This window comes from Setaria viridis, chromosome 6 (genome assembly GCF_005286985.2).
Source record: "Setaria viridis chromosome 6, Setaria_viridis_v4.0, whole genome shotgun sequence".
Classification (NCBI taxonomy): Eukaryota; Viridiplantae; Streptophyta; class Magnoliopsida; order Poales; family Poaceae; genus Setaria; species Setaria viridis.
Window position 1 is genome coordinate 17,008,072 of NC_048268.2, and position 72,089 is coordinate 17,080,160.

The 72,089-nt window shown below is 44.7% G+C and overlaps 1 protein-coding gene and 1 pseudogene across 1 annotated transcript; one reads left to right on the forward strand and one right to left on the reverse strand.

Moving 5' to 3' along the window:
• The first annotated feature begins 33,695 nt into the window (after positions 1-33,695).
• On the forward strand, positions 33,696-41,376 carry LOC117860695 (protein CHROMATIN REMODELING 35-like; annotated as a pseudogene).
• A 2,347-nt stretch (positions 41,377-43,723) lies between these two features.
• Positions 43,724-48,179, reverse strand: LOC117861281 (uncharacterized). The gene is made up of 2 exons (XM_034744809.2): positions 47,371-48,179; positions 43,724-44,203 (listed from the first exon to the last, which is right to left on the reverse strand). The coding sequence occupies exons 1-2, from the start codon at positions 48,061-48,063 to the stop codon at positions 44,093-44,095; spliced, it is 804 nt and encodes a 267-aa protein (XP_034600700.1). The 5' UTR covers positions 48,064-48,179; the 3' UTR covers positions 43,724-44,092.
• Positions 48,180-72,089: the final 23,910 nt, after the last annotated feature.

Here is a 72,089-nt window from a genome sequence, read left to right on the forward strand (position 1 = left end):
TAGCAGAAGCCATCTATGTACAAAAATTCTTACCTTAGCACTACAGAACTTGTTGAACTTGAAGACCATGATCATCTCGGCGAGCATGTTCTCAACTGGGTGGCACCGTACTTTGTCATGGAAGAGCTTCGATTTTACGAGAAAGGGGACACAGTCTTCCACGATGTCTGTTGCCGCTCTTTCTCGTAAAATCGAAGCTCCTCCTTGACGTCCGTTGCTGCTCCACGGAGAACATGCTTACCAAGATGAACACGGTATGCCTGCAGAACTTGTTGAACTTGAAGACCGTGATCATCTGGCGAGCATGTTCTCAACTGGGCGGCACCGCACTTCATCATGGAAGAGGTTTGATTATACGAAAAAGGGGACACGGTCTTCCACGATGTCCGTATCCACTCTTTCTCGTAGAATCGGACCTCCTCCTTGACATACGTTACTGCTTGGCGGACAACATTCTCGCCCAGATGAACACAGTATGCAAGTTCAACGAGTATGGATTTGAAAAACCATATTGAATTTGACAAGATAAACCGTCTAGATAAGGGTAGCATCATTCTTAAACCAGTGCAAGGATACATATTATATATGACACATCAATCATCCTCACATTCTAGCTCAAAATACCTCTCCATTTTCTACTTCACATTCTCGCAAATAAACTATCCATCTCCAAAGAATAAATCAAAGCGTAACATGAGCATGGAGTAGCAAACCTTCACAACACTTTGGATGAGTGAAATTCCCACGAAAATGAGGGAAAAAATTCGAGCAGCACCTCCCTTGCTTCGGCACGACCAGAGAGTAGGTGAAGCTCAGCTCTCTATCTTTGTGGTGGACTGGCTCGGGCTGGAGGAGGAAGAAAGGCCTCTGTCTTGGTATGTAATGGGGGATGAGTTTTTATCCTAGTTAAAAACTCCAACCGAGACAAAAAGTAACACCTTTTATCTCGGTTGAAAGTTTACTCCCGGTTGGAGCCTCCAACCAGGACAAAAGGTCCAACCAGGACAAAAAGTTTAGTCCTGGTTGGTAATTCCAACCGAGATAAAAGGGTCACCTTTTTATCCCGGTTGGAGCCTCCAACCGGAATAAAAGGGTCACGCCACCGACACCCCGGAACTAGCCGTTACAATCGGGACTAAAGGGGGGACTTTAGTCCCGGTTGCAAATACCAACCGGGAGTAAATCTCCCATCCATTCTTGCCTATCGTGACGCACCCCCTTTTCTCCCGGGTCTACTTTAAACCGGAATAAAAATGGGCGCATCGAAAGTCAGTTCTCTAATACGTCGTCCAACCCACGTACGCCCACGGCTGGAGATGCTCGTACGCACAGCTAGAAGATCAGCGTACTCATTGGTATACAAGCAAGAAAACCAATGCACTCCAGCATGCATGCAAGCAAGAAGGCTTACAAGGCCATGCACGTACGTGCATGTGGACTATGCCTAGAGATAATCAGAAGGCTAGCAAGTAAATCTTTGAAGGACGTGGCTCGTACATGACTCCGTCGATCAAATGGAGGAGCGGCGTCCAGACGACCAAGACGGCGGCGATGCGGAGCTACCGGAGCCGAGGGACAAGATGGCGCTATTGACGACGACGATGATGCCCCACGGCTGCTGAGCACGTAAGATCGGCGCCAGGAAGATGGCGAGGCCGCGTGGCTGCCGGAGCCGACAGGACGGTGCTTACGATGATGATGCACGCCCTCATCATGCTGACTGCCAATGGTGCTCATTGGCACAGTTACAAGACCGAAGCCCACTACAAGCAAGGAGACGTGAAGCCATGCACATACATGCATATGCCAACCAGAAGACAAGTAAGGAAATCAAGGGGCTTGGAGTGCACGGTTCCTCCGCAACTTTACTGGAACGTCCAGGACTTGGAAGACCACCTCGACCTCGACGGCGCGAGACAGCCACCAATGACGGCAGTGCTACGAGGCTGCCATGCGCCAAGGACGACAAGATGGTGCGCTGCCGAAGACGGTGACGACATAGCGGGGCTATTAGAGGAGATGTTAGAGACGGATTTGATGGCACGTAGCTGTCGGACGAAAGAACCTCAGCGAGCTGAGAAGTCATGCTTCTCCCTTGGAGATTTTGTTGGTTCGCAACGTCCACATGTACATTCTTACACGTGTCTGCCACAAGCAAACTATCCATCAAGATGAGAAGCAAGTTCATGCACTACTACGAGATTCAGCGTAAGCTACCTACCTAGCTTGTGGAAGATTTCCACGAACGGAGTTTCTCGTTGCTGCCATGGCGAGGCGTCGGACTGTGAACACCGGTAGAAAACTCGGCGTTAGTCCCGGTTGGTAGGTCTTAAATCTCTTTAAAAACCATCTAGGAGAAAATTTTCGACATGAGGGGGTCTTTAGTCCTAGGTCCTTCAACCAGGACTAAAGACCCCCTTAAGTCCCGGTTAGTCACCTTTAGTCCCGGTTTGTTTTTCCAACCAGGACTAAAGGGCATCCATGCATACGTCTGCATACGCGCCTGCATGGCGTATGCACATACCCCTTTAGTTACCCTTTAGTACTTAAGACTTTTTTTATAATGAAATCAAACTATTATTTATACAATTACTATATATACAATTCTTAGTATACTATGCAATTCTTAGCATACTATACAAATATACAATTACTATATATACAAAAATGTAACACCTGCTATTTAGTCATCAAAGTAATTATGAAAAATAGAAGCAAATCATGAAGAAAAGGGGAAGAAATTGGCTAAGAATCAAATTCGGGTCAAATTTGACCAAAATTTGAATTTTGAATTTGCAATTCAGAAAAATTTGGCAAAAATATGGAATAAAGGGATAAGAGTGTTTAGAACTTGGAGGTCAAGATTGGGGACAAGATCTGGTCCTAAATACCTCAAGAAAATCAAAGAAAGAAATTAAAACCGAAATGTACTATTCATCGTCCGACAATAGGATTTCAGGAAAACAGCACAAATGTCCATTTTGGGATTTGATTTCTGTCAAATTTTTCAAATAAGTGGATCAAGACAACTATACAATACTGAAGTATGGACTTTGGACCAGCAAATTGGGGTGTTGTTGATCAAGAACTACCAAGGGAATCAATTTAATTTAAGGTCTAAAGTTGGCACTCTGCCATTTTCGGCCAAGTCACTGACAGCAAAATTGCTTAAGTCTAAAACAGTGAGAAATGGCTGGGTTTGGAATAAATTTCAGAAAAATATAGTGTAAAGGGTATAGGTGTTTATGGGCAAAATGGAATCTTTGAAAGTTGTAGAACACAAATGGATGGAAGTTGGACTGAGACGAATGGAATTGGTGCACTGAAAGTGAATTAACAGATGGGTACATGGCCATGTCAAATGACTGACGAACTGAACTTCAAGTTTCAGAGAAATTCAGTTAGATGAGGGAAAGAATTCAAAATTCGACTATGTTAGTATGTTTATCTCGGGTCCGAGCAAAAATAAAACTTGGAGAGTTCAAGTTTATCTACAACATTGCTTAAAGGACCGGGGAGCCGTCGGATTCAAAATCAACCGTGATTTGGATCTGAACTTTCGGACGTCAGAAACAAAAGAAGGGGGGCGACAGAGCAAGCCGGACGTGTCACCGCTGGTGCTTCTGCCGCTGTCCAGCTCGACATCTAGGCCACCTCCGCGCCACGCAAGTCCCAAGCTAGGTCACGGTGTCGACCATGTGCACGGTAAAACTTCATATATCTACCGCTCCCGCCGCCGCTTTCACTGTCGGTCCTTTTTACCGCCGCTGTCCTCTCTGTCAAACCGCCGCCGCCGAGCAAAATACTCCCACCACACCGCACCTCCCGTCGATTCCCTCCGTCCACACCTCCACCCACACCCCACCAGCAATCCTAGCAACTTGTTGCCCAGCCCCTCCGTCGGCATACCCTACATCGCTGTCGTTTCCGTCCGCCACCGCCGCACCTCCTTCTCACAGTGAGCACCTCCTTCCCATCATTTTCGTTCCATGTGGACAGTCGTAGGTGAGTCCTTGGGGTACTAGGAAGCCGTAGAGGTAGTCGTCAGGGTAAGTCGCGCTGTCTTTGTGCTTAGCCACGACCGGCCGTAGGCGCCGCCGCCCACCGCCATGGAGGGAGTGGCTCCGGCCGCCTCCTGAGGAGCTACCGCCGCGCATGGGTGCGCTAGTGCATGGGGATGCTTCCCCGGCCTAGCCCCGTCACCGGTGGGGCGCTGGCCGGCGAGCCGCACCGCCCCTGTTGCACTCGGGTTTTGGCGGGAGGAGGAAGAAGGCTCTGGTGCTGCGGGCCCGCACGTCAGGGTGGAGAGGAGAGGGAGGAGGTAGGCCGGGCGGAAGCGTCGAGTGGGCCGGAGTTCCGGAGGCCCAAGCACCGGTGCGGGCGGCCGTTGGAGGAAGGAGGCCGGGGCCTCATGAGGTCCCGGCAAGCCGGTAGATCAAGGAGGCGGGCCAGCAGTTGCGCGGGAGGAGGAAAAGGGAGGTTGAGCCGTTGGGCCGGTGACGGTCCGAGAAAAGGAAAAGAAAAAGAAAATCGGCCCAGGGAGCCCAGCAGAGGAGGGGTAGGCCGGCGGGTAAGGTGAATAGGAGAAGGAGGTGGGTCTGAGCCGCGAGCCCAGCATAAGAGAGAGGGGGTAGAGTTAGGGCGCGTGAGAAAAGTAAGCCGGGGAGTTTTTCGGGAAAAAGTTAGATTTTCTTGGTAGAATAAATAGATTAAATCCGTATCTCACCATTTAAATCACAGAAATATCTAAGGGTGTCCAAAATTAGTGAAACCAATTTTGTTAGGATTGTTTTATTTTCCTTTATGCATTAAAATTTTTATACCCTAGGAAAATAATAAAAATTTGGGTATTTATTTAATGCCTTTCTTTTAAGGTAATTAAATAAATGCTTAATCTTAATAAATGCATAAAATATGGAATAACATTTCATAATCAAAAATTGTTGTTAACTCATAGGAAATTAGGTTTTAAGGCTAGAAAATAATTATAACGTTTTCTAAAAATAAAAGAAAGAGCCTTAGGTAAGGTTAGTAAAGGAAATAAAATTGTTGGGTTAATCTTTTCGGGTTTTTGTGTGTTGGCTTGCAACTTCATCATGATAAATTGTATAGTCCTTGTTGGCTTGCAACTTTATCATGAAGGGAAGTTGTATAGTCTTATATTCAAAAAGTTGCATTCCTAACCCTTGCATATGTTTTGTCATAGACACCGAAGCACCGGAAGGGGATTTCTCGGAATTTTCAGAAGGATCTCCGGAGTTCAAAGAAATCATTGAGTTGGTTCCCTACGAGGCCAATCCTTCAGACAGTGCTAACTTTTTTATAGAACAAGGCAAGCCCCGGTGCATTATACCTATTATTTTGGAGTCGATATTTCATGTGTCCAATTATCGGTTATTTGCTATATGAATACACTAGGTCTAGGAGTTGCTTGAAACCCATTCTTGTGCATTATCATACCTTGTTTTAAGGACATCTTTGCCACTTGTTCAAACATTTAGTAAATAACCCAAGTCTAGAAATGCTTAGTTGCTTAAATAATTGGTTTAACGAACCTTAAGGTAAATATTGAGTCATGCATGTTATTTATGGAAAGATAACTTGGAAGTTAAGAGGCGGACAGAAGCTAAGGATGTAGTTCTGTCTGCTAGATTAATTTGGTTAAGGCCCGATTCGTTGTCTTAACCTTTGATCAAATGAAAGACATCTGATCACTTACTGGGTATGGGACCAGTAAAGCCCAGTAGGTTAGTAAACCCTCTGATCGGGAATACTTCGTACCCGCGCTTGACGTGCTGGAGATTGTCAGGGGCATAGCCTGAAACTCACATGGTGATCAGGCCAGACGTGGGGTCCCATGTGGGGGTGCGTCCCTGGGTCCGGGTAGTCTTATTCCCAATCATTGGATTTGCTAATCAAAAAGTCGTTACGTACGACCTGGACAGTCGTATATAACTGGTGATCAGGGTACTCTCCTGCAGGATGTAATTTGATCCGGACCGCCGCAATTCTCGGTTATGAATGCACTTGATCACTGTTGAGCATCGTAGCATAAATTCATGATTACTATATCTTTCCACTAATGTTTTGGTGTATGACTTAATACCTTGTTGATTGCAATTAATCTTTTATCATCATTTAGAATGGTTAGGTAATAACTTAATCAAAATAAAAGATAAAGCTAAGGTCTCACTCCTAGTAAGCTCTTTTGCCAGAAATATGTCAGCCAAGTACACTGAAAAAGCTATCATATCGTTCCACGAAAAGCTATTATATTGGTTAGTCGGGTAAGCCTTGCTGAGTACCTCGTACTCAGGGTTATCCCTTGTGGCTATTTTCAGAGGCACCGCAGGAATCCACCGAGGAGGAAGCCCCAAAAAACTAGGGTATTGTTATGAGTCTCACAATACCCTTAGAAGAAATCTTAAATGTTCATCTCCCACCTGAACCGTTTATGTTTAAAATCCTAGAACCTCTGTCTAACCTGCACTGTTAAGTTTATTTCAAACTATGTCTTGTAATAACTCGTATCTCGTATATGTATGTAAAAATGTAATATTCGTTGATGCTTTCCCATCGCGGAAACAATCCTGATGTATGGCTATGAGACACGACGTGGATCTTTCGAGGAGTCCTAGGGACACTCGACGGATGACCGGACTTATACTGTTTTAAGTGTGTTTCGGATAATTGCTGCATCGGCAGCGATTAGGCACGTTTAAACCGGTTTAAGTTGGACGGTTCCGCCACAAAAAACTTATCCCGGTCATTCCTAGGATACTCGCATCAAGGTGTTGCTCGGTGCGCCTAATGCTCATCCGTTGTAATGAAATTCTCCTTGTAGATTTATCACCTCGTCCACCAAGAATCCTACGAGACCTTCACATATTGCCCCTATTTTGTCCTTCTCCAAGATGCTATGTTGAATACTCAACATCTGTAATTTGAAAATATGAGAATGTTACACGAACAATTAAATATAAGGAGCTAGAAAATAATTAATTATTAATAGTTTTATTTTACGTACTTTCATCTTATGCGGTGGCGTCACGCCTTAGGTCCCACAAAACTGCACACGTGCTCATAGACGTAGTATCCACATAGATTATTCCCGGGTTCCTGTCTTAAGCGCTTTAGTGGGGAAAAAACCATGTTATGAAATATTCGTGTTGTAGAATGTACAAAATGTGCAAACTTCATACGTACCGAGAAGTCTGTTTTGAATGCAAGTTTTTCTTTGAATGGACCTTTGTGTTTCTTGAGGAATTGTTTCCATGCGTTGCAAATTATGAATGATACAGCGTTGTGTGAAAATTTAGGAAACAAACTTTTGCATAGAGATAAAGGTCCAAAATTATTACAAGTTAGGATGTCTTGAATGTCTTGATAATCCGTCGGTGGTTTCCTCAATGAATCAAACACAGTGACGTGGCTTCTATCAATCTCAATTATTAGGAGGATCCAGTGGAAACTGTGTACATAAATGTATATTAGACCTAATGAACAAATCAGGTAAGAAAAAAGAAAATGAAAATAGATGGTACCCATACTTACTCAAAGTTATATGGCAGTAGTATGTAACTCTTGTAATGTTGTTTGTCTAGGAAATTGTATACCGCCTCCAACATTTTCTCTGGCTGCTCACGTTTCTTCTTTTGGTTAACTAGGGATGGATCCATGAAGCCAACATGGAAGTATGCTTCTCTATGGCACATTTGAATTAGCATCCTATATAAAATGGAAGACGAAGTTAGTAGGGCGACACACGTACAAAAAATAATGATATGAGCCAAAATTTACATATAGATAAACAGACACTTACAGAACACAGGTGCTGATGAGAGAGACGTCAAGGGCATCCTGATGGTACACTTTATATATATCCTTAAATTCCATCCACAGGATCGCCAAAAAAATCTATCAGTTTTACCCAAAGACCGAACATTTCCCTCTCATCGGCAGACTGCTTCATGTACCATTCATGGAATTCATACATCTTTGTGGATAGCTTCCTTACCAACTCAGGCCTTACTAGAGGCTTGCCTAGCTCAAAGGTCCATTTCGGTACAACTGGCTCTAGAGCTGGTATCAAGTTGCCCTAAATATTCAGCAAGGGACATACATGTTTCTTGCATGAATTTCATGATATGTATTTGTTGATCCAAGGGCATTGCTGCTATCTTTTTAGCATCTTTTTCTGGTAGATCCCCGAGGTGGGGGACAGTACCAATTGAAGACGACTTTCCTTTCCTTTTTTCCTCTCATCAACCTTGACTAACGCCCGGTCGTAGTTCGATAGTTGTGGCATCGTCTTCTTATCTCCTTTTGACATCTTAATAAAAATTATAATTTTTTTGGATCTACTAGCGGTGGCTCCATCTCCTTTGCTTTTCTTTCTTCATCCATTTTTCTAAACCACTCCCTGCATTCTTCTTTGACTACCTCCCATCTTTCTGCATCGGTCATATCAGTCGCCGACTTCTCAGTGGGTTTAGGCTTATTTGCTTTCTTGCTGACTTGGCTTGGAAGGCGGTGGTCACGACTTCTTCAGTAGTGCTGCAAGTTCCTTGCTCGATACGGGTCTTAGTCCCAACGATGGTGATTGGGGAGGGGTGTTGTTGTCGTCGTCGCTCACAGCACCAGGCTGTGCTGGAGATGGAGACCGTGATTGAGCAGGAAGCGACAGTCCTGGTGGTGACGACGGTCCTAGAGCGGGAAGTGCTGGAGATGATGGTTTTGAGCTTTGAGGAGATGGTCGCTGTGAGGCATCTACGGGGAGTAGTGATGCCTCCGTGCCGGGGATGATGGTGTAGCGTTTGCGTGATAGAATGATCCCATGAAGCGCATCTCCTAGTGTCCTTTCCCCATCGCCTCCCAAAAGGTCGAGCTCTAGGCCTTCATATTGGCTATCAACGAGTTGCTCTAGGCCAACACTAGCATAGCCAGGTGGAATCTTCATGCCATGGCTTGTCTGCCCTGGATGGATTGGTAAGGCACTCCTGTACGCCACCTGTACATATAGCAGAAATAAAGAATTTATTAAACTCCCGAGTCGTGGATGGATTGAGAAGATTGCATAAATTATGTATACGTATACCTTAATGGTGATGTTGCCAAATGTTCTATGCAACTCACATGAGGTGCGTTACGTGATGACATCCACAGGGTACCATTGGTCGTCCATGGGTAATCTTGGCATCTGCTCATTGGGGACCCCTGTGGAAGCACAACTACTCCCGAGGCGTTGAGAAGGGCTGACAACATTTGGATCCGACAGTGATCTAGATTGGGCCATCTCGGCAACTACCAGGGCCACTCGATGATTGATTTCCTCCTGCATTCTTACTTCTTGTGAATGCACTTTGGCTTCTAACATGCGTCGTCAGCTCTCCTCTTGTTGTTCCTTTCTTCGCTTGTGACTTCTGTACGAGTCGATGTCCCCTCGAAAAGCGTACTTCCATGGAATGACCCCGTACCCTCAGCAACGTCCTGGGTGCTCGGGATTCCTGACGGCCAGTGTGAGCTCATCATTCTCTCTATCCACCTTCAACCTCCCAGCTTTAGCTTCTTCAATATTCTTGATTAGCTTTTCAGCCTTCTGACATATTTTTTCATTGAAGACCAGTGTCCCATCCTCTTGGCTCAGGTTGCCTCCATGAGCGTAATACCAATTTTTCGATCGATTGGGCCAGTCTAGAGTTGCTGGTATGATACACCGATCAATCAGGTCTTGTTCCATCTTGCGCCATTAGTGAATTGTAGCATTGTAACCATCTCGCCCTAGATGATGATGTACTCCTTCTTGCTAGCATTGGCAATGTTGATGTGAACCTTACTCGCACCGCCTTCGCTCGTCTTGTATTCGACAAATGACACCCAGTGGTCCCTTAACTTTGGCCACTCATCGAAATCCGAAGTTCGCCCCTTTTTTATGAAGTTGGCATCCAGCATTTGGGAGCGCATATGGATGATTTCTTGATGAAGTGTTTCTTGACATCTGCCCACAGCATATCCTTTTGTGTATCCGGGAGCGCATATGGATCATTTCTTTTGCTTCCATTTCCTAATGCTGATGGGCACATTGTCCCTTACGATTGTCTCGATCTAACTCACGTACTTTCTTGCCACGTGTTCAAGAGCAACCGGCTTGCCCTCTTCTGTGACTTCCATGATGTGAATCCTTCCCTCCATTATCTTTGTACGACCTCGAGGCTTATTTCAGTTTGTCGATCCAGAGGGCTAACAGTTCAAGGTTCGTTAATTAGTACATAGTAATAATGAATATGAAATTATAGATGGGGTAAAATAATGGAAATGATATATACCTCGCCGGAACCTTCTGTCACGGCATGGTTTTGCTCGGGCTCGAGCTCGCGCTCTTCATTGCCATCACCGGCCAGTTGAGGAACATGTTCGCCTGGCTACCCTCTTTGTCGGTGTACGTTACGGGCAGGTTGGAGCCACTACCACCAGCAATAATCTACTCCATTAAATACCTTGCATGCTCCTCGTCTGCCACCTCAACTACTTTAAACACACATGAAATCATAGATACATGTACGTTAAGGTATATATACAACACCTCTAACAAATATTTTGAATGAAACTTACATGAAAACTTACAAAAAATTTAACATTAAAAAGAATCACGCAATTTTCTAAGAATTTCTATAGATTCCTATAGATTCCTACAAATTTCTACTCATTTCTACAAATTCCAACAAATTTCTACTAATTTCTAAGAATTTCTACCAAATTTCTACTTATTTCTAAGCATTTCTACCAAATTTCTACAAATATCTACTAATTTCTACTAATTTTCGAAGCATTTGTACTAAATCATAGTAATGTACTAAAAATCATACTAAATGTATACAAAATTATACTAAGCATTTACACTAAATTATACTAAGCATTTATACTAAATTATACTGATTTTCTAAGCATTACTACAAATTTCTACTCATTAACTAAACAAAAGTAAAGAAAAAGTACCCTTGCGTCAGCAAGGGCCCCGGTCGGGAGAGGGACGCGCAGTGCGCAGCATCCCGTACTGAGTTCGACGGGTGGCGGGGTGGGGCAGCGGGTGGATAGCAACCGTGACGGGTGATGGTGGGGCGGCGGAGTCTTGCAGCGGCAATGCGGGGTGGCTGTCCCGGTTGCAAGTACGGTTGCAACTTGCAACCGGGAGTAAAGGGTGCATTTTGCCCGAGACTACAGGGAGGCCTAGTCGCGGTTGCAATCTGCAACCGGGACTAAAGTTCCATTTTCGATTATTCATCTCCCGCTTGTTTTTTCAAATAGATTTTATATATGTTTTCATTGGATTTTAGGAAGGAAAAAATAAGAACTTCACATATTTCGAACATGCAAAAATATGTTAAATTAGCAAGTATATTTCAAATAAGTTTGAATAAATCATTAAATTTATACTAGTTGCTTTAGTTTCTAAAATAATAATTTTAATGCATCACTATCATCAAGAAACTATTCAATCAAATAATTTTAACGCGCAAAAAATTCAATTGATGTATGTGGTTAACATTGTTCATATTGATCGAATAAATCTTCATCTCAACTAATTTAAACACACAAATTTATATATGTTTTCAACTCATTTTGCTAAAGAAAAAATAAAAACATTACATATTTTGAACATGCAAAAACATATTAAATTAGCAAGTATATTTAAAATTAGATTGAATCAGTCATTAATTCTATACTAATTGTTTTAGTTTCTAAAATAATTATTTTAATGCTTCACTATCATCAAAAAACTTTAAATAATTTCAACGTGCAAAAAATTCAATTGATGTATGTTGTTAACATTGTTCATATTGATCGAATAAATCTTCACCTCAACTAATTTAAACACACATGAAATCACAGATACGTTAAATTAAAAATAGTATCAAGTAGTACATAAAATCATAGAACTTTACAATGTAACTTTACAATTTAAACATACATGAAATAATAGATATGGTTCTGATGGCCATATAGCATTACATAAAGGTGAAGCATATTTAGTGCATTACAATGTAATGTTAAAAAACTTCTTGACGAAAGTTCCTTGGTCATGATCACGGCGTAAGTACGGAGCCTCTTCTTTGGCTAGCGTGATGCTTGGGTCAACTTCAACAGCGAATGGAGGCATGTCATCAAACTGATCATAATCATCTAACTGGTCTATTTTGTCCTCGACTCCCATGATTTTTTTTTACCTAGAAGAACTATGTGGCGCTTTGGCTTCCATCACTACTAGATTTTTGGTCTAATGCAACGGCGGAGAAACGTTGCAATATGCCCAAAATCGATGCAATATCTAGCAATTGCAACGGCGACTGGTTGGTTGGCAGGCGTGGCAAGTACTGGCGTTGCAATAGCTCTTTGCAACGTTTTTTGTGGGCCGTTGCAACTTATGGTAATTGCCACACACATTTTTGTTGCATTATAGAGTATGGCAACGGAGGATTTCGTTGCATTAGCATGTATTGCAACGCAAGCAGTCATTGCTATAGTACGTAGTTGCAACGTACAAACTCTATGGTAATATGGTATTTCGCAACGATTTACATGGTGGCAATAGAATATATTGCCATGGAAATTTGACGTTGTGACATATCCTATGGCAACTAAATTTCTTTCGTGGAAATAAACTATATTGCAATGGAACCATTTTCGGTGGCAATAATTAGTTTTGCAACAGAAACTATTCCGTGGGGACTATTTCTATGGCAACACAACTGACAAGTTAGAAGAACAACTTGCAAATGAAAAGGCTGAAAGGGAAAGCATCTCTTTCATGATATCTCTTTCATGATATCTTCCCTAAGTGCTTGCCTTTTCATTTGCAAGTTGTTCTTCTAACTTGTCAACCTTTTGTTGGAGCGCATTATTTTTCTGGTTGGCCGCTTCTGTAGCACAGGCTTGCTCTTGGTTCTAACCATTTCTGTAGCACAGGGTTGCTCTTGGATTTGAGCTTTCAGCATGATGGAGTTTTAGACAAGTAACCATGACCATGGGTTCTGTGGGTTTTGCATCCTGTACTTTGCTTGTAGTATATTTGGAAAACATTGTTTTCCTCTGCAGTTGAGATGGGATTTGTATCATCATTGCGTTCTCTCTCAGAAAGCATTAGGCATGCATTATCCTAATTTAAACAGTAGCATTGGTGTCGGTATTGGATATTAAAAATAATAAGAATCATGTTATTAACAGTGAACTATGTAGATTACTTACATACACAGCCTTAGATGCTTCATCTGACCATTGCCCATTCTTCATATGAGTACTCAACCAAAGATTTAAATTATTTGGTTCTTCTCCTGTATCCGGGTCTCTCTAAGATGGCATGAATGAAGCACATTAGCTTGACATGTATGCAAAAAGACCGTACCATACAGCAAGTCTAAGCATTACCAGTTCATGGCTCATGTAAGCACGAAAAGGAAATGCTATGAGACCTTGAAATTTGGAGATCCAATATACAAGATAAGGTAGTGCCATTCAGCAATGTCAAGGTCATCTGGCTTGTGTTTCATTCTTGCTGCGTAACTGTTGTACGCCTTGTACGTGGCACTGAGTGATGATCTCCATCCTTTGTATCGCACCATTGCGATGGCTCAAATCTTTTCCTTTTCATCATCAACGTCTACAAGCTCCCACCTATTCTGTTTATGTGAGAACACATTCAGACGGAGAAGTATTTGACTATTTGAGGATTATTATAGCAATCAGGCAACAGAATTAAACATTGTACATACCAGTATGTCGGATGCTATAGAATTTTTCACATTTTCATGTATGTCTTTCCATTTGTTGACTCTAATAAGTGGATCACTTTTCCTTGTAAACATTACAATTTCATCCACAAATGACCGAGCGTTAGGGCCTACGGGACCTCCCAGCTTTGTGGAAAATTTGATTTTAAGTTTCTGTGAGCCGCTCCTTATCCTCTTTATGGCTGCTGATAAACCCTTGAGGGCACCACGTCCTCCTTGCTTGCGCCCTTCACTGGAGTCTCCTATGAATCCATTAAGTAAAAAATGGTCAGATAATTGCAGCAATGTAGATTACATTAAAATAAAATTTGCAATGCATAACACACCTTTTCTCGCTTTTTTGTCACGTCGAGCATGAGATGGCCTATCTGATGGTGCTGATTGCATGGCTGCAAGACCTTCATCATCAGGAAGGTTTTGAACTTCATCATTGTCATCTTGATCTAAATAAGATACTGCATACCATACAATGGATCCACATCAGTCTAAACATTTTTTGTTCACAAGTAATATTAACTTTGATTGCTGAATGAATGAATAGAAATTACTAATGTCTTGAAGATACTCTTTACGCCTTAAACATTCTTTATATGTCTCGATGGTTTTGTCCTTGTAATCATCTTTAAATTCTGAACGTAATGAATATGTAAGTCCAATGGATAATACAACACATAGCTTATATAAATTGTGACTAGAGGAATTGTACCTACCAGTGTGTGGTTCATCCTGCTGCAGGTTTTGAAGCCATATCTTGTAAGCATCTATTTGTTCTCCTGTCCTTCGTCCTTCTGTAGTTGCTTCCCTTCGTTGCTTCAAGGGAGTTATGGTTACCTGCAAGTTAGTCTGTTGATCCCTTGTTAGGAGGATCCTGATTTTCTTGTCTTTTGAATTGCTTTGTAACATGGTTGGGATTTCTTGGTCATAATCAAGAGGTACGAGGGCTACTGTGTTCCTGCCACATCGCTCCTTATAGTACAAGAAGGCACGTCCACAGTAGCCGAGCTTTGACTTCAAACAAACCAAGTTAAAAAATGTGATATTAGACCTATCACAAGTGAACTAGGCAGTTTCATGACCCGAAGGTGCCCCGGCGCAATCGATAATTACACGCCACATCTCACCAGTGAGTCTGCAATCAAACTCATATGCAATCATTCACTGACCAAGGTAATGTCCTTACTCTTACACAGGAATATTAATCTATAAATTCAATAGAGGACTATTTATAACCCTAGCACTAGAAACTAGGCATGTATCGAGATCTTCCAATTTGAGATAGGAATATAACCCTAGGCATGTATCCAGATCATCCAATATCACATAGGACTATAACCCTATGCAAATTTTTGATTGGATTTGTAATAGCCTGAGAAAACATACCTGGTTCGAGGAGGTTCACACAAAAACTCATCAGGACCATCGTCTTCAGTCGCCATCTCTTGGTCGCCGGCGGTGTGGGGCAGAGTCAGCCTCCTGCCGTCGAATCCAGTCACCATCTGTTGGTCACCGGCGGTGTGGGGCGGACTCGGCCTCCTGTCGTCATCTTCAGTCGCCATCTCGATAAGGAATCGAGAGTCATTGGCTCGTCACCTCCCTCTCCCCCACGAACGTCATGGAAACGTGATTAATGGCGCTAGAATTTTAGTAGATGGGGATTGGTAAAAATATATGGAAGAGTTATTTCGGCGGGGCTAGGAGGAAATTTGGGCAGGGCAAGCGGGAAAATTTGGCTGGGGAGAAGGAGGAGGTGTTTTGGTATATCTCAACATGTTATGTTTCATGCGTGTTTAATTGGAACATTTGAGCAATGTGTTCAATATTGAAATCACTATGCACATTGCTTCATCTGTACATGTATATATTCACGTGGTGATCTAAATGGTGATAGTGTGGCACACAATGAGCATATATAACTAAAGATAGTGTGGCACACAATAAGCTCCCCTTTGGCATGGCTCATCCAAAACGGCTTCACCGCTAAAGCCAATGCCTATGAAGCCAATAAACATTAGGCATATCCCTTAGTGAGAGAGAAAGCATTAGGATTGCATTGGAAAGTACATTGATTAGCGTGGAATAGAGATGAACAATCTAATGAAACTAAGTTGACACCATAAAGTTGAGATACTTGACTCTCCAATATCCTTGGAATGACTTCCAATTAGGTACTTTGAAACTCCAAGTTTCTTGGAATGACTTATAATTTGGTCAAACTTGAGATACTTGACTCTCCAAGATTCTTGGAATGACTTACAATTTGGTCAAACTTGAGGTACTTGACTCTCCAAGATGGAATGACTTATAAGGGCACGTACAACGGTTGTCTTTTTATCGTCTGGGCTTGTGCTCCCAAGGCATATTTGACCATCTTGATCTATGAGTGTATAGTAAAATTAAATAGTTTGCAGATAGCATAACAGACAACTCACAGTATAATTTGTCTGATTGCTACCCCTATGTGACTTATACAGATGACAGCCGCTTAAACTGTTGAACGTGCCCTAATTTGGTCAAACTCCAAGTTTCTTCGAATGATTTATACATAGAGTCAACCCATATGCATGCTCATGATATTTAGGATCACATGTGCGCAGCAAAATGAAGTTGTTCTAGCAAACTTGTCTTTTATTCGGTTTCCATAATTTCTCTCTCCCTCTTCCTCCTCCAATTACCTATACGCGTGTGCCCAACCTTGCCTAGCTTTACTTAGCAAGTGATGAGGACACCACGAGTACATCTACACCAGCAGCACCTCAGGTGCCTCCAGTTGCTCCTCCACCTCAGGCGCCTACAGTTGCTCATCCAGTTGGGCCAATCACTCGAGCCCGTGCGAGAGAATTAAACTTCATCATGCTGTTAAGGAACGAAGGCCCATCGGAATAAGAAGATGGCCCAACAGGGCAGCCCAGGTGGGGCGCCTAGGGTTGGGCGCCGTGACCCCTTCGGACTCCAGGGGCTGCGCCCCCTTTATTTAGTCCGAGTCCTTTTTGTTTACGACTTGAGTTTTGTTTTACATCTAGCTTTAGCTACTCTTGAACATGCGTAAATACGCGCTGTCCTTGTGATTCAGAACTCCACCTTCGAGTGATATTTAGATTGCTCGCCTCTCTTTCTTGTTCGTTCTTCGATTGCGGACAGGAATCGATCTTCGTGATCAAGCTGATCTCGCACCGGCGAGGTTGGTAACCATCGGGAGTTGGTTCAGCGATTGCATTGGCGCTTCGGGTTCGCTCGTCGTAGTCGGATCGTGAGGGTCTACTTCCACCAAGTCGAATTTATCTCCACTCACCGAAAGATCGGGCACTCCGACTCTATCAGCAAGGATCTAGCTTGTTGTGGGTCCGGCTCCACCTGTCACTGCCTACTGTAGCATGCCAGTAGCCCCAAGGAGTTGGTAGGCTCAGCGATGCACACGTGCACAAGCCAGCGTCAAAGATCTTCTCCTCGACACTGTGCCATTGCACCACATGTGTCAGCCAGTGTCAGCGGCTCTGCGCTACTGTGCCCGTGCCATGAGTACGGCGTGCGCGCAGGTTCCCCATGCATACCCCATTTAACACAGCAGTTGATTCCCTACCTCGCACCGTTTCGCGACGCATAGCTGCCCTTTAACCGGTACTTCGGCTGCTCTGTCCCTTCATTCCCCTAGTTAAGAGGCGTCTCGTCTCCCGACGTGCAGTTGCATTAATGCTCTATCTCTCATGCACGCACGCATATATAAGGGCCCTCCCGCAACAAGCCCTCTGCACCCTCCTGCAACAAGCCCTCTGCACCCTCCCGTAACAAGCCGTCGCCACCATGCCTCGCTGCTTGAAGACTACTTGGGCCATGCTCAGCCCTTCCTCCTCCGCTCCTCACTCCCCGACGACGCGGCCTCCCCCGCCGTCATCCGATGATTCGGACTGCTCCTCCTCCCCACCTTGCTCGCCACCGGCGCCGCCTCCCCCGCCGTCGTCTGACTCATCAGACCTCGAGGTCAACCTCGAGGACGCTCCGGATCGGGAGACCAATTCGGAAGTGGAGGATTTGGCGATGGCTCAGCAGGGGCCATGTCCGGAGGAGGTTTCCATCCTCCACTCCTTGGAGACGGCGCACCAAGAAGAGGAGGACTGCACCTGCGCGCCATCACAAGAAAGGAGACTGAGGACTGCATCCTCAGGCGCACTCTCGAGATCTCCACCGTAGAAGCGGAGCACGCCGCCCGGAGGGAGGAGCAATAGGTGGCGATGGAGGTGGAACACCGCCGGCGTGTGGTTGCAAGGAATGAACGGGAGGAGGCGGCGGCGCTTAAGGAGCGGAAGGTGCACCAGAACTAGTTTATATGTAAATGTTGTCAATGTAATGAACTGGTCTTTTGTTTTAGTTGTCGAACTTGTTCTTTTTATGTTTTAACGATAGTGGTAATGGTAACCAGTTAGTAGTTTTATCTTGTTCTTGGAGTTTTTGCCAATGTTACCAGTTAGCATAGTAACCTAAAAACATGGTGCAAAGGATCCAACACTCACTTGAGTAGGAGTAGGTAATAGCAGAAGTTAGCTAGCGGAATCAATGTAAATGTGGCGATCAACATCAAGTCACATCAGTCACCCAGCCCATTTTCACGTACACATCTAGTACTCGCTTACTGATGAAGCGGCACATCTACACAAGCGGCTTAAAACCAAATGCGCATCTACACACAAGAAGAGACCCCGGAGACAGTGGCATGTAATCATACGTAGTCACATGTAATCATATGTTTCACAAGTCTTAACTAAAATTGTTGGGAATTTGGTAGGTTCTACAATGTTTGTCAATCTAAAAAAATGCACAATATATGTAGTAAAAAAAATGAAAGGTAAAAAAAAAGTACCACTGCCGAAGGAGGTCCAATGAGGCTCAACCTCATAGGGAGCCCAATAGAAGGCTCAACCACAAAGGGAGCCCAACTGAGCCCACCAAGAGCAAGCAGTCAGGTAGTGAATCAGGTAGCGTATCAGATGGCAAGTCAGAGGATTTCGACGGTGCTTGTGCGCCTCCCTTTTTAAGAATGGCAAGGAGCTTCTTCGTGAATGAGGTGGTACTAAAAATTGTGGCCATGAACTCTAGCGCAACAGATTTCGTACGTGGGCCAGCCCATTACGAATTCTTCCCCGTTTCCCCATCTCGCTCGCTTCTTCCCACATAAGGCCCCAAATCGCTCCGCCCCGAGCTCCTGCGCCGGCCGCCATTCTTCCGCCGCACCGAGATCAAGCGCCACCTTCCGGTGAACTTGGGATCCGACGCCGCCTTCCGGTCAACAGGTAAGTCGCCATATCCCAAATCTTCAGTTTATTATATTGTCAGATTCACTGTTAATTGCAAAGAATTACAAATTATGACTGTTAAACAAAAAACACATCTTCCGCTCCATCCACAGTAGAATTCACAGGCGCAATGTATCCATCATCAATGTAGTCGTCTGTGTCATCTTCTTCATCTTCATTTGCTAAGTCAATAGTTGTTGGTTCGGGTACGGACTCAGCAAGAGTCATTTCAATAACAGATGCATCACCGGTAACACCTTCAACGCCAGTCCTAGTCCAGTTTGTCAAATCTTCATGTGTGCCCGATTCGATCATATCTCCCACGCCGACATCGAGTGAATCAACATCAATTTCTTCCTGGTTGTCTAATTTGAGCATGAAGAACACATTTCTGGGGTTCATTCTAATAATAGTGCTCCAATCTTGTTTCTTTGAACCTTTCACATAAAACACTTGCTGAGCCTGTGTCCCCAAAATGTAAGGTTCATTTAAATATCGCAATCGAGTTGTATCCATATCTATAATACCATATTGATCCTTGTTGAATCCTCTACCTTTGCTCCTACTGGCAGCTAGCACATCGTACCAGTCACATTGAAATAGGATGACTTCCTTTTGCGTCGGGAAATCTAGTGCGTAAATTTTTTTGACCACACCATATCAATCGATGTTGCTAGTAGTAGTATCACCATTCACAACAACACCAGAATTTTGTGTAGTCAGATTCTTCTCTACATGAGCAGTTCTGAACAGAAATCCATTGATGAAGCACCTATTGAGAACACGTGCCCGATGGTCTGGTCCCTGAGAAAGTGCATGCATGGCATCACTTGTTTTTCTTTCTGCATAAAGTATGTTGATCTGCAAGAAGTATAAAAGAACAATGTATAAGTACATGAGCACTAAATATGCTTAAACCTGTTGGTGGTTCATTCACTGCAGCCCTTTCATGACGCTCTAGACGATTAATCTTTGTGTCGACGTCATCCAAAAAGCGAGAGCAAAAAGTCATGCACTCCTCTAGTATATATCCCTCTGCTATTGAACCTTCAGGATAGGCTTTGTTCCGCACATAGCCTTTCAACGTACGTAGATACCTCTCTATTGGATACATCCATCTATAGCATACATGTCCTCCTAATTTAGCCTCTTCAGCAAGATGAACTGGCAAATGCATCATCATATCAAAAAAAAAGCTGGTGGGAAGATCATCTCCATACGACAAAGAGTCTCTCTAATCGAAATGTTCAATTTTTCTAACTCTTCGGTGCTCAACTCCTTAAAACATATTGCATTGAAGAACCTACTAAGCTCAATCAGTGGTTTAACAACCTCTTGTGGCAGTATGCGACGAACCACAAATGGGTAATAGTTTTTGAAATATAACATGGCAGTCATGAGTTTTAAGTCTAGAAAGCTTACATGTCGGCACATCCACACATCTCTTGATATTAGACGCGTAACCATTAGGCATCTTGACACCTTGTAGAAATTTGCATAGATATACCTTGTCATCTTGACCCAAACTGTACAACGCTGGAGGCAAAGTGTATTTGTCATTCATCACCAAAGGATGTTGATCCTTCCTCATCCCCAAATGTTGCATGTCCAGACGAGCCTTCTCGCTATCCATGGATTTTCCTGCCATGTCAAGCAAGGTCCCCAGTATGCTATCACATATATTTTTTTCAATGTGCATCACATCCAAATTATGCCTTACAAGCAATTTTTCCCAGTAAGGCAGTTCAAAAAAATACTCTTCTTCCTCCAATTGTGCCATCTAGTGTCCTCTTCACGTTGCTTCCTCTTTTTAGTCGTGTTCCCAAATGGCACTTGCTCAAAGCTTTCATACTGTTTCAGCACACCTTCCCCATCCAGTGGCACTGGAGGCTCCCTAGTTTCCACCTGGTTGTTAAAGCTAATCTTGTTGCGGCGCCACCTGTGATCCATTGGTAAAAAGCGGCGATGACCCATGTAGCACTACTTTGAACCAAATTTCAACCATAAATAGTCAGTATCCCTGTGGCAGTATGGACATGCAAACTTGCCTTTTGTGCTCCAACCAGATAGCATGCCGTATGCTGGGAAGTCATTAATTGTCCAAAGTAGAACAGCACGCAGAGTGAAATTCTTCTTTACCTTTGCATCCCATGTCTGAACACCGTTGAAACCATCAGATGCAAGACCCATCCTAACATTACGAGGATCCAAAGCAAATTCCTTATAAATTTCATCCATGTGTTTCCATGCCATGGAGTTAGCAGGGTGCCGCATTTTTCCATCTTGAACAAGTCCCTCCTTATGCCAACGCATATATTCAGATGTGGTCACTCTCATGTATAACCTTTGCAGACGAGGGGTCACTAGAAAATACCTTAGGATTTTCTGTGGAACACGCTTCTTAGGTGCAGCATCACCACTAGCTGCCTCCTTCTCACTTGAACCAACAGCTTTCCATCTAGTCTCTCCACATGTTGGACATTTATCCAAGTCAGCATATTATTTTCTAAATAAAACACAATCATTGATACATGCATGTATCTTTTCGTAGTCCAGCCCAAGATCACAAACTACCCTTTGCACTTTATCCAAACTATCTAGAACACAATGACCTTCAGGGAGCACAAGCGAGAATAGCTGAAGCACCGCCTCCAGAGCACTGTTACTGAGACCAAACATGCACTTAATCTGAAATAGCCTCACAATGAATGAGACCTTAGTAGCCTCCTTGCAACCTGGATATAGTTCCTTCTGCGCCTCAGTTAATAACTTAAAGAATTTCTTAGCGCTTTCATTTGGCTCTTCAATTCGGATTTCTCCATGTATTGCACCACTGATTAGTGAGGAAACCAAATCATTCATAGACGGGCCATCCCCTGATTCACCATCATTGCCAACTCCTTCAGTGATGCTCGCATATGAATCCTTTGCTTCTCCTTCCTGTTGGATGAAACATTCAGAAAATCCCCTAAAAAGCAAATGATTTCTAATTTCCTCAACTGTTCTATATGACATGGAATGGCATCTTGAACATGGACATGGTGCCGTATCTCCTTTACAAGTGCCTGTAAATCTAGTCTCCATAAATTTCTTCAATCCTTTTTGCCACTGATCTGATACTTGTGGCAGCCGCATCCAACTCCGATCATCATTATGCGACATTAATCTCCTGCATATACAGTTAGTTGCTCATATCAGTACGCTAATAAGTCACTGCTTTCTCCATCTATATATAATTACCTCCACGTCGTCCGACGTCCGGCCGTCGCCGCCCTGCTGCCGTCGCAACCAGACCCTGCTGCCGTCGCCACCCTGTAATTACCCTAGGGCTACAACAAGGGTAGCGACACCAAACAACAGGCACGAACGCAACGACTAGGGTCATAAGATAATGCAAAGCCCAGTGCCATGAAAAAACTAAAGCCCATCCCAACCGTTTTTTCCTCCGACGCCTCCCCTCCCGTCCTCGTCCAGTCCGCCCCCTCTCGTCGAGCCTAGACCTCCTCACCATCCTCCTTCTGTCATCCTTCGCCAAGATCCGCACACCTCCCCCTAGATCCGGTCCCCTCCCAAGTCGCCGCTGCTCCCCATCCGCACCGCCCGGGTCAATCAAGGAGTACCATCGCGATGCTAGGGGTCGTTTTGCCCGGAGGAACAAGGTCATAAAGTTGGAGACGCCGTCGAAGGCCCACACCATGGGAGGTCGGAGCCGCCATGGAGAGGCTTCTTCCTCACGGTGTCAACAATTGCACAGCGGCGTCAACAGGCGGCCTACCACGTGGTCGGTTTTGAGGGGGTTTACCCCGGGGAAATCTTTTCAGGTGAAGATAACTACTGACTCTGACTACGATTCCGATGTAGTTATCATCGGCCTAAACTCTGAAACTGAGTCCGACATAGAGACAGATGACGATATTGACCACATGTGCGACCAGTGCATCAATGAAATCGTAATGTTCTTACTTTCTTCTATGTTTTTATCTACGTATCCCTCATTTGTACTACAATTCAAAGATGGTTAAAATAGTCATTGAACCATTGAACATTTATCTATGTAGCTATGTGTTGCACATTGACCCCTGAACCATTGAACATTTAGGCAATATTTGGGAGACTGATTCAACATTGATCATTGAACATGACAGGAATGTGAACAGCGGAATGTCTATGTTTTTATCTATGTATCTATGTCAGAATGTCAGTCATGCATAAACCCCTTAAACATTAATCATTGAACATTAAAAGAATCTGAACATTGAATGTCAGAATGTATTGCAGATTGATTTTATTTAACTGTTTGATGTATTGCAGACTGATTTCGATGAGTTGAAATCTGCTTTCAAGAAGTACGCAAATCATGCAAACCAAAAGTACAACAAAGTGGTGCGGGGCGCCATGACCTTGCCAAGAAGCTTGACATAACTAAAGAGAAGGGAAAAACATTAGTTGCAGCAGTTAAGAGGCTTGGCAAGAAGAAGGTAGACAATAAGTAGGTTTTGGTTCACAAAGTGTTTAGTTTCGTCTGTAACATAACATCTAGTGCTATGATCCCCATCTGTCGTGTTCTTTTGGACTGCCTGTGTGCATGGTGGAAAAATGTTGCTTGATAAGCCTCATCTTTATCAATGTGTTTGTTATGATCCCCATCTGTCATATTACCTTTGATCAATCTGTTGGTCTAGCTGACAAATACATTTATAGTATTAAATTAATAATTGAATGAGGTTACTGGAATAACTGTCAAAGCCTTGCAACATTGCCTACCTATTGTAATGAATTTTCATAGAATTTATTTCTGTAACTAACATAGAATTTATTTCTTTTAGTTCGGCTCCTATCCATCACCCAACTATTGCGTAGCGTGGTGGTGAGGTGCTCGAGTCTAAACTCTGGAGACCCTGGTTCAATTCCCACATTGCGCATCTTCTAATTTTTCCATTAAGTAAAACTTGCAACCATTTTTCAACTCTTGGCGACAACACCTATCTATTGCAACAAATTTCTTGTTGTTGCCATGAGCTATGTGGCAACGTAACAAATTCGTTGCAATATTGTTTCCTACTTGCAACATTACGGATTTCATGGCAATAACCCTTACATATTCCAACGCAAAAAAAACTTTATAACAACGCAAAAAAACTGTGGCAATTTGTTCAGCAACTCGCAACCATTTTCAAATCGTTGCAACAACACCGACCTATTGCAACAGATTTTCCGTTGTTGCCTTGGACTATGTGGCAACGTGACAAATTCGTTGCAAAAATGTCAAAGCCCTGCAACATTGCGTATTTCGTGGCAATAACCCATCAATATTGCAACGAAAAACATACGTGGCAATATCACTTAGCTATTCCAACGAGTTTTCAAATGGTGGCAATAACGCCTACCAGTTGCAACGAAAACTCAAAATTGTTGCAATAACCCCTACCTGTTGCAACGAATTTGAGTTGATGGGATGATGGCCGTGGCAATAGCCCTAAAATCTAGTAGTGCATGGCTCTTCTGAATTTTTCTTGGGTTTGCTAGACATGTTCTTCACATAGAAAATCTGATTCACATCATTGGCAAGGGCGAATGGTTCATCATTGTATCCAGTCTTGGTCAGGTCCACTATTGTCATTCCATACTGATCTTTGGTTACGCCACCTCCAGTTAGCTTCACCCATTGGCAACAAAACAGGGGGATGTTCAGCGGTCCGTATTTGAGTTCCCAAATCTCCTCTATGAAACCATAATACGAGTCCTTGCTCCTTTTGTTGTCTATGACATCTATGCGGATACCACTATTCCGATTCGTACTTTTCTGGTCTTGGGCTCTCGTGTAAAATGTATAACCATTTATCTTGTAACTTTGAAATTTCACGATTGTGCTAGAAGGTCCCCTGGCCAACCAAGCGAGTTGTTCGTGAATTGCGGAGTTACCCATAAAGTGTTAACGCAACCAAGAGGGAAAAAGTATCCATGTGATGATGTATAATCCAGGCATCTGATCGATTTCATCGGGTATTGGGAAAATAGAATCTACTTGTGTTGCTCGATATACGGAGCCACAAAGGATGATTGTTGCAGAACAGTGAAGTATACTTTGTGGAACAAATTAGTACCATTGCTCAAACTTGATTTCCTTCCAAGGGTGTCCGTTTCGCGCAGCCTCCCCTCATGGCGTGAAGTTGGAACCCCAATAGAGTTAATTGAGTCAATAAAATCAACACAAAACTTAATGACCTCCTTTATTCCATATCTCTTGGTGATACTTCCTTCTGGACGGACATGATTAAGAACATAGTTTTTTAGGACTGACATGAACCTCTCGAAAGGCCACATATTGTGTAGGAATACTGGACCGAGAATAGTAATCTCTTTGACTAGGTGAACTAGGAGGTGCATCATAATAGTGAAGAAGGATGGTGGAATACCAACTCAAAGCTGACAACACATCCTACCACATCGTTCTGTAGCTTTACTAGCTTCGTTGGATCGATTTCCTTTTGCAAAATCGCATTGACAAACGCGCATAGCTTTATGAGCGCCAATCGGACATTCTCTGATAGAATACCCCTCAATGCAACCGGAAGCAATTGGGTCATCAACATGTGGCAGTCATGGGCCTTAATATTTGTGAACTTCTTTTCTTTCATATTTATTATTCCATTTATATTTGAGGAGTACCCAGATGGAACTTTGATACTATTCATGCATTTAAATATGCTATCCTTCTCTTCCTTGCTGAGAGTGTAACTAGCAGGACATAAGTACTGCTATCCATTATCTCTCTTTTCTGGATGGAGGTCATCTTGTTGCTTCATACGTTTCAGGTCCTGTTGTGCTTCCAATGTATCTTTTGATTTCCCATCAACACCCATGAAGCCTAGCACGTTCACGTAAAGATTCTACATCAGGTGCATCACGTCTATTGCGTTGCGGACCTCTAGGATTTCCCATTAAGGTAGCTCCCAAAATATTGACTTTTTCTTCCACATGGGTGCACGTCTGTTATCGTCATTCGAAACAGGTTCGTTACCAAGACCCTTTTCAAAGACTACCCTTACATCCTTTATCATCTCAAAGACATGATTTTCATTACGGTGTGCAGATTTTTACGATGGTTTGGCGCCCCTTTGAAATGCATCTCTTTCTTTCTCAACGGGTGGTTAGCAGGGAGAAATTGACGATGGCCCATATACACGACCTTCCTACAATGTTTCAAATACATGTTGTCTGTGTCGTCTAAATAGTGGGTGCAAGCCTGATATCCCTTATTTGTCTGCCCCGAAAGTTTACTCAACGCAGGCCAATCATTGATGGTTATGAACAACAATGCTCCTAGGTGAAAGTTCTCTTGTTTATCCTCATCCCACACACGTACACCTTCTTCCTTCCAGAGCAGTAAAAGTTCATCAACCAACGGTCTTAGGTACACGTCAATGTTATTGCCGGGTTGTTTTGGGCCTGGGACAAGCACCGGCATCATAATGAACTTCTACTTCATGCACAGCCAAGGAGGAAGGTTGAACATACTTAGGATCACAGGACAAGTACTATGACCACTACTCAACTCATTGAACGAATTGAATCCATCAGTACTTAAACAAAACCTTATGTTCCTTGCATCACTTTCAAAGTCCGAGAATGCTCTATCAATTGATCTCAACTAGGCCCCATCCGCGGGGTGTCTCAGCATCTCATCTTGCTTACGTTCTTCTTTGTGCCATCGCATCAACTTAGCATTCGCCTTGTTTCTGAACAAATGCTTCAAACATGGTATTACAGGGAAATACCACATCACCTTCGCTGGAACTCTCTTCTTGGGAGGTTGTCCCTTGACATCACTAGAATTATCTCGTCTGATCTTATACCACAATGCTCCGCACAGGACAAGCATCCACTCGTATTCATCACCACGATAGAGGATACAATCATTAGGGCATGCATGTATATTCTCAACCTCCAATCCCATAGGGCAAACAATCTGTTTAGCTTCATATGTTGTGGACAGAAATTCATTATCCTCGGGAAGAATGTTCTTGACAATTTTCAATATCCCCTGAAATGCCTTATCGAACACACCATTTTTGGCCTTCCACTGCAGAAATTTTAGTGTAGTACCCAATTTTTTTATGCTCCTGCTTGTAATCTGGGTATAACAATTTTTGGTGATCATCTATCGTGCGCTGCAACTTTTCTGCTTCCTTGTCAGTTTTGCAATCTCTATGTGCATCCCGTAGTACGTGACCAAGATCATCAATAGGACCGTCTTCTGCAAACTCATCTTCATCAGCCTCGCCCATTGTAGTATCTGCAAAAGCTTGGCCTGCAGCCCAGCCTGGAATGTAGTTATCATCCTCCTCTTCTTCGTCGTCTTCCATTACATCCTCTCTTTCATCGTGCTTGGTCCAAACCAAATAGTTAGGCATGAAACCGTATCTAAACAAGTGGCTGTGAATAGTCCCTCAGGAAGAGTAGTCCTTCTTGTTACTGCATTGGAAGCATGAACAACATATGAACCCATTCTCTAACTTGTTCGCTTTGGCCACTTCGAGAAAATAATGCAAGCCATCAACAAACTCCTTTGTCCGTCTGTCCGTGTTATACATCCACTGCCAGTCCATCTACATTGTATTACGTGAGAAATGCAAATATAAAGTTAATGTGATTATAATATTTAGGACTTGCAAAAAAACATTAGATAAATAACTTGATCAATATTCATAATTTACACCCCTCAACCTTCATAAAGATAAAAACAATTCAAATTAAAATTAAACCATTCAACATTCGTAACAATCACAAAAGATACATATAAAGATTACACGCATAACAAGACAATAAAGATACATATACACTAAAGATTACAAACGCTCCATAGTGGACTTCACGTAGTCAATTATCCTACTTCGTAACAAGAGGACCCCAAGAAGACTAGGGTTACGCCGGACGAGGCCCCATCGAGGTCTTCACCAAGGAAAAATCCTACCACGGGGAGGAAAGGCGATGACGAAGAGATGCAGAAGAACATTTGGTTTGTACTTCATGAGCTCCATCATTACTGTGTTGTTTCAACTATTTTGTTTGTACGGTGGTGTATCCTAATCCTTACTGTTCTAATCTCTTACACCTACAATTTTTTTACCTTAATTTTATTGCAATGACTAAATATTAAAAACACATTTACTCTATTTTTTCTCATACCTAATATTGGTCAAGTTCTTTTAACTAATATGAATCATATATAACAAGCTAGCTATCCATCAAATTCTAGCCCAAAAACATGTATAAACAAAAATCCTCTCCATTCTCCCTCATTCTAAAAAACTCATTTTCCCCCTGCCTAAAGCATAAAACAAAGTACAATAATAATAAATAAAGGGAGGATGAAGTAGCTAACCTTCACAACACTTTGGATGAGTGAAATCCCCACGGAAATGAGGAAAACAATTCAAGCAGCACCTCCCCTAGGGTTGAAGCGTCGCCATGGAGAGGAGGCTGAATGTCTCTAGTGGAGTGGAGTGGCTCGGGCTGGAGGAGGAAGAACTCTCTGACTAGCAATTTTATAGGGGAGGAGATTTTGTCCCGGTTGAAAATTCCAACCGGGATAAAATACAACCCCTTTTGTCTCGGTTGGTGGTTTAGTCTCGATTGGAAGCTCCAACCAGGACAAAAGCCTCACCCTTTTGTCCTGGTTGGAATTACCAACCTTTGCAAACCTTTTGTCCTGGCCTTCGGTGGTGCGCCACTTTTGGTCACCTTTTGTCCTGGCCTTCGGTGGTGCGCCACTTTTGGTCACGGGCCAAATATTAACCGGGACAAAAGGGGGTGGATGGAAGGTCAGTTCTCTACTAGTGGAATACAAGGAGCCGATGATCAGCTGATAGTCAGCCGATGATCCAATTATGGTGCAGTCGATGGTTATTATTGAGCAACAAGGACTTGGGATCACAAGGCGGTGCTACTATTGCCGACTCCGCTGCTACTGTTGCTGCTACCGCCGTAAGGTTACCGGAACAAAGGAACGGCGCTAGGCTTAACCAAGACTCAGAAGAGGAGAGTTCAGCATCTGCGCTTACGGGCAAAATCGGGAGTGGTGCATCAAGCAAGCAGATAAAAGCAAAGAGGCAGATGGTTCGTCAGATGAGGCTTGATGGATAGTGCATGGCGTCGGCTAATCTATCGGGAGAAATGGTATGATGAAAGAAACCTTACTTCTTATCGCAAAAATACTTCAGAATTTTATCTTGCAAAAGTAAAAATAGCTTAGCTCCTCAATGATATGGAATTCCTACAAAAGCCAAATGTTGATATCTTTGAAAACCTTATACATATACTACTTATTTTTGCATTGAGCTTTGTAAAACTGTTTGTGACCCTTGAAAGGTTCTAGTCATACTTTCATAATCAAAATCACGTGCACCCCACATATACTCATGCTGACTTCTACATTGAAAGTTATGTAGAAACATGCCTTCCATCCACACAAAAATACTCCATCTCTTTAAAATGACTATTTATGTTTATTATGCAAAAGGGTATGGGCTATGCAAAAAGAGGAAAGAAAAAAAAAGGTATCCATGCTCAAAAGCATAAAAAAAGAGAAAGGTAGCCCATATACCAGAAAGAAATAAAAGAGAGAGTCATGCAAAAAGGAGTTCAATAAGAAATTCCACACACATGCACATCTTGATCTGATTGTATGACTTGTTTCTTTCCTTGGATCTGGTTTTTGACTTTGCAAAATATGCAATACAAGTATGCCTCCTTTTCATCTCCTACCCTGAGCTCCACAGAAAAGCCTTATTAGAAATAGGAAGAAAAAGAGGCAACCCAATGCCTTGGTAAGGAACCATACACATTGAGTGATCTAAGAGAATCATTTGAGGAGCAAAGTTATGTTTTGATTTAAAAATCCTTCAAAACCCCTAGTTATTTGAGCAGGAGAAGTAAAGTTGGCTTGATTCTTGTAAGTTATCTAAGCCTTTGAGTAAATCAGAAACTCAGGGGGCACCAAATCTCAGGATCAAGTGAGAAAAAAGCAGAACAGTTATATTATGGGCTCAATCCTGAGGCTGATAGAGTGCTGTTACAAGATCTGAAGACTTGAGAAGAAGCTTGCAGAGAAGCATCGGCTATGAAAGAGCAGCAACAGAAAAGTCAGGGTATCGAGTCCATGGAGCGGTCAAACAGACTGTATCAGCCAAAACATTGAGACGTTGGACTTACAAAGTTCGAAGCATGAACGTTCATACTCCAAACTGGGGGAGCCTATGTTGACACCAAATTTTATCCCATAAAATCCTATAAAGTTTGGAATAAGGAAAGGAATATTCTTTTCTTAAAAGGAAACAAAACACACATATCGAGCCTGTGAGATTTCCTGGGAGTCTAAGTGCTACACATTCAGGTTCATACGGAGGAAGCAAGGTTGCATGTTAATAGTTCATGTATGAAAGAAAAGGGAAACAAGAACCTGGTGATGATGACGATACAAGACAAGAGCTTCATCGAGAGGGATTCTAGATAAAGGGAACTAGAGTCATGTATCTTAATATTTCCTTTTGTTTAGATATTTATTGTTAAGCAAGTTTTGTATGAGTCACTATCGTAGCTGAGTAGGAGTCATTAGTCTAGGGTATACATATGTACCCCTGGCCATTTTAACAGGCATCTCTTGATCAATCAATACAACCTTTCGGCACCACGCCACCAAAATCCTAGGAGTAGGAATAGAGAAGATTCGACGAGTTCCTTCTAGCACGAAAGGCTGCATCGGCTTCGATATCGGGCGAGCTTGTAAGTACCGTCACCCAGTCATTACGACCTCTATTAGAATTTTCTGAGTTAAATCTCATATTGTGATATTGTTGTGTGGCTAGTTATTGAGTTATCTTAGATTCCGAGTAGAACTTTCTAAGCTTTGTCCAATATTTTGCTTGTTTTCGACGTTGCTCAAGTTATCGAACGGCTTAGATCTGGTTAGGTTGTCTTCATCGGCTCCCTTACTTTGTTCAACGTTCACAGTTATCAGATCGTATTGGCTGGTAGACTTTGCATGCTTTCATTGCTTTATATATGCTAGTTCCAATAGATATTTACCCTTGCCCCTCGTATTGCTAACCGTCAGGCCTCTGACATTAGTGTGCTACTATTGAGAGCCGATGTTTCGGTCGGGTCTTATCCATATCTTATGGAAGCATGATGACGTCATTGAGCCGATAGGGGTGCATGCGAGGCCTTGCTGCCACAAGCCTGTCTGTTAAGATTAACGGGTCGATATTAATGCCCTCTCACCGTGTTACCTTGTCTAAGTTTAATACATGATCATGACATTGATTAGATTTTGTTAGCATAGGCAAGAGGCCTTTGGTGATTATGCTCTAGTCCTTTATGTTGACAGATTGAAGTTAATGCCCTCTCATTCGTATTGTCTTGTCTATTTTCAATACACTTATCAAGACATTACTTAAGATCTGTTAATGTATCTGGCTTGTGTACGGTCAGCATCGGCTCATCCTTGTTGTTACATTCTAATCTTTTAGGTTAGTAGATCGATGCCAATGCTCTCTCATTCATGTTATCTTATCTGAGTTCAATACACTTATCAAGACATTGGCTAGATCCGTTAGCTTATCTGATAAGTACGTAGTTAATAAAGGTTCCCTTTTATGGTTGTTGTGTTACGATGCTTTATCTTAGCATGTCGGCTGATATAGCCGATGGCACATGCTATTAATATTTTTACACCACATGCTTGTATTAAATATCAATTTGCCATTATGTTTATTTAAGAACGCCCACCCATGAGTTCGAAAGACTTTGCGGCCGATCGGCTTAGGAATTTAATGTTTACCTTGTCAATTTTTAAGTCAAATTGACTGGCACGCCTTGCACCACTCGCAAGCCAATTTGGAGCCTGCACTAGAGTTAACCAGATCTCCCAGGTCCTTCATATTGTTCAACATAGAAATCTGAGATCTAGATTTTGGGTCAACAAAATCAGTTAGATCCATTGCCCTAGGTTTAAAAGTGTACCCTCGTTTTCTTTTAAAAAATGTGGCCTCTTTTGCGTTGTGATTATCCTAGCTCAGAGGCTAGCTTTGCACGGATGAGGCCCAAGCCCGCCAACCTCGATTTGACCTACTGGCCCAATCCACACTGAAACCAACAACACTTACCTTCCAAACCTAAATGAGGTAATTATTTAGCTGGCTTGTGGGTTAAATCCTAGAAAAATGGTAATCCCTCGTCCTAAGTGACACGGCAAGTGTTGCTAAAATGGCAGCCTGTGTAACATGGATGGTTTGCTTACCACTACATTATTTTGGTGCAGGGAGTAATTTCCGGTTTATGATTTAGGTGTTTCCTTAAAGTTCTTTAATTTAATCATGGTCAGCTTCCTCGTTTCTTTTCCTTTTGCTTTGGGTTTATGAATTTGAGTTATCCTTGTGATTTTGATAAATTTAATTGACCGTTTGACTATTTGGATTTATTAAGTACTAAGGGTTATCTCGAATTTTCAAAAAAAAATCTTTGTTTCAACAGGATATACACTAAGAAATTGTGAAAGCCAACCTGTGACATGCCTCAATCGTGCCAGCCCAACCCAACTCACCCCATCGCGCAACCCGGAGGTCAGCAAACTCGCTGAACCCGTCAACCCAACCCACCATTAGTATTATGTACGATTACCCGGCCCACCATTACATCAGTATTAGGCCTTCTCCAACTCCAATAATTAGAGTCAACTACTAGCTCATACATTTGAGATAGTGCAAGAGATGGATCTTCCAATAATTAGAGTCAAACTCTAACTCTTATGTCTATGTAACCTACGGGTCAACCTTAGATGTGTGCATGAGACTATCTCTTGCTCTTCATTCTCTCTCTTCCACATGGAAAAAAATCTGATGTGGCATACTTATATAAACTAGCTGAGTTAGCTTTACGAGCTGATTAGTTGGTGTCCAAAATTTACCATACTAAAATCTGGGCAGTCCAAAATTTTTAGAATAGGTCTTTGATTGGGATGATTTGGTTTCGTCACCCCTCTAAAAAAATTACAATCGTCACAACTGTAACATGTACGCTTGGCCAGTTGCCACCCCTACACTGCCACTTCCAGTCCACATCTCGTGTCGCCACCTCGACATGCCGGCTAGCCCGTCGTTGCCACCTGTCCCCACCGTGCGCGCGTCAGCAGTTCGGACCTAGAGTCCAAGGCAGATGGGAGACGGGTGCGCATTTGATCGAAGCATAAGGGGAGTTTGGTTTTTTAAGAATTGCTCTCACATTAAATGTTTTGATACTAATTAATAGTATTAACATAGACTAATTACAAAACCAATTGCATAGATAGAGACTAATTTACGAGACGAATCTATGAAGTCTAATTAGTCCATAATTTGACAATGTGATGCTACAGTAACTATTTGTTAATGATAGATTAATTAGGCTTAATAGATTTCTCTCGTGAATTAGCCTCCATCTGTCTAATTAGTTTTATTAGTTTTATAGTTATCATATATTCGACGTGACCTCTACCTTTGAGCCTCTTTGTATTTGGGCCCATATAGCATTGACTCAAAGGCAGAGGATGTCGTTCCGCCACGGCGCCACCCCAGTCCCCACAGGAGCACAACCCTGCGGTCACGGACACGACGCATTTCACCGGCCGCACCACTCCCGTCTCGCGCTCTGCACCCACAGAAAAACCCCCAGCACGCGGCGGGTGCGTGCGTTGCCTCGGCCGCCATGGCCGCCGCCGCCGCCGGCAACCCGCTGACCCCGCCCTCCGGTGAGAGTCTCCTCAAACCCCCGCGCCCCCCCCCCCCCCCCCCCCCCGCTCTTTCCGTCCTGCTCGCTTCTGATGATGTGGCGGATGCGGATTCCCGTGCGGCTTCGACTCCTACATGTTGGGGAAATGTTTTTTTTTATTTTTTTCGGTTCATCTTTTTCGTCTGTGCGTGGGGAAACGCGAGATCTTAGTTGTCTTGGAGGGAAATGTTGATGCTGCATTTTGCGCTGTTCGGCGAGGCTTCATCCGTCGGGGTGGGGATTTAGGGTTTTATTGGGGTTCGGTTGTGGGGGAAGAAATTCCTTCCGGTTTGGGGGGCCGATTATGTATGTTTGTGCCCAGCCATTCGCAAATGCTTCGGTTTATTTTCTTCGCATGGTCTCCATGTGGTTTGAGTTTTGATGCTCTGTCAGTGATCGCCGCCGGTGTGGTTTTCTCTGCTGGGATCCGCGCTTCTGTTGTGGCGGACTTTTTTCCTATGGGATCACCGTCGCACGGCTTGCCTTTGTAGGCTGGAATTTCTCTGGGTTCGGTGAATGGAAAGTCTTATTTAGGCACTTTCAGCTCTCTGTATGCGTTTTACTGGATTACTATTATAAATTGTTCATGTGCTGATTTGGCAAAAGGTGAAACGCTGAAGGTCATGACATATCTGGGTTCAATGAATGGAAAGTATTATTTAGGCATTTATCAGCGCTCTGTATGTGTTTTCCTCGATTAGTATTATAAATTGTTCCTGCGCTGATTTGGTAAAAGGTGAAAGGCTTGATACGTTATCGAAGGAAAATGGCGTTTCGATTGAGGGCGTGCCCTTTCAGAGAGAATTGTTTGTCTAGTCACCTTTGTGCTTAGCAAGTTACTCGCTGATGTTTTTTCTGTTTTGCTTTGAGGATACCTGCCTCTGTTATGTTTGCTGAAACAGTTCTCTATTGTGTCTAAGGACTGATATCTGATTGACAGGAAACTGGTGAAGCAGAGATGACAACGGTTTTGATTTATGCTCCCGTTGTACTCTGCTCAATATTTAGATAGCTATAGATGGCGTTGATCTTTACCCCCAAACTGTAGAGAAAAAACGGTTGCCTTGTACTTCATGTGGGGCACTGAAATGAAGCTAACAACAGTGCACAACCAGTAAGGCAACCACGTCGTTCACAGATTGCCTGCTTGGTTAGCTTCTGTTTTCACCATTCCCAAGTTATTATGCAGACTAAGTAAATATAAATAACGTATACGTGAAATGTTACCTGTTCATTCTTTGGTTATGATTACTCTTCTTGCTACATAAGCAGGTTGACTAGGCTGGTTGTTCTCTAAGTGAAGCTTTTTTCTTTTGGATGCAACTAGAGGGAGAGCCCTCTTGATTTAAGCTTATCGCGTGACCCCATCCAGATTCATCGAACATGACGTTGGGTCGATGTTGTCTTCCTTCTTATCACCTTCTTCTTCCTTGCGTCTGCAGCAGAAGCCTGCACAGTCCTCCCGCCGCTGAATTCCACTGCCGCCCGCGGCCGGCGCTGCCACGCCGCTCCGACCACCTCCTGCCCCCGCCGCGCCACCCCGCCCTTCCTAACCGCTTACGTCGCTCGCTCCCGCCGCCAGCACCACCCACCAGGGGTCCCCACCATCCACCGGCAGCGCCATCGCCGCCGGCCTCGCCGCCCACAACCCACAACCACCGCCGGACTTGCCGCCGCCACCGGGCATCCCTTTAAGCCTGCCGGCCATGGAAACCCCCTCCCCCAAACCTAGAAACCTGAACCTGGCAATCCCCAGCCTCCAAACCCTAACCACTAACCTCACCATGGCCGGATCTCGCTTCGGGTTGCCGGATTTCACCGGTGACCAATCGATTTCAAGGCGATGCACTCGCCCCCACCTCCATCGCCTCGCCCTCGGCTCCGGCGGTGAGACGCGGCCTCCTCCACCGCCCTCCACCGCGGCCGCCGCTAATCTCGTCGTCGACCACTCGAATCGACGTCGAGCGCTGCCATGGATTTGAGGGAGAGAGATGCAAGAACAGAGGAAGGCATGCAGGGAAGACGAGTGGCAGCGAGAGAAGATAAGGCTGGAGGAGGCGTCGGGCATCTAACGCGGTTTATGGGCCCCACGCTTGGGGGATCTCCACGTAAGGCAAAAATGAGAGCGTTCTCTGATTAGATTATACATTTTCTTTTCTAGTTCTTTTTTTTTCCTATGCATGCTATTTTCTTACTATTGTCATCTTCGTGAGGTTAACATTATGTTAACTAGTAAAATCAAGTTTTTCCTTATATATTGGTGTTGTTGGATGCATTTATACTGCTAGAACTTTGCAAACAAAAGGTGTGTTGTATTTGCAACTTATTATAATGCCTATGCTTCTCTCTGCGAAATGCACTGTTGATGTTTTTCATAGAAATACACATGATCAGCACAATCACTCCTTACATTGCCAATAAATTTACTTGGCCTTTCTCTCCCGTGACCGTGATATGTAACTACCCTTCTGTCTTTTGTAGGCATTTGTTACAGCAGGCACAAGAAATCTGCTGAGCGCAACAGCTTATTTACACCTAGAGTTGCAACCTATTCCAGTGGTCATGCACTTCCTAAGGTCCCCAGTTTGGGATTTGGCAGTTCTAACAAGGAATGGGAAAACATTCGTCAGCGCAAGGTCCAATTGATCAACTTCCTTTCTAGTATGGAACGTCCCTCTGAAATTCTGTCATAGCTGGCAAAATGGCAGGTGGCAAATTGAAGAATCATTCTATGGAGCCAACAGAACAAAAAGGAAAGCTTGACATCATAGTTCTTGATTCAGATGATGAGGACGGAAACAATTCAGGATCCAATAAGTTGGCACCTAAGACAAACAAAGAACTGACAACATCTGAATTGGCTAGTAATGTCATGAAATGGGTGGCATCCAATGGGATGAGGCAAGCATCTGAAACCATGCATGCTGAAGTAGACAAAAATACGCTGATTGTTCCATATGGTCAAAGTGCAGCTTTAGTGAATCAATTTCCTTTGCAAACCAGCTGGCAACCATCTATTCAGTTTGAGAGAGTTGTGTTGCAGAAAAGGCCTGAGGAGCAGTGTATGCAAGATCTCGTGGTATGTACCTTTCAATTCCAGTAAAATGAATGTTCAAAAAATCTGTATTACTGTGCATATTATACAAAGCCTACCAAGTTGGATGACTTTGTATTCCAACTCTTAACTCTTGTTTTTCGTTCTAGGCTGCTAACATAGTGGAGAAGAGAGCAGAAACACAAGTGTTCCTTTCAGTTCCTATGGAGAAAAAGCGAAGGAGGTCAGACCCCAGCTTGCATGTCAGGGAAGATGCTAGCACTGCCCCTAGACAAAGAAAAAGAAAATCTGACACAGATCCAGTAGGTGCTGATTTATCATCGGGTTTAAGACAAACCGATATTTCATCAGAACCTGACCTGCCTATAGAGGAAGAGGAGAAACCAAAAAATGAAAGTGATGGTCTTGAGGAATATTGGAAAGATTTTGCGTTGGCTGTTGAAAGCACAAAGGTAAGAGTGTCAACCACAGAATTTAGTTCATAGTGCAGCACTATTTGAAAATCTTTATTTTTTTTTCCAGATGACTGCTTGTTCTGCTGGTGAATACATGTTGTATTATCTATTTTTAGTATTGAACGCTGCTTTCTGCGAAACATCTTCATGGTAGTATATTTTGCCTAGTTGATTGCAAGAAATATACTCTTTCACAATGTAAGGTCAGGTCAACAATATGAACACTGCTAGAAAGCAAAAGATGCCTACAGAATTTGATAGAGATGGAAAAAATCTGTGCCTATGAAGCATGAAATGCTCCAATAGACATGCCAAGATCACAATAACTTTATTATTTTTGGTACTGTGTTAACTTTTACGCACAGCCATAACAACAACTACACCTAGATTACAATGATGACTTGTACTGTGACATGATAACTTCCAGTAAAAGGGAGGATCTCATTATGTGGGAGTTAAATGTTAAATAATGCACAGAGCTTCATTAGCTGAAGTGTTCAAAATGCATTCCTTTGTCTTTTTCTATCATGATAAGTTTGCATACTTGCTGTTCAGTTCAATTGTTCATAACCAGTTTGTATTATCTGTGATTCTTGATTTGGCTACTATTATTGGTCCAGCTTGACGCAGTTGATGAGGCAGCAAATGAGAAAGAAGAGGATAATGGAAAGATGGAGGATGTCGACTGCATTCATGACATTTGGATTCATGAAGATTTGGGCCATGTATGCCGTGTCTGTGGTATGATTGTGAGAAGAGCTGAATCAATAATTGATTATCAGTGGAAAAAGGTTTGTAATTTGTTTAAGATATAGGAGGCTTTTGTAGCTCTAGTTCATTTAGCAGTATAGTTTCTTTATGGATGCATGTAGTTTTCATTATGTGAAAATTCTAAGGACAGGCTCCGAGATGGGGTGTTCTTGTTTAGCAAAAGGCCTGGTAGTTAATTCTTTACATTAGTTCTGCTTCACCTTCACATACTTTACAGTTTCAAGTTTTGAACACCTGTGCTGTAAGCTTATGTGCTCATTTCACTTGATATGTACTAGTTCCATACTCTTTGACATCAGTCCCGCTACATGCTTCTTACAGTTTTTAATTTTTTGAACACTTATGCTGTTAGCTTATCTGGAACAGGTTGTGAAATATAAACAAATGTCATATTGTCATTTCCTTGAGAATATCAACCTTTTCTTGCTGACAGTGCCAACTAGTATCAAACAATATAAAATCATTGTAATATAGCTAAAATAGTCATAGATCAGTAATTTTTGTTTCATGTTTATTAAAAAAGAAAGCTTTACTTGCAGATTAACCTTGGAACTTATGGCATTTTGCTGAAAGCCTGAGATTTTTTTGTTTCTCCCCTGAATAACTTGCTAGCTTGAGGCGATGTGTTTTGTTATTATCTCTTTGAGTTGATTATTACTATCTACTCTAGCAATTGGGGATATTTTGGTCTGCCTATTGATTTGGTAATGGTTGTATGTGTATGATTTAGTGACTGTCACTTTGTCAGTGTTCTGGCTTTAATATCAAGATGTGCATGCATGTTGTGATACAACACGCTAGGTATGGACTGGGTAACAAAAAATGTAGCAATTTTATAAACTAATGTCAACTTTATATTATAATCATGAGATTCAAATGTGTAAATCTGCACAGAATAGAATAGTATTGGAGAAACCAAGTGACCTTAATGTTTTCTCCATTTCAGGCTTCAAGGAGAAGAACAAATTGCTATGGAGGACATTCAAAGGATGCTGATGAGAAAGACTATGGTATTGTTAAACTGTCTGAAGATTTCATAGTTTCAGATATTGCTATTCATCCTAGGCATGCTAGGCAAATGAGACCGCATCAGTTGGAAGGATTCAACTTTTTGGTTAAGAATTTGGTTGGAGACAAGCCTGGAGGTTGCATTCTTGCTCATGCCCCGGGTTCGGGGAAAACATTTATGCTTATAAGTTTCATTCAGAGCTTCCTAGCAAGGTATCCATCTGCAAGGCCCCTTGTTGTGCTGCCCAAAGGGATATTAGGCACATGGAAGAAAGAAATTCATCAGTGGCAAGTGCAGGATATACCATTGTATGATTTCTACTCTGTTAAGGCTGAAAAAAGAGTAGACCAGTTGGAAGTCCTCAAATCATGGGAAGACAAGATGAGTATACTGTTTCTTGGATACAAGCAGTTCTCCACAATCATCTCTGATGATGGGGGCAGCAAAGCAGCAGCTGCATGTAGGGACAGGCTGCTTAAGGTCCCCAACCTTTTGATAATGGATGAGGGTCATACACCTAGGAATCGGGAGACTGATGTACTAGAATCTCTGAATAGAGTGGAAACACCACGCAAAGTGGTCCTTTCAGGTACACTTTTCCAGAATCACGTTGAGGAAGTGTTTAACATCTTGAATCTTGTTCGCCCAAAGTTTCTCAAGATGGAATCATCCCGTCCTATTGTTAGACGAATAATGAGTCAAGTAGTAATGTCAGGTAGAAGTTCAAAAGGAATTGCTGAAAGTGCATTTACTGAGTCAGTTGAAGAAACCTTGTTGAATGATGAAAACTTCAAGAGAAAAGCTCATGTCATTAGAGGTCTTAGACAACTTACAAAGGATGTGCTTCACTACTATAAGGGTGATATCTTAGATGAACTACCTGGCTTGGTAGACTTCAGCGTGTTCTTGAAACTCACTCCCATGCAGAAAGAGATCACTCAAAAGAAGATGGGAGCATACGACAAGTTCAAAAGAAGTGCCGTAGATACTTCATTGTATGTTCATCCTTGTCTTTCGGAAATTTCAGAAGTTAATGCTGAGGATAGGGCTAACACCTTGACAGATAAGTCGATTGATATTATGGTTGATTCCATCAATGTAAGAGATGGGGTGAAGGCAAGGTTTTTCATGAATATCCTGTCACTTGCTAATTCTGCAGGAGAGAAATTACTTGCTTTTAGCCAATATATAATTCCAATGAAATTTTTGGAAAGGCTGCTGGTTAAGGTTAAGGGCTGGCATGTGGGGAAAGAGATTTTCAGGATCTCTGGTGATACTAGTCAAGAAGACAGAGAGTTGATAGTAGATCAATTTAACAACTCTGCTGATGCAAAAGTGCTATTTGGTTCTATCAGGGCATGTGGCGAGGGCATCTCCCTTGTCGGCGCATCGAGAGTCATCATTTTAGATGTTCATCTGAACCCATCTGTCACCCGTCAAGCGATCGGGCGTGCATTCAGGCCCGGGCAGCAGAAGAAAGTGTTTGTATACAGGCTTGTAGCTGCTGATTCTGCTGAGGAGAAGCATCATGAGACCGCTTTCAAGAAAGAAGTCACACCGAAGCTGTGGTTTGAATGGAGTGAACACTGTACAACAGAAGACTTCAAGCTCAGTCAAGTTGACATTGATGACTCTGGGGATGAATTATTATTGGATACTAAAGCAGTGCACCAGGATATCAAGGCACTGTATAGAAGGTGAATCCCTTCTCTCAATGTCTCGATATTGTTTTGCATGCTAGTATTCTCATCTAGAATTTGTCTTTGTAGGTAACAAGCTCTGTGGCCACTGGACACCATGTAAATATTGGAATGCTGATCTTCCAAACTGTTTCTTGATCTGAAGTAAGCAGATTTTCCTCCGGAACTATGCTTTACACTACATGAAAACAATGCTCCCTTTTCTGTTCCATTTGATGATCGTGATGTTTGCATTAATGGGTACTGTTTCCCTGCAGGGTGTTACAGTGGCTCCATTGTGGTGACAGACCTGAATTTGCTCTAAGCTAGGACTTTATGTTATTATGTCATTTTCAAACTATGTTTATGGAATGGCTCCTTTGTAGTATGTGCCAACTTGCGACAGCAATCAGGTTGATCTTGTTCTCTTTCCTTGACTGGTTAGGTTAAGTTTTGAGGATTAACAGCCACCGTTTTCTCCCCCAAAATTTCTTGTGGGCAACAATAAACAACTCAATGAACCCTTTCGTGAACCTGTCTTTGTGCGCGTAGTTTGTTTTGTTCTTGAGCCTTGGAGGTTAGGCAGCTATTTTGTATTGTTTTTGAGCATTCGAGGTTATGCAGCTGTTTTGTTCTTGAGCAGTGGAGTTGCGCGGTGGCGCAGTGCCCTTCTTTATATGCCCAATGCAATGCAGCCATGCAGGCCACTCTGATTTCTTTGGATGCAGAAGCGAGAACTCTTGGAATGCTCAAAGGTTTTTTGTGCGTGACATGTTTATAAACATTACTATTGGTTTCGCTAGGACGTTCAGTATTGCTCGGCATAGGGTCTGGTGCTCACTTGGGTTATGAATTAAAATGAGCTCCGTTTTCTAGAACGCATGAAATAGCGCTTTTGTTTTTGTTTTCTTTTTGTTTTTTTAGAACACATGAAAGAGGTCTGAGACAGTGGTATGCAGATCTGTCTTTTCTTATGCATGCAGGAAAAGCAAACCAGGGGAAAGGAAAGGCAGTGAAAAGGGCTGGGAAAGATGATGTGCAGTGCATGCAGGTCGCTCTCTTTTTTGTTGTCACGATTACATACTCCTCGTGTGTTGGCTGACGACCGGTTCCACCATGCCGCTCGCTCCCATCGCCCGCCACACCTTTGCCTGCTCTCACAACCACCACTTCCACAAGTAGAGTTGGATGCTACCGAGCTAGGAACTCGCGAGCTAGTTTGGCTCGTTTGCAGTTCGGATCAGCTTGGATTGGCTTAACTAGCCTTTGCTCGTTTTGTTAACGAGCTGGTTCGAGCCAGCTCACGAGCCAACTAAATTAGAAGACTAAAGGCTCAACGTAGGAAACCGAGTTGTTGAAGTCGAGCTGATTTGTCTCCTGCTCCCACAACCACCACTTCCAAGTAGAGTTGGGGCCGCCCTGGCTCATCTTTTTTTTTAGCCTCCGCTCATGTCCTTATTCTACCACTTTCCTTACATTGGTCGAGCTAGAAACTCGTGAGCTAGTTTGGCTCGTTTATAGTTCAGCTTAGCTGGGATCGGCTTAACTAGCCTTTGCTCGTTTTGTTAACGAGTTGGCTCGAGCCAGCTCGCGAGCCAACTGAGTTAGAAGGCTAAAGGCCCAAAATAGGGAGCCGAGCAGCTGATCCAGCTGAGCTGCCCATGCATTGCATGATAGATTTTAGAATTTAGGACTTTATAATTATTATGTTTATGTTTTATATATGTTGAGATGGTAATCGCAAATTTACATCTAGCTTTGTGACTTTGTGAGCCTAAAAAGCTGGCTGAAGCTGTTAACGAGCCAACTCGAATCAATCTTTTTATTCATTTTGTTCACAAGCTAAGCCGAGCTGGCTCTAGCACGTTTAGGTTAGCAAGCCAGACTGAGCCGCCGGCTCGGCGTCAAGCCACAGCAGCATCCTGATCGGAACAGCTGACTGCAGCTGCGCTGCGGCTGCAACAGCAAGCCAGCAGGGCTGCAGGCAGCGTACGGGTGGCAATTGTTGTGCAGTTCTTTTTGTGGCTAAAGATGAGGATACACGGTTGTTTCTTGGCTGGAGTCTGGAGATGCTTGAGCTGCAGGCTGCAGCCGAGTGTAGGTGAGCATGGGTACCAAACCACCACTTGCAAAAGCCGTAGATGGGGCGCTCTGTAGCACGGCTGGGGTCAGCCTGGCTGTGAGAGTTTGCCAAGAATCCAAAAGCATCACCGTGCTATCTTGGAAACAACAAACCGTCAAGTGCCGTTTTCTTCGTACAAACGAGTGGGCAGCAAGCCACTGACTTTCCCCAAACTCCCAACTTTAATATTATGCAAAAACAAGATTCTCCATCACATCAAACTTGCGGTACATGTATGGAGTACTAAATATAAACGAAATTAAAAACTAATTGCACAGTTTTATTATACTTTGCGAGACGAATCTTTTGAACCTAATTAGTCAAATACAAACGAAACGCTACAGTGTGCTACAGTGCTACAACAGTAATTTTGCATCTCCAAAGTTGAACAACTAAACAACATCTCCAAAGTTGGACAACTAGGCCAAGGCCTAAAGTTTGTTTCGATTTAAAGGAACTAATCTATCAATAAATAAGATCCACCCAACTGCTCCTACAATGAGTCCACAGCAAAAAACAACAATTCACACAGCACAGCTTGCTAGGATCAGTGAACTTTCCAGCCCATTGCTTAGCCGATACCATTGCTACGAGGGTCCTGCACATTTTACCACAAGCATCCAATTTGCACCAAGTCAGATTCAAAGGCGAAAAGAGAACCGGTGGCTCTGAAAGAATGCCCCAAGAGCGAAAATAACAGGAGAAGCAGCTAAGACAAAACAGACAACATGTCAAGCTATCAACCGCGAGATAAGAAATACTCTATAAACTAATATAATGTATGTATTATTGTTCCTGCACCGTATCAGTTTGAATCCACACTTAGTGAATTTAATTCAGATTCACAAAAAAGAAGTGCATAATTAAACAGGGCAATGAGCGAGCCTACTGCTCGCAACACGCCAGCACCGAGCAGCCAACAAAGCTGACTAGAATTAACCTGAATAACCCAATGAAACCACCGCTAAATACTCCTCATCAGCTTTGCACCTCGTAATAATCTATGAAGGCTGCTCCCCCGTAGCAGCTCTCCTCCGACTGGCCTGCCCTTTATGTACAACCAGAGTAAGGTTGGGTTTATTTCCCCGAGTGCAAACTCTTCGTCAGCAAATTTCTCCCAGCCCTGATCAGTAGGCGTCCGGAAAGCTGTCGTCGTCGTCCGACGGCGGCGGAAGGTTGAGGTCGATGGCAAAGACCTTGCCGCTGGATGCAAGTGTTTCGCTCTGCATGATGGGTTCCTGCACGAAACCAAGCAAAGTGGATTTCCGTTAGCAACACGAAACATGTATCAACTGACTGAAAATCATCACGAGCAGATGAATATATTGACATTATTCTAATCTAGGTAGTACAAAAGTTTGTCATGCTACTTGAATCACAAACATTTTTTTTAGAAAAACGAAAACTGAACTGTTTTACAACAGGGGATGGAGCGGGGCCCATCACCAGTGACCCAGCTGACAGGGTTGGTTAGCAGCGGGATCATGGTGACGATGACAGCACGTGATTCCATCGTACAACGCTGAGTGATTCGAAAAGCAAGATGAGCAACGGGAAAGCTGTTCCAAGGGGAACATATTATTCAATAAAATAGGATAACACGATCAGGCCACATCATGTGCAGCCATCACCGTCACAGTGTCACCACCAAGAAATGCAAAAAAGACAAAAAAGGAAAAAATAAAAGAGAATGGCTAGATGAATCACCAAACCACTCAAACCAAAAATGGCGCAGCTCAACGATAATTATTAGCGTGTATCCACGTAAGTAACACCTGCTCTCACCAAACGGAAAGCTCTCGAAAAAATAAATTAAATTAAATTAATAAAGAGAGAAAAAATATTAGAACGGTGCCGAGTGATAGTGGTGACCTGGTGACTGGTACGATTTACGCCGCTGCTAGCGGTCGCGGCCTTGCACGTGGGCCACGCGCCCCTACCATTCGCGGGCCCGCCCGCGCTTGCGGACCTGTGACGGATGGGCACGGACACACAAATGGCCGGGCCGCCCGCCACGCCGCCGACGGCCACTTCCCGCGCTTTGCTCGCGAGTGGGCCCCACGGGCCCAGAGTCCCAAGCTAACACGCAAAGCCAGAGTCCACTTCACATCGCCATATGACAATTGACAAAAAAACCAAAAATAGTACTATTTTCCTTTTCGGCAAAAACAAAAGACCCGTTTCTTTTCAAAAAAAATTACTACAACGAGTATACTGCCTCTTCTCCGTCTCCCCGTACTTGCTTGAGATGGTGCTTGGATACGAGGTGCTAAAATTTAGCAGGATTACATCGGATATTCGGATGCTAATTAGAAAGACTAAACATGAGTTAAATACAAAACTAATTGCATAGATGGAGTCTAATTCACGAGACGAATCTATTAAAGCTAATTAATTCATCATTAGCAAATGGTTACTGTAGCACCACATTATCAAATCATGGACTAATTAGGATTAATAGATTCATCTCGCGAATTAGACTTCATCTGTACAATTAGTTTTGTAATTAGACTATATTTAAACGAATTAGACTTCATCCGTACAATTAATTTTGTAATTAGACTATATTTAATACTCCTAATTAGTATCCGATGTGACAGGTACTAAAATTTAGTATGGTGTTCCAAACACCCCCTCAGCTCAAACATCAGGAGGACCCGCGTACGCGAGAATTTACAGACCCCGGAAACGTAAACCCCCGTAAACCCCATGACAGGCGGGCCCGCAGCAAAAACCGCGGGCCCACGCCAACCGCGGCAGCGGCGAATCTCGATCGATGTAACTCCTTGTCTACTTCCCTCCAAATTTCCAACTTTGACACTATGCAAAAAGAAGATTCCCCATCACATCAAACTTGCGGTACATGCATGGAGTACTAAATGTAGACGAAATCAAAACTAATTGCACAGTTTTGTTCTTTGCAAGACGAATCTTTTAAGTCTAATTAGTCAATATTTGGACAATAATTCACAAATACAAACGAAACGCTACAGTGTCGCATTTATGGCAAAATGCTAATTTGGCACCTCCCAACTTGGGGAAGTAATCAAGGGCTAAGGGAGCGCCCCCCAGCCAGCCAGGCTAGCCTATCTTGCAAGGCAAGTCAAAATAAGGCAGGCGAAGCGAGGGAATTCACCGGCGGCCGTCTCGACCCCGGACTCCTGTCGGCACGAGTAAAAAACCAACAAGAGGAAAGGAAAAGGGAGACAAATCCATGCGTCGATGGAGAGCTGCTAGCAGAGAAAAGGGCAGGCATCCAGGCGGCTGACGACGCTTGGTGGCTGGCCCCACCCACGGGCGGGAATCGGGATGGCGACGAATCTGCGGGGTCTCGGGTGCGGCAAGCGCGGCGCGCGGACACGCCGTGCCGCTGCCGCCCATGATTGCGCGTTTGCGACTGCCAATTATTTATTGATTGGCCAAAAGGAAAAAAAATCATTTTGACACGTAGTATGGGGTACGCCCTATTGATTACTACTCCTAGCAGTTTCTGAATCACTGCCGAATACGGCTTGTACTAAAATGGTTTAAACCTAACTTGACTCACTAGTAAAGCGCATCCTTTTACAGAAATTCTAGAAGGAAAAAATTGCTGAATTTGGGTGGAAGTGGAGTAGGAGAAGGACAGGAGAGCCCGGTGGATGGAACCCCGGTAAGCGCCAACAATACAACCCTCCTCTTCCCCCGGCCGCCGCACCGCGCGGTGCAACGAATCTGGCGCCTGCCCGGCGAGGCGGCGACGGCGACAAAAAAGGAAAAACAAATCCTAACCCATCACGAAACCACCAACTAACCGAAAGCAGACGGACAGGCGCCCTCCCTCTATTTCTTTTCTTTTTCATTTTTCTACAACTAGACAGCCTGTTCCTCTGATTCTTTTCCTTGCACGCCGCAAGCACACCCAGCAACCGCCCCCACGAATTTGCAGATCAGGTCAGCAAACATGGAGAGGAAACCGGGGTTGGCTTCGTTGAGGAAGAAGTAATTAACGAGAAATTTACGGGAACGAGCAAGGCACCAAGAGATCAGTCGGAAGGAAATTTCCGGGGTCTACGGGTGCCGGCTGCTGTAATCCCATGACCGGAGAACGCGAAGAACACACGGCATCACGCGTGCTACGGCCACACCAAGCAGATTCATCAACAAACAAAAAAAAATCAACTTTTTGAGGGGGATGTTTCTTGTTTTTTAAGATTTGAGCGACCAAAACGGAATCGAAAGTTCAATCAACATAGCAGAAAGAAGAAATTAAATTGCAACCGCACGTAGAACACCAATCAAGAAGAAGATTGGCAGCCAAGAAACAGACTTCGGAATCTAGAGACCCAAGAGATAACGTCCGGCCCATGGAGGAAAGAGAAAGCGAGAGGCCGGAAAAAATGGGAAAGGGGAGGACTTGACTTACCGCCGGAATTGGCTTCTCCTCGCCGGCCGCCACCCGCGCCCGCTTCGCCGGCGAGCTGCACCCCTCGTCCTCGTCGTCGCGGCTGCTGCCATATCCGCGGGCGCCGGGGCCCTTCCGCTTCGCTTGCGGCCGCGCCGCGTCGTCCGCGCTCGACGACGCGCCGGATCCGCCGGCGCCGTAGTCCAGTGGGGTGTCGGGGCTCGGCGCATTCATGGGCTCCTTGGCCGGCGCGGCTGCGTGCGCCCGCGCCGCCGCCTTCTCGTCCGCGTGGCGCGGCCGCGTCTGCGCCCGCGCCGCGCTGTCGGCGGAGCTCGTCGACGCCGAGCCGGATCCGACCGGGGCGCTGTAGTGGAGCGCCGCCCCCACCGGCCGCCGCGCCGACCCCACGTCCCTTTCGTCCCCGCCGGATCCCGCGGGGGCGGCGGCGGCAAGGTCCAGCAACCGAAGCGCCTTCCTCCAGGGAATCGACGAGCCTCGCCTCCCGCCGCTCCGCGGCCGCCGTCTGGCCCACCTCTCCGTCTCCTCCTCCGGCGCCGCCGTCCCGGGCGAGGAGGAGGAGGCCTCACCCGGTGGCACCGGGAGCCACGCCGGCCGCTCCCGCAGCTTCCTAGACCGGAGGCTGACGAGAATCTGCACGGCGCGGACCACCACCGGATCCTCCTCCCCTTCCAACACCACCGCCGACGCCGCCATGTGAACCCCCGCCCGGAACTGGCCACCAAGCGCTCGTCCGCCGGCCCGTTGCTCTCTCTTCCTTTGGATGTAGGTGGAGATGCGTCTCCAGATGGGGGTTGGGGGGGGGGGGGGGGGGGGGGGGGGGGGGGGGGGGTGCGGCGGGGCGGCGGCAAGGCGAGAGACGGAATTCAGGGAAAGAAGGGAGCGCGGGGGCGGAGGCGGTGCTTATAAAGGGCGGGTGGAGGAGGTTGCGAAATGAATACGGTGGCCGGGGAAGTCGGACCAGAGTGGCTGCGTGCACACAGGCCTTCGCGAGCTTTCTCCACTGACTTGTGGGGCCCCAGTGTCGTGACGTTGGTCGGCTATTTCGGGTAGGATGAAAGCGGTCATGTCAGGAAAACACATACCATTCCCGCTCCGGAAACGAATTCGATATTACGGGATATTAGGAGCTCAATATTTCAATCGTAAGGTAAAATGGGAACATCGACACATGTAACAAATATGCATAATTCATATGCAAACAAATGAACAATACATAGATAAGTCTTATAGATGCACGTGATTACAGTTCAGTGAAGTACATCATTAAAGCACATAAGCATAGGTGCACAGCCTTCCAGTGAAGCAATGATCAAGAGTTTAGGCTACTAACAGATCACAACTCACAAGTCCAAATTAAAATTTAGATTCAATATTCAAACTAGATCTTAACCTTAACCTCTTATATCTTGCCACGAGAAAAATTCAAACACACGAAGACATTCAGATTCAATATTCAAACTACATCTTCAAGCAATCAAACATATTTCAATGTACAGAGAATTCAAAATAGAGTATAGAGACAGAGAGCACATACTACATGTTCAACACAGAACACAAGCAAGTGAATAAGCAACACAGATTCACAGTAGGAGAACTACATGTACAAATAACAGATCTACACATCTACATGACTACAACTACATGTACAAACACTAACTAGTAATTACAGGTTCTACTGCTGAAGCTTCTGATGTTCAATAGTTCAAGTAAGTACCTGATGTTCTACAGTAGTGGCAGCTCTAAGATGAGACGACCCTTGTTCTTGGTTGTATACAAGCTAGTAGCAGAAGGGGAACCTCCAGCGCCCTCCGAGATGCTGAGATCCCGAGAGCGGAGAGTCCTTGAGAGGCAGTTGGCGATGCAGTCGGCAGAGGGGCGTGCGCCCGTGGGCGCGCAGACTCCTGCCTAGTGCCCGCCTAGTGGCGACCGGCCATGGCCAGCGGCCCAACACCCAGTAGGCGGCAGAGGGTCCTCGGCGCCTGGAGAGTGTGGCCGTGTGGGGAGTGGGGATGGCCGCACAGGGGTCTTCGGCGGTTGGCAGCGAGAGGATTGGAGGAGACTAGGAGAGTAGAGGAGCTGGAGAGTGAGATAGGACATAGGAGAGACGAGAGACTGAGTGAAAGAGAGGGGTGTTGTACATACATCTATGGGCTCATCAGAAGGTTTGGACAGTTCTAAATATAGGGCTGGACACCGAGACGTATCTGACATGGAGACTATGGCGCATGACGGCGTAGTCTACATGGAAAGATAGGAACTAGTCGAGGATTAGAAGAAGTACTTGTAGTAGTAAGAGTAGAACTACTCTAGTCGTATTCGACTAGTATTCTTGTAACTAACTGACATGTAACCCTGCCCCCCGGCAATATAAGGTGAGGCAGGAACCCCCTCCAAAGCAATTCAATCCAACCAACACACAGGACATAGAGTATTACGCTATTCAGCGGCCCGAACCTGTTTAAATCGTGTGTCTGCGTTAACCTTCGAGTTCCTGATCTCGACGAGCCCCACTAACCAAAACACTACCTTAGGCACCCCCCTCGGTAGGTTGTCGGGTTTAAACACCGACAGCTGGCGCACCAGATAGGGGACCTTGCCGAGAATCCACTAGCAAACTCGATGGCACAAGTCATCATCAAGCCTATCTTCACACTCAAAGGAGGCGCGACGTTCATCTTCGGCTCCTGGATTTGCATTGTAGACGGTGCTGGAAATTTCCACCGCTACATTGAGTCAACTCCAAAGAAGAAGTTGCAAACCATGAAGCTCCAATGTCGAGCCTTGGAGAATTTCGTCAAGAATTTTGGTGAATTTTAAATTTCTGACTCAGTCAGAGGCTGGTGGGACAAGTTCGAGTTCAACTCGACTTCCTCCACCAGTCGGATTGACTTTCACGAGTTGGCACATAAGCCATCGTGCGAGTCGGACTACCACCCGAGTTGATTCCCATCAGGACTCAACAACACGACCACTAGTTATCAGGCTGCCCTTTCCAGATCACAATCCGATACGGATATGATCGAGGATCTTGACTACTACTTGAACCCGGATGAGGAGACTCCTTTATCAGGCCCGCAGCAAGGTCTGGTAATCACATCAACTCCCCGAGGTAGATTTGTATACTGGCCCAACATGAAGCCACCCCTCTTGCCAAAAAAGATGATTCACGCCTCATCGCCTACCTCGACACTCTCTCATGCCAGGAAGGAGCTCCTCTGTCACTTATGTAGAGGAAGGCGACACCACAGAGGTCATCACTTCAAGCTCGGGAAGCCACTCTCCACAACGAGAACTCTTCGCCGTCATTACTAGACATAAGGGCGAAGAAGAAGGACAATGAAATAGAAACCCACGACATGAGTGTCACCCAAATGACATCTCACAAGATGAACTCACTATCAACATTGTCGGAGAAGAGATCGAAACTCAAAGAACTCGATGATGATCAAGAAACGCCACAAGAGCAGAGCGCCGTCGCCGCCTTGCAACGGACCTACCAATCCAAAACCTGGATAATGCCTTTGAAGTAGTTCAAATGCATCACCATCGTACTCCCCTGGCTACCATCGCGTCTATTGATCTCATCACCCGCGGGATGCCTTAGAACAAGTACACCAAACAGTTGGCCCAATTAGCAGAACTCGCGTACGAACAACTCGATTAGCAGAATCCGATACAGTTAGTCCAACGTTCCCCATCCTATCGAAGTCAACATGGCAGCAGCCATAGAGGCCTCCCGTCCATATCAAGTCAACTCGGAGGTGCCAGACCAAACCAACCAAGAACTAAGGGTAGTCGGGTAGGGCCCTTGGGAGGCCGTGGCCACCGTGGGGCTAACCTAGAGCCTGAACACCTAGTAGAAGACCTCCGCAACAAGATCAACGCCAGCCGTGACGCCCGTACCATCATCAACGGACGGCGCCACGAGCGCGAGCAAGAAGTCAAATACCCAGGAGATAATACTAACGGGTTCCCCGCCTTCTCAAGACGTGTGAGGAGGAAAATTCTACCTGAAAAGTTTAAACCCCTGGGTATCACCAAGTATGATGGCAAGCAGGATCCAGTCCAATGGCTCTGGTGCTACTCGCTGTCAGTACAAGCAGCTAGAGGAAACGACAACACCAAAGTTATCTACTTCCCCATCTACATGGAGGCGGCACCACTCACGTGGCTCGAATCGTTAGAAAAGAACTTCATTGAGTGGAAAGACCTCAAGGTGGCTTTCACCAACAACTACGCAGGGGCAATGCAGCATCTTGGCAACAGGATCAACTTGTCTCAGGACAAGTAACAAGAAGGTGAGACCCTGTGGAGCTACTTACATTGCTTTTTCAACAAGAAGGCCACAATCATGGATATCAAAACGGCCTCCATGACCACCGGACGTTCCAAGATTTCGGCAGAAGATGCCCCGCTGATGTCAAATCTCTCAAGATCATGGTACAGGTATGGGTGGATGAAGAAGATAGGGGATCAAAAGGTTCGAGTCCAATCACAACAAGGGTCAGAACAACAACAATTAGAACAATGGCCAATGCAACGACAAGAACTGCAATGATCGCCCCAACAATGACAACTAAAATAAGTACTCGGGAGGTCACAACCGCAAACGAAAGCCAGACGATACCATCGCAGCAATTTTGCAATCATTCAAGAAAGGTGGCAGTCTGTGTTGGAAGTATGCCCTAGAGGCAATCATAGAGATGATGATATAACATTGTATCCATGATTTAATATTGTGTTCCTTGAATATCCATTAAAGGCTACTTGAATTGATTTTGCAATTATGTGAACTGTATGTGAAACTCTTTACTTGTATGGTTATTCTAAAATTGTCCTTAGTCGGAGTTCATGTGAGGACACACATGAATATTAGACTAGTACATGTATTAGTTGATGACTATGTTTCACAAGTCATGGACATGGAGATATCAAACTAATAATGTGGGCACGTGTAGAGACATGTGCTAGGACTGACCCAATATGAGACATAGTTACATAGTTCTCTTTTCATAACGTGTACGCTTTGTCCTTGGACCTGAGATTGTTGCATGCACTCAAGATGTGAATCGACTTACTTAGGACCTGTCAAACGCTACTCCATAACTGAGTAGTCGAACACCTATGGGCTCACCAGAAGACCTGTACGGACCCGCACTAGGAGATGCACGCCGAATCGTATCAAAACATGGAGACTATGGTATAGGATGGCGTAGTCTACGTGGACTCCAGGGGACTAGTCGAAGACATGGAAACTACTCTGAGTTAGAGTAGAACTCTCTAGTCGAATCCGACTAGTACTCCTGTACGACAACTACCCTGTAACCTTGCTCCCCCAAAATATAAGGGTGGGCAAGGACCCCTTCCAGACAAGTTCAATCCAATACAAGCAAACAATATATAGGACGTAGGCTACTACGCGATCTAGCGGCCCGAACCTGTCTAAATCGCGTGCCTACATACACCATCGAGCTACTAATTTCGACGACACCCACCAACCAAAAAATCTATCTCAGTTACTCCCTTGGTAGGTTGCCGGGTTAAAACACCGACAGCTGGCGCGCCAGGTAGGGGCGGTCACCAAAATTCTCTAGGCGAGTTCGATGGATCAAGTCATCATCAAGCCTATCGCATTCAAAGCTGGCACGACGTTCATCTTCGGCTCCTGAGTCTGCATTGCTAATGGTGATGGAAGATTCCACCGCTACATCGCAGAGGCTCCGGAGAAGAAGCAACTCAACGTCACCCTTCGTTGACAAGCTATGGAGGATTTCATTGAGAAATTCAGCAAAATTTTCAATCTGACAAACAGCGAGCTTGAGTAACTCTACAACAAATCGGACTGGCTCCCACGAGCAGGCAAACAGGCCACCATTCGGATCGAATCAAACTCCAAGTAAATTCCCATTTGGACTTCGAGATGTGACTTTGGTTTGTCAAGCAACCTTATCCAAGTCACAATCCAGATCAGAGACAATTGAAGATCACAACCTCGAGTTCTACATGGATTCAATCGAAGAAATCCCTTTATCAGGTCCGCAGCAGGGCCTAGTGTTTACTTCAACTCCCCAAGGCAGATTTGTCTACTGGCCAGGCATGAAGCCGTCCTTCCTTGACCAGAATGACGAGTCATGGATGATCGCCAACCTTGAGGTCCTACCATACCAAGAGGGAACACCCCTGTCACCAATCTATGAAGAAGATGACTCTACAGAAGTTATCACCTCAAGCTCTAACAGCTATACTCCAGAAAGAGAACTCTTCACCTTAATTACAAACGGGGAAGAAGGTGAACAACATCAACCAGGAACCCCCCGATGAGAGCATCACCCAGATGATGTATCACAAGATGAATTATCTTCCAACATTGTCGAAGAAACCGAAGACCAAAGGACTTGGCGGAGGGCAAGAAACACGCAGAGAGCAGAACGACGTCTTCAACTAGCCGCCCAGCTCCCAATTATGAACCTCGATAGAGCATTAGAAGTTGTGCAAACGCGGCAACACAATACGCCACTCGCTACTATTGCCTCCATCGACCTCATCACTTATGCTATGCCTCAAGACAAGTACAATACTCTGATAGCACAATTGGCAGAACACACCTATGAACTACTCGACAAAGCAACACCAATTCCATCGGTATGTCACACCCCATCGAGGTGTAGTCAGCATGGAAGCAGCAGAGACCACACATGACCTTTAGCTTGACCACGCGAAAATGCTAGACAATACGGAGGCGTAATTCGAGCTTTGAGACAAAATAGAGATGTACTTGAAAGCCCAAGACAATACAGAGAAATGCCTGAGGGTAGTCGAACATCTTCTAGGGGAGGCGCTCGCCACCATAGAGCTAACCCTGAACCCTCGCTCATTGATGGTGATCTCAGGAATAGAATTAACAGCAACCGTGAAACATGCAACATCATCAGCAACTGACGTCGGGAGCACGAAGTCGAAGAAGACTACAGGGGTGATGACAATGATCATTTTCCTGCCTTTACAAGCCAGGTTAGGAGCACAATCTTACTAGAGAAATTCAAACCCCTGGGTATATCCAAGTATGATGGCAAACATGATCTAGTTCAGTGGCTCCGCTTCTACTCGCTAGCGGTCCAGGCTGCACGGGGGACCGACGACACAAAGGTCATCTACTTTCCTGTATGCATGGAAACTGCGCCACTGACCTGGCTCGAATCCTTGAAGCCTAATTCCATCAACTCCTAGCAAGACTTGAAACGAGCTTTCACTAGCAACTACGCAGGGGCAATGTAGTGCCCTGGTTACATAATAGACTTGGCACAAGTCAAGCAATAACGAGATGAGTCACTACGCAACTATCTACGTCATTTCTTTGACAAAAAGTCCACAATTGTAGATATCTCAGAACCAGACATGATAAAATGCTTCCAGAACGGCCTCTATGATTGCTGCATGTTCCAAGACTTTGGTAGGTGTCGTCCCGCGGATGTCAAGGCACTCAAGATCATGGCCCAATCATGAGAAGACGAGGAGAATAAAGAACGTGAGAGGTTTGACTCAAATCGCAATCGCGGCCATGACAAGAACAATAATCACGACAACAACTAAGAGCAAGACCGAAACCGCAACGGCGACCACCGAAATAACCACTCGGGCAACCAAAACCGCAAGTGCAAGCCTGACAATACCATTGCAGCAATGACAAACTCAAGTAAGAAAGGGTCTAACAAAAGTGAAGATAGACCCGCATTCAGTGAGTTCCTGAAAAGCAGTGCCCATGGCACCCGCATAGCAAGCACGCTGCAATAGATTGTTAAAGCCTGCGTACGGTAATGAAAGATTTGCCAGAACCCCCAAACAATAACAACGCTAAGGGGAAAGGCAAGGTAAACGAAGGCGAAGACGGCGAAAACAAGTTACAGACCCCATCCAAGACCATCAACATCATCTTTGGCTGGATCCCAGGCACTTCCTCTAAGCAGTCCCAAAAAGTAGGACTCAGAGAGATCATGTCCATTGAGCCTACTACTCCCACACCCCTCAAGTGGTCCGAGGTACAGATTACCTTCTCTAGGAAAGACCAACGGACAAGTTTCTCAGAACTAGGATGATTCCCCCTCATCCTGGACCCAGTTGTCACTAGCTCAAGACTCACCAAAGTACTCATCGATGGTGGGAGTGGCCTCAACATCATTTTTGCCACAACTCTAAAGAAGATGGGCCTCAACATTACTAACATGCAGGGGTGAATCTTTCGGCCATTGGCTCGGGAAGATTGGAAGCGCACAAGAGCGGGTTTGCTGGGCAAGTGGGTTGGCGAGCAACCTCTCGTGTTGTCGCTGTCTTGGGCAGGGCTGGGTGGAGCGGAGCCAGCCGATGAGTGGCCATGGCATGGCGGAGGGAGACGGGTGGGGCACGGTGCAGCATTGGGCACGATGCTCGGGTAGGGGGAGGATAGGGTCGCGAGATCATTGGGCAAGGCGACGCGTCGAATTGTCTCGTCATGGTGCGGATAGGCCATGGCGGGCTCACCAGTGGGGGACGTCCACACGGCGGCGGCAAGTAGGGCAGGCACGCGCCATGCGCACTCTGGCGCGGGGGTGATGTGAGACAGGGTGAAGGTTTAGGATTTAAGAAAGATTTAAACCAAAACTTTGAACTACACTTCAAAAATTCCCTATTTAAGATCTGTTGTCCTCAAGTCAAAGTTTAAACTTTACAAAAGATTTCAGTTCAAAATTGAGATAGATTTGGATCTATAAGGGTTTCAAAGTTTGGCAGGACGCCTGTCTTCCTGACTTAGGCAATTCTGCAGTGTTGAGCTGATTTCAGTGATTTGGCTATTTTTGTCTTGAAATTTGAAAGGCCTCTAATATGTATTTGGCAAAAGTTTAATTTTCAAAGTTGTTGTATACACTTGGGTCTCAAACTCTTATAAAGGGTTTTACTTAAGTTTGGTTTGAGTTTTGTGAGTAATTTGCTTGCCAAGATACATACTTTGAACTGTTTCCAGACTTAGAATTATTTGCCGGTTTGGGCTTAGTTGACCATTCTAGTCGACTTTGACCTAATTTTTGAAGGGTTTTTATGTAGATTTTAGCCAAACTTTATCAAGTGAAGTTATAAAGAACCTGAAGCACTTAAACTTTTATAATGGGTTTGTCTCGTGTTCTTATTCGAATTTGTGAGAAACAGGGCTGCCAAGTTAAGGTTTTTCACTGTTTTCAGCACTTGGAGTTTTTGAAGTGAGTTTCAAAATCTACTAATTTTGATTCTAGTTTTTCGACCTCTTCTTCTCCAAACTAGAAAAAGTGCTAATAAGGAAACTTGTTAGAAATGTAAAACTCTACAACTTTTAGTTGGGCAAAAATTTAAGTTTCTATACAAAATTTGATGTTTTAAATTAAACCCCAATTTGAGCTTTTAAGGGCAAATTTGACCTTTCTCTTGCTAGATTAGCTGTTGATTGCTTCTATTAGGCTTAAGCAAGACTTAATTAACCCATGGTTGTTACACATGGCATCTCGATTATGGAGAATTTTTCCAAGGGGGAAATCAGTGACCACGGAGATCTTGTGTTCCTGGAAGTAGTGTTGCAGTTTCCGCGAGGTGAGTAGTATGGCGTAAAGTAGCTTCTGGACTGGTGGTTGCCGGGTCTTGGAATCTTAGAGTACTTCACTAATGAAGTAGACTAGTCTCTGGACCTTGTATAGGTGACCTAGTTCCGACCTTTCAACTACTATTGCCGTGCTTACGGCATGAGTAGTAGCAACAATGTATAACAGCAAGTATTCGTTTGGAGTTGGCACTGTGAGGATCGGTGGCTTTGATAGGAAGTCTTTCAATTGTAGTAGAGCCTTATCCGCCTCCTCTGTCCATTGAAATTTGTCTTACCGTTTGAGTAGTTTTAAGAAGGGGAGGCCCCGTTCTCTAAGCCTTAAGATGAATCTATTGAGGGCCGCCATGCACGCTGTCAGCTTCTGGATGTCCTTGATGCCGGTCGGAGCTTGCATATTGGTCATTGTGGTGATTTTCTTGGGGTTTGCTTCAATGCTTCTGTGGCTGATGCTGAACCCGAGTAGTTTCCTTCATGGTACGCCAAAGACGCACTTTATAGGGTTGAGTAGAAGCGGAGCCACTGAACTAGGTCATGTTTGCCATCGTACTTGGAGATACCTAGGGGTTTGAATTTCTCTGTTAAGATTGTGCTCCTAACCTGACTTGTAAAGGCGGGATAGTGATCATTGTCATCACCCCTATAGTCTTCTTCAAGTTCATGCTCCCGACGCCGATTGTTGATGATGTTGCATGCATCACGGTTGCTGTTGATTTTATTCCTGAGATCACCATCGATGAGAGAGGGTTCAGGGTCAGCTCTATGGTGGTGAGCGCCTCCCCTAGAAGCTGTTCGACTACCCTCAGGCGCACCTCTGTGTTGTCTTGAGCTTTCAAGTACATCTCTGTTTTGCCTTGGAGCCCCAATTGTACCTCTGTATGGTCTGGCGTCTTCATGTGGTTGAGCTGAAGGTCCTGCGTGGTCTCTGTTGCTGCCATGCTAACTATGCCCCAATGAGGGTGGGATACCAATGGAACTGGAGTTGCTATGTTGTGTAGTTCATAAGCGTGTTCCACCAATTGTGCTATGAGAGTACTGTACTTGTCTTGAGGCATAGCACGAGTAATGAGTTCGATGGAGGCAATAATGGCGAGTGGCATATTGTGTTGTCGCATTTGCACTGCTTCGAATGCTCTATCCATGTTCATAATTGGGAGCTGGGCGGCTAGTTGAAGATGTCGTTCTGCTCTCTACGCGTTTCTTGCCCTCCGCCGAGTCCCTTGGCTTTCAGTATCTTCACCAATGTTGGCAGATAATTCATCTTGTGAGACATCATCTGGGTGAAGCTCTCGCCGGGGGGTTCTTGGGTGATGTTGTTCACCTTCTTCCCCATTTGTAATTAAAGCGAAGAGTTCTCTTTCTAGATTATAGCTGCTAGAGCTTGAGATGATGACTTCTGTAGAGCCATCTTCTTCATAGATTGGTCACAGGGGTGTTCCTTCTTGGTATGGAAGGATCTCAAGGTTGGCGATCATCCGTGACTCGTCATTCTAGTCAAGGAAGGATGGCTTCATGCCTGCCCAGTAGACGAATCTTCCTTGGGGAGTTGAAGTAATCACTAGGCACTGATATGGACCTAATAAAGGGATTTCTTCGATGGAATCTGAGTAGAAGTCGAGGTTGTGGTCTTCAATCATCTTCGATCCGGATTATCACTTGGATAGAGTTGCTTGATAAACCAAAGCCACGTCTCGGAGTCCAAACAGGAATTGACTTGGAGTTTGATTCGGTCCACATGATAACTTGTTTGCCTGCTCATGGGAGCCAGTCCGAGTTGTTGTAGAGTCCAAATTGTACTCGAGCTCGCTATTTGTCAGATTGAAAAATTTGATGAATTTCTCAACGAAACCTTCCGTAGCTTGTCGACGAAGGGTGACGTCGAGTTGCTTCTTCTCCGAGGCCTCTATGATGTAGCGATGGAAACCTCCAACGCCATTGGTGATGCAGACCCAGGAGCCGAAGACGAACATCGTGCCCGCTTCGATCGTGATTGTAGGCTTGATGATGATTTGAGCCATCGAACTCGCCTAGAGAATTTTGGTGACTTCCCCTACTCTATCGGTGTTTTAACCCAGCAACCTACCAAGGGAGTACCCGAGGTAGAGTTTTGGTTGGTGGGTGTCATCGAAATTAGGAGCTCAATGGTGTACATAGGCATGCAATTTAGATAGGTTCGGGCCGCTAGATCACATAATACCCTATGTCTTGTATATTATTTGCTTGTATTGGATTGAACTTGTTTGGAGGGGGTCCCTGCCCACCCTTATATTTTGGGGGAGCAGGGTTACAGGGTAGTTGTTTTACAAGAGTACTAGTCGAATACGACTACAGAGTTCTACTCTAACTCGGAGTAGTTTCCTTGTCTATGACTAGTCTCGTGGTAGTTCATGTAAACTACACCACCCTGTACCGTAGTCTCCATGTCTTGATATGTCTCGGTGTACTTCTCCTTGTATGGATTTGTACAAACCATCTGGTGGGCCCATGGATGTATGCCCGACAATGCCTTGATACAAGTACTTATTGTCTGGCGTAGGATGTCATCAAACGCTCCCGCCGCAAGTCTCAGATGCTTGAAGGCTATGGGGACACAGTACTCCGTGTTGCGGCCCTTGAAAAAGAACTTGCCAAGGAGAGGGAGTACTCCTCCCAACTGCTGATGAAGCATGATGGAGCTGTCGCTGAATATTGTAACTGCATCCAGCAACTTGAGGAGGAGAAAGACCATCTCAAGGGGTGCAACAAATCGTTAAACCAGCAAATCAAACGTAGTTGCTCTCCTCGTTGGATTTTGAGTCGAGGGCGCGGAGTCCCGTCCGCTGGAAAATATAATCAAGGATGTGTTGGAGAAGCTTTCCAACTATATTCAGAATTTGGCCAAGTCAATCTCCCAGCAGGTGTTGAGCTTCGTGAAGTCATTCTACCCAAAACCCAATTTGGCACCCATTGCTGAGGGCATGGTGGACGACTGTACCGATGAAGCCCTTCAACAATATATGTGGGAGCTGGCCCCAATTGCTGAAGAAGTGGACAAGCAATTGAACCTTGAGTAAATCTATTCAAGCAAACATTAGTATTGTAAAGAAAACAATTATGGAATCTTGATGTGTAATATATAATGTAGTCTTTGCACAATAATTTTTTCCTTGCGACTTATTATTTTTAGTGCCTCTCACAATTAATCCTGATGCTTGCTCGTACGATTATTGTGAGTGTTTGCGCACAAGGCTTCTTTTGTGAGCCCCATCAGATGCACATTGTAGAGTACTTTAAGATCGCATTATCCTTTATGGGTTGTGAGTACTCAGGCTATCTTGTAAGTAGACCTCTGGGTGAGTAGTCTCTTCAGGGTTTTGTTGACTAGAGGCTATCTTTACAATCTCTCTGAGTTGTATTGATGTTGACCTCTGGAAAACCTAGAATTGCGGACTTGTTATTACAAGCAACGGCTAGACAGATTTGTTAGGTGAATAGTTACTCAAGTAGTTAATTAACTCTTGAGGTATTGATGGCTTCTTTTTTGCAAGCCGCTAAAGGACAAATTTGTCCAATGAGTTAACTAACTCATGAAGTTTACTACAGACTTACTTTGCAAGCCGCGATTGGACAATTTTGTCCAGTGAGTTGAATAACTTAAAAAATTTGCAGACTTTTTATTACAAGCCGTATTTGGGCAACTTTTGCTCAGGGAGCTGAATAGCTCATTGGAGTTATGCAGACTTGTTATTACAAGCTACTATTTGGGCGATTTTGCCCAGGGAGCTGAATAGCTCGTTGGAGTTATGCATATTTGTTATTACAAGCTGCTATTTGGGTGATTTGCCCAGGGAGCTGAATAGCTCATTTAGGATTACTGTGAACTTACTTCCGCAAGCCACGATAAGAAGTCGAATTACTATGAGAATATGACTGCTTTGTTGAGTTGTAATTTTTACAACAAGGGCCGATGGCCGATTTCCATGAATATGCAAATCAAAATTAGGGATAAAATTGACAGAGTTGCTCGATGTTCCACGAGTTCACGAGAGAGATGTTGGATCCAATACGACCTAGGTCCAGTGACCTTGGAGATGACAAACAGTCCCTCCCATGGTGAGTTTAGTTTGTGTAGCCCCTTGGTGTCTTGGATACGCTTGAGGACCATATCACCTATATTGAACGAATGTTCTTTGACATTGTGATCATGATAGTAGCGGATTCCTTCAAGGTACCTTGTAGATGGATGAGTGTTGCACAGGGAGCTTCTTCCAGGCTGTCTACGTCTAGATGCCTTGTTTGTTCTGCTGCACCTTCCTCATACTGCTCGACTATTGGAGATTTCCACATGATGCCGGCAGGTAGGACAACTTCAGATCTGTAGACCAAGAAGTAGGGTGATTGTCCTGTAGGCTTGCATGGTTGGGTACGGAGCCCCCAGAGGACATTTGGTAGTTCTTTGAGCCACTTGCCGCCTTTCGTGTTTTTGACATCATGCAGCCTTTTCTTGAGAGCTTCCAGTACCATCCCATTAGCGCGCTCAACTTGGCCATTGGTCCACGGATGAGCGCAGAGACATAATGGACATCGATCCCACTGTTCTCGCAGTATTCCCAGTACTCGTGATTGTTGAAGTTGGAGCCCAGGTCTGTGATAATGCGATTGGGGAAGCCCTAGCGGCGGACAATTTTATCGAGGAAGTCGAGTACTCTATGTGCCTTTGGGCAGGTTACTAGCTTCACCTCGATCCACTTGGTAAACTTGTCAATTGCCACCAGTACTCGGTTGAATCTTCCAAACGTCGTGGGCAGTGGCCCTATCATGTCGAGCTCCCAGCATGCAAAGGGTCAAGAGGGTGGTATGGTGATTAGCTTGTAGGCAGGGACATGCTGTTGCTTGGTGAAGTATTGGCACTCTTGTCATCGGCGGACTAGTTCCTCAGCATTAGCAAGAGCTATAGGCCAATAGAAACCTGATCGAAAGCTTTGCCCACGATTATGCATGAGAATACGTGGTTGCCACAAATGCCTTTGTGAATCTCCTCCAGTATGTCCTTGCCATCTTGCTGTGAGACGCACTTCGTGAGTACTCCTAACGATGCGCCTCTTTTGTAAAGCTTGTCTCCAACTAGAACATAGTTCTTGCTACGTCTTAAAACTTGCTCTGCTTTTGTCTTGTCTGAAGCTAACTTGTGCTCTTTGATGTAGTTGATGAAGGGGACTCTCCAATCTACGTCGATCATCATGACCTCCCGATCTTGTGTAGCTCATGGTCCAAAACCCCTGCTGCAACTTGAGCATGAGTAGATCCAAGCTTGAATAGGATGTTCACAGCAATGTTGTTGTTGTGAATGTAGGTGGAACCCTAAACCAGAGAATTTGTTCTCTAGCTTGCGTACTTCTAGGAAATACGCATCCATGTGTTTCCTTATGATGATCCCACTCATTGTTGACTTGACTGATCACGACCATTGAGTCACCGTAGACCAACAATCATTATCTTCCTAGCGAGACTGCCAAGCAGTATTCAGCTTCATTGTTGGATACTTCCCAGAAGATTTCCAGTACATACTTGAGTTGTTCGCCTTTGGGAGATATCAAGAGTACTCCATCGCTGGTGCCCTCTAGCTTGAGTGCCATCAACGCTCTACTGGCGTTGGTAGTTGATTCTCCTGCCACTCTACCATGAAATCAACTAGGGCCTGGGACTTGATTGCAGTCCTCGATTTTAATTCTAGGGATGATGCTCTGAGTTCTACTGCCCACTTGGATATTCTTCCTATTGCATCCTGATTGTGGAGAATTTCTCCCAGGGGGAAGTCGGTGACAACAGAGAACTTGTGTTCCTGGAAGTAATGTCATAACTTGCGTGAGGTGAGCAGTATCACGTACAGTAGCTTCTGGACCAGCGGGTATCTAGCCTTGGAATCTGACAACACCTCACTGACGAAGTAAACGGGCCTCTGTACTTTGTATACATGGCCTGGTTCTAGTCTTTCAACCACGATCACCGTGCTGACAACGTTAGTAGTCACGGTGATGTAAAGTAGCAAGTCTTCGTTGGGGTTTGGAGCCATGAGGACCGGTGGCTTTGATAGGAAGTCCTTTAATTGTTGTAGGGCTTGATCTGCCTTGGTCCACTGAAACTTGTCTTGCCACTTGAGTAGTTTGAAGAAGGGTAGGCCTCGCTCTCCAAGCCTTTAGATGAATCTGTTAATGGCCACCATGCATCCAATAAGATTCTAAACGTCCTTGATGCCTGATGAGGCATGCATATCGATGATGGAGGAGATCTTCTCAGGGTCAGCTTCAATGCCTCAGTGACTAATGATGAACCCGAATAGTTTCCCGAAGAGCACGCCAAAGATGCACTTTTGTCGGGTTCAGCTTCCACCAGAACTCTCGCAAACTTGCAAAAGTTTCTTCTAGATCCGCAATCCGACCATTGGGATTTCTGGTCTTTATGACCATTGTCGATGTTTTAACCTGGCAACCTACCAAGGGAGTACCCGAGGTAGAGTATTTGGTTGGTGGGTGTCGCCGAAATTAGGAGCTTGATGGTGTACGTAGGCATGCAATTTAAATAGGTTCGGGCCGCTAGATTGCGTAATACCGTACGTCCTATATGTTGTTTGCTTTGTATTGGATTGAACTTGTCTGGAGGGGGACCCTGCCCGCCCTTATATTTCGGGGAAGCAGGGTGTTGACGCAAAAATCGGGAGGTGACCTTCACGTACTAACACATGAAACCTAAGAGATCTGCTTCACTCAAGTACAGGTTGTAACCCTCTCAATCAAAGGCGTGCTAGTTAATTTGACCTGCTAATTGATAAGGGCAAATGAAACATTAAATTCGAGAGTGAATCGGTGATGAGGACACCACGAGTACATCTACACCAGCAGCACCTCAGGCGCCTCCAGTTGCTCCTCCACCTCAGGCGCCTACAGTTGCTCATCCAGTTGGGCCAATCACTCGAGCTCGTGCGAGAGAATTAAACTTCATCATGCTGTTAAGGAACGAAGGCCCATCGGAATAAGAAGATGGCCCAACAGGGCAGCCCAGGTGGGGCGCCTAGGGTTGGGCGCCGTGACCCCTTCGGACTCCAGGGGCTGCGCCCCCTTTATTTAGTCCGAGTCCTTTTTGTTTACGACTTGAGTTTTGTTTTACATCTAGCTTTAGCTACTCTTGAACACGCGCAAATACGCGCTGTCCTTGTGATTCAGAACTCCACCTTCGAGTGATATTTAGATTGCTCGCCTCTCTTTCTTGTTCGTTCTTCGATTGCGGACAGGAATCGATCTTCGTGATCAGGCTGATCTCGCACCGGCGAGGTTGGTAACCATCGGGAGTTGGTTCAGCGATTGCATTGGCGCTTCGGGTTCGCTCGTCGTAGTCGGATCGTGAGGGTCTACTTCCACCAAGTCGAATTTATCTCCACTCACCGAAAGATCGGGCACTCCGACTCTATCAAGTGGTATCAGCTTTCTAGGTTGATCGGTGAGTTTTACCGAGTGTTTTTCCCTTCCTACAGTCCACAAAAACCAAAACAAATTTTTTCAGGTTCGATCCTTTGTCCCAGCAACCGTTTAGCCTCGCACATTCTTTCAATAAGTGTCTTTGTTGAATTTGTGTGCCTACTCGTTCAATTGTTGCTGGTTACTTGTGTTTAATCTCTTGTTTCTCATTTTTCATCTAACCCTAGTTTTCGCCACCGCCGCCGTTCCGCTGCTCGCCAACCCTACCAACCGCGCCCACCGCACCTCCCACCGCGACAACCGCGCCGCGCCATTCCACTACTCCGATCGCCCCTCCCGTGTCAAAAACAAAAAGGTCGAAAGCAATCAGAAAAAAAAAGGAAAGTGCAAAAAAAAAGGAAAGAAGCAAAAAAAAAAGACGAAGAAGAATCCAACAGGGAGAAGGAAGGTGATTCGGATTTGTTTCGTTGGAACCTCCCTTTGCGCGCGCCGTGACTCCTCCTGGGTCACGACTTTCTGGGGTAAATTCCCCCCCCCCCACGCATTCCGTGCCAGCCTTTCAAATCCGTATCTCTCTTTCTTGGTCCTTTATTATTCTGAGGTTCGCCTTACTCTAGAGAGAGAGAGAGAGTGTGTATCTTTTTTTTACCGGAATACCCCTGTACTTTCGGAAAAAGTGTGTGCCGCAATTTGATATTTGAGATCCTCTGTGTTCATATTATCAGTTTTGGGGCACCCTATGTGAAAAAAAAAACAGAAATAAAAAAAAAAAGAGGTGCGCCCTCTCCACCTTGCCTCTGTTCTTTCGCTTTTTCCTTGTTACCAGCAACTCTTGTTACGTGTTTGGCACTATCTTTCAACTTTGCATTATTGTTTGATTGTGCTAATCCTTCATTTGAGTGCAGCCTTCCCAGAACTCCACATAGTTCTACGACGAGCATATTTTGTTTCTCCAGGCAATCGCTCCTCCAATCTTTCGTGAGTTCCACCGGTTGGTTGCAGTTCGCCCCTGTGTGCATGGTAAGAACGGATAAGAATTTGATAACAGCACTAGTGTGAGCGCCTTGTGAGCTGTTACACCCCTATTTTGTCGTCGCTTGTGTTCTTGTCTTTGCGCTAACCATGGCAGATGATGTCGACGCGGGGGCTAACCAGCTGCAGGGCATACGGGCGCAAGTTGAAGGGCTTGTCACTGACATTCAGACGATTCATGAACGGCTGGACTCGACGATCTCCTCGACGACCGAGCGGTGTGATCAGCTCGACCTTGCACAGACGGCCGCTAAGGCCACACTCGACTCAGTTGTGGCAAGACTTGATGCATTGCACACTACAGTCGCAGAGTTGCAGCAGGGTTATGGTGGTGAGTCGGACCAGGACGATGGCGACCGCCGAGGCCGTGCCCGCCGCGTGCCACGCCGTTCCGGTGGTAATGATTCCTTTTCCAAGATTAAATTTAAAATTCCACCTTTTAATGGCAAATATGATCCTGCTGCATATCTTGATTGGGAATTAGAAGTTGAACAGAAATTTTCATGCCATGATATTCTTGCTAATTCTCAAGTTAAAGCTGCTATTAGTGAATTTACTGATTTTGCTTTAATTTGGTGGCGTGAATATAAACACAAACATCCCAATACCATTCCAACCACTTGGGAGCAATTAAAAACTGCTATGCGCCACAGATTTGTGCCTTCTTATTATGCTCGCGATTTGCTTAATAAAATGCAACGTTTTCAGCAAGGTTCCAAATCTGTTGAGGAATATTTCCAGGAATTACAAATAGGCATGATTCGTTCTGGGTTATTGGAGGAAAACGATGCTGCTATGGCACGTTTTCGTGGTGGTTTGAACCGCGAAATTCAGGATATACTTGATTATAAGGACTACACAGATATGACAACATTGTTTGAATATGCTTGCAAAGCTGAACGTGAAGTGCAGGGACGCCGCTCGAAGACATATTCTAACTCTTTTGCAGGAAGAAGCTCGACATCCAACTCCGCCCCCGCTGTCCCTGCGCCACCCACGCCCACCACTACACCGCGCGAGCGAACGGCCAAACCTGCAAGCGCTGCCCCTTCCACAAGCGCTGCCCCTCCCACAGGCCGTACACGGGATATTCAGTGTCATCGTTGCAAAGGATTTGGCCATGTGATTCGGGATTGTCCGAACAAGCGCACTTTGCTTCTTCGTGATGATGGTGAGTACTCTTCCGCTAGTGATTCTAAAGATACTCGACATGCGATGCTTGCCACTGACCATGCAGCTATGGAGGTACATGTCAACCCGGGTGACGCCGATAGGTATGAAAGTCTTGTTGTGCAGCGTGTTCTTAGTACACAGGTCGCCCCGTCCGAGAAGAATCAGCGACACACTCTTTTCCATACCAAGGGCGTTGTGCAGGAGCGGTCGATTCGCATCATCATCGACAGCGGCAGCTGCAACAATTTGGCGAGTACCACGCTGGTTGAAAAGTTGTCTTTACCCACTCGTAAGCATCCACATCCATATCACATTCAATGGCTTAATGATGGTGGGAAAATTAGAATTACTCGATCAGTCCGTGTTCCTTTCTCCATGGGTGCTTATTCTGATTTTGTCGATTGTGATGTTATTCCCATGGAAGCATGCTCTCTGTTACTTGGGCGACCTTGGCAATATGATACTGATAGCTTGCATCATGGTCGTTCAAATCACTATTCTTTCATGTTTAAGGGTCAGAAAATAATTATACATCCAATGACACCTGAACAAATTCTTAAAGATGATCTTGCTAGAGCTGCGAAAACTGCTAAACAACTTGAACCATCGACATCTCTTAATTCTGAAATCAAGTTGAATGCTCCTGTTTTGCTTGCCACACGTGCTGATTTTGATGAGTTACGCGATGCTCCTTTGCCATGCTATGCCCTTATATGCTCTAGTGTGCTCGTTTCACTTGATGATGCACCATCTTTGGATATTCCCCCTGCGGTTGCTAACATTTTGCAGGAGTACGCTGATGTCTTTCCAAAAGATTTGCCACCGGGACTTCCACCACTTCGTGGCATTGAGCACCAGATCGACCTCATTCCCGGTGCACAGCTTCCGAACCGCGCACCGTACCGTACAAATCCGGATGAGACGAAGGAAATCCAGCGCCAGGTACAGGCGTTGCTTGACAAGGGTTATATTCGTGAGTCTCTTAGCCCTTGCTCCGTTCCTGTGTTACTTGTTCCAAAGAAAGATGGCTCATGGCGTATGTGTGTAGACTGTCGTGCTATTAATAACATTACCATTCGCTACCGATACCCTATACCACGCCTTGATGATATGCTAGATGAGCTTAGTGGTGCCATTATTTTCACTAAGATTGATTTGCGTAGTGGCTACCATCAGATTCGCATGAAATTAGGTGATGAATGGAAAACGGCTTTTAAAACGAAATTTGGGTTATATGAATGGTTGGTTATGCCATTTGGTTTGACAAATGCTCCCAGCACATTTATGCGTTTGATGAATGAAGTTCTGAGGCCCTTCATAGGATTGTTTGTAGTTGTCTATTTTGATGATATCCTCATTTACAGCAAGTCTATGGAAGAGCATTTCAAACATTTGCGTGCTGTTTTTGATGCATTGCGTGCGGCCCATTTATTTGCTAACCTCGAAAAATGCATGTTTTGCACACAACGTGTCTCGTTTCTTGGCTATGTTGTTACTCCACAGGGCATTGAGGTGGATAGCAGCAAGATTGATGCCATTCGGGAGTGGCCTACACCAACAACGGTCACACAAATTCGAAGCTTTCTTGGCCTTGCAGGTTTCTACCGCCGGTTTGTTCGTGATTTTAGCTCCATTGCAGCGCCTCTACATGAGCTTACAAAGAAGGATGTTCCCTTTGCTTGGAGTGATTCGCAAGAGGTTGCGTTCAGCACCTTGAAAGATAAGTTAACCAATGCTCCTCTCTTGCAGTTGCCTGATTTTACTAAAGTGTTTGAGCTTGAATGCGATGCTAGCGGTATTGGGCTAGGTGCTGTTTTGTTACAAGAAGGAAAACCGGTTGCTTACTTTAGTGAGAAATTAAGTGGTGCTAGCTTGAATTATTCTACTTATGATAAGGAGCTTTATGCTTTAGTGCGCACTTTGCATACTTGGCAGCACTACCTTTGGCATCGCGAGTTTATAATTCATTCTGATCATGAGGCTTTAAAACATATTCGTACCCAAACAAACCTGAACCGTCGTCATGCTAAATGGGTAGAATTCATTGAGTCTTTCCCTTACATTATTAAACACAAGAGCGGGAAGGAAAATGTCATTGCTGATGCTTTGTCTCGTCGCTATACCATGCTGTCACAGTTAGATTTTAAAATCTTTGGCTTGCAAACTGTGAAGGATCAATATGTGGATGATGCTGATTTTAAAGATGCTTTCGCCCACTGTATTCATGGCAAACCATGGGGCAAATTTCACATACAGGACGGGTTCCTGTTTCGCGCTAACAAGCTGTGTGTTCCAGCTAGCTCGGTTCGTCGTTTGTTGTTACAGGAAGCGCATGGAGGCGGTCTCATGGGGCACTTTGGCGTCTACAAGACGCATGAAGTGCTGGCTGCCCACTTCTTTTGGCCCCGGATGCGCGCTGATGTTGAGCGCCTTGTTGCCCGCTGCACTACTTGCCAGAAAGCTAAGTCACGATTAAACAACCATGGTTTGTACATGCCTTTGCCTGTTCCTACTTCCCCTTGGCTTGATATTTCTATGGACTTTGTTTTGGGATTGCCTAGAACTAAGAAGGGGAGGGACAGTATTTTTGTGGTTGTTGATCGTTTCTCCAAAATGGCTCATTTTATACCTTGTCATAAGACTGATGATGCTAGCAATGTTGCTGAATTGTTCTTTCGCGAGATTATTCGTTTGCATGGTATTCCAAATACAATAATCTCTGATCGTGATGCTAAGTTTCTCAGTCATTTTTGGAGATCACTATGGAATAAAATGGGAACTAAATTGCTGTTTAGCACCACTTGTCACCCTCAGACTGATGGACAAACTGAGGTGGTGAATCGAACCTTGTCCACTATGCTTAGGGCTGTTTTAGATAAACACTTGAAACGTTGGGAAGATTGCTTGCCTCATGTTGAGTTTGCTTATAATCATGCAACGCATTCTTCTACAAAGATGTGTCCTTTTCAAGTTGTTTATGGTTATATTCCTCGGGCGCTTATTGATTTGTTTGCACTTGATGCCGAGGACACCCCACACATAGATGCCGCTGCACATGTTGATCAAATGATTAGCTTGCATGAGCAAACTCAACAAAACATTGCTGCTGCTAATGCTAAATATCAGGTTGCGGGTAGTAAAGGGAGAAAACATGTTACTTTTGCACCGGGTGATCTGGTTTGGTTGCATTTGAGGAAGGATCATTTTCCTACCTTACGTCGTTCTAAATTGATGCCACGTGCTGCTGGTCCTTTTAAAGTGCTAACCAAGATTAATGATAATGCTTATATCCTTGACCTGCCTGCGGAGTTTGGTATTTCCACGAGTTTTAATGTTGCAGATTTGAAACCGTATGTGGGCGAAGATGAGGAGTTGCCGTCGAGGACGACTTCAGTTCAAGAAGGGGAGGATGATGAGGACACCACGAGTACATCTACACCAGCAGCACCTCAGGCGCCTCCAGTTGCTCCTCCACCTCAGGCGCCTACAGTTGCTCATCCAGTTGGGCCAATCACTCGAGCCCGTGCGAGAGAATTAAACTTCATCATGCTGTTAAGGAACGAAGGCCCATCGGAATAAGAAGATGGCCCAACAGGGCAGCCCAGGTGGGGCGCCTAGGGTTGGGTGCCGTGACCCCTTCGGACTCCAGGGGCTGCGCCCCCTTTATTTAGTCCGAGTCCTTTTTGTTTACGACTTGAGTTTTGTTTTACATCTAGCTTTAGCTACTCTTGAACACGCGCAAATATGCGCTGTCCTTGTGATTCAGAACTCCACCTTCGAGTGATATTTAGATTGCTCGCCTCTCTTTCTTGTTCGTTCTTCGATTGCGGACAGGAATCGATCTTCGTGATCAGGCTGATCTCGCACCGGCGAGGTTGGTAACCATCGGGAGTTGGTTCAGCGATTGCATTGGCGCTTCGGGTTCGCTCGTCGTAGTCGGATCGTGAGGGTCTACTTCCACCAAGTCGAATTTATCTCCACTCACCGAAAGATCGGGCACTCCGACTCTATCAATCGGCTGATGTTCCGATGAGCTCCAGGAGATCGTAACGCCCGGGTAGCCGATATAGAAAAAGACGATCGGCTAAGTCAGCCGATGTGTGCATAATCAATGCAAAGGAATTGTTGAAACGCAACCTAAATAATTCTACGCAAACAACACTTGAAACAAATCTAATCCGCTATAGAACAATTCTTGATTGAAAAAATAGGATAAGAAGCCGATCGAGACCTATTCCAAGCTAGATAGTGGTGATAAAAGCAAAAGCAACAAGATTTAAACAAATAAACTTGCAGATCTAGCAAATATTGATAACTTGATGAATAAATCTAGATGAAACAACAACGATGCATCGGAAGTTAAAGCCTAGAAATTACTCGATAAACGCGAAACTTACAGTCCAGCCAGAGATCAAGATTATGCAGCCCTGCTAGCTTGGAAGAACTCGTGAAGAAAAAGAGAACTTTGGCGAAGTCACTGACTTGAAAGTAAATTATGAATAAAGTAGATTTGTTTGTTTGTGTGTACATGTTTTTCAGACCTCGCAGGGTCTCTATTTATATCCTAAACTCAAGACTCCTAGTCCTAGTCGATTACGATGCAATACAATATCTGTAACTAAAGAAACAAACTTTTCTAAATAAAACGACTCGTACAAGAGTCGGAAACGAATTTGGCCTCCCTTGACCAACTCTACATCCATTGTCTCGCAATATCTTCACCAATCAAGACTCTCTTGGCTTTTAACGGTCGAACCCCAATATCTCCGATCGGCTGGAATTCTCTTGCTCGCATCGGCTGGGTCCCCATCACCCTTCATCGGCTAACACCTCCCATCCTCATCGGCTGGGTCTTCGTCACCTTTCATCGGCTGAACCTTTGTGACTCTATCGGCTAGGTCTCTGTCACCTTTCATGGGCCGAACCTTTGTGACTCTATCGGCCATTTTCACTAGTTGTTGCCCATCCGTCATGCATCAACATCTTTGCTTCCTTTTGACGCAAAAAACGGTGTCAACACATGCCCCCAACTTTCGGAGTGAAATATATCTTTCGCTTCCAAAATTCTCTTGGCCATACTTTACTTTCCTGAGAAAGCGTCGGCAAACAACGGTTCCGGAGTAAAATATTTTTTTGCTCCAAAATTCTCTCAGGCATGATGCACCTTCCTGAAAAAGCCATACTTACCCTTCACAGGCAAGACTATAAGTCCATGGCCATCATCTCCCTCCTTTGCCGGCTCACCCTTTCACGCATCAAAGCAGATCTTGTTCTTCTCCTTCCTCGAGAAAAAATGCGATCTGCGGCGACCCATCCGTGTTCCCTAACGGTTGCTTCAAGTTACAGTTCTGCTCCAACCATGGCGAGCCATTCTTCAATCCCCGAGGTATGTTTCCTATCTCCCATCATTCTTTCTACATTCTTGCTTATCCTCATCTAACCTAGAAATGTCCGCATTTTCAGGA

What these genes read in the sequence shown, in the direction of transcription:
- LOC117861281 (XM_034744809.2), bottom strand. Translation starts at nt 48,063, where the DNA reads ATGGCGGCGTCGGCGGTGGTGTTGGAAGGGGAGGAGGATCCGGTGGTG. An exon ending in AGGAGAAGCCAATTCCGGCG is followed by an intron (nt 44,204 to 47,370) that starts GTAAGTCAAGTC and finishes GGTTTCGTGCAG; the next exon opens with GAACCCATCATGCAGAGCGA.